The sequence below is a fragment of the Dromaius novaehollandiae genome, chromosome 4, assembly GCF_036370855.1.
Source record: "Dromaius novaehollandiae isolate bDroNov1 chromosome 4, bDroNov1.hap1, whole genome shotgun sequence".
NCBI classification, from domain to species: Eukaryota; Metazoa; Chordata; class Aves; order Casuariiformes; family Dromaiidae; genus Dromaius; species Dromaius novaehollandiae.
This window is the reverse complement of record NC_088101.1, coordinates 79311027-79383115: the sequence shown is the minus strand read 5'-3', so window position 1 is coordinate 79383115 and position 72089 is coordinate 79311027. Positions and strand designations below refer to the sequence as shown.

Below are 72089 nucleotides of genomic sequence, written 5' to 3'. Positions count from 1 at the left end.
ATAACAGGAAGTACCTAGTTTCCTTCATAGGAATAACTGTAATTATCAATAAGAGAGTATGATTCCCATCTTGCTTTGACCAGGATCTCCCCGCACTGCACACCAGCAAGGTATGGCTTCTTTGCACGCATAGTCAAACACGATGGTCTTACACCACGCAACTTTCGACACTTGGCACCAGTGCTGAGTGTCCTCAGCCCCGCTGCCTTCATCAGCCGGCCAAACGGAGAGCAAACCCATCCTCACATACGGACACTGTGGCAAAGCCATTTCACCTCCCTGTGCCCCAGCCCTACACCTACAAAAGTGGAGGTGGTGGCCTCCATGTATACTGGACAGACACATTTATCTGTTAAGTGCAATATTACTGAAAATGGTGGGAGTCTTTTTTGGACTCCTGTAGTGCACTAATGCTCCTCATAGGAATTGAGGGAACTCAACACCCACCCAGCTTTCAGCAGGATCCTTCCCCTCTCCCTCATCAGTGCTCATAGTTACACATTTTCATGTAAACAGATGGAGAAATTAGCAGTTTATGAGTCACAATTTCCAAGCCACAGCATTCAAACCGGGACAGAACATCATTGCTTAATTCTCTTTATAATGATTCTTCAGTTATCTAAAGGAGGATATTTGTTACATTACTCTTTAATAAGAGATGTTAAGTCATTCCTTCAAGCCTGACCACATTCTCCTTTTGTAAAAGGAAATGGAAGAAGCATGAAAATTTAAGTGCGAAGAGACCAATGAATTTACATTTCTAGGCTTCTACTTTGGGTTCCTCTTTTGATGTCGATTTCCTTTCTGAAAGCTGAAAGGACTGGTTTGTCTTTAGTCTCTGGTACAGTTTTGCTTAAATTAGAGGTGATTTATTTGGAGGTTTTTGATGTGGCTTGTTTCCTATGACCTGGATTGAGTCCTCACAATTTCATTTTCTTCAGATATTTGACTTGATATTCAAAGCCCTTTCTGTTAAAAAGTGAGAAATGACAGAGATGGAGATGGAAGAGGGGTAAAGTTTTTTCATAGCACTCCTCACGTCGTTATCCTCCCTCCCTACCCTGCACCCCTTTAGAAAATGGTGCTTGCCTGTTGTTTTCTTGCCAAGACTGCTCCTCATTCCTTAGTATTTTATAAATACCAGGAAAAATACTGAGGACCTTGCATGGGCAAGCCTCCCATTGAGACCAATGGAAATGTTACCTGAGTAAGGTTCTAAGAGCTTGGCCCTCCACTAGTAACTCAAAGGAAAGGAAAGGAAAAAATCACTGAGAAACCAAAACGCTCTGTGTTCCTACTTAAAAAAGAGGGGACTGGAGGTGGAGGAAGGTTGAGGTAGGGATTTTGGGGAGGGGTTATATTTAGAAAAAAAACCCTAACTTTGGAGTTCCTGCCAATGCGAGCACATGGAGTTTCAATTTGTGGTTTCTCTTTATGAAGTGCATTTTGAAATTGGAATTTAAAACAAAATATACATCTCCGTGTCTGAGTGTGTATATAACAATTTGTCATCTCTTGGCGGGAATTTGAAACTATTTTTAGTGTTCAGAAATAGTCTTCTCTCCCTTTCCTTTACCTCCCTCCCCCAAACCCGCTTCCAAATTACTCCTTAATCAACCCTATACGATTGTTAAGACTTTCCAAATTCTTGAAGTAAGGAAAACAGTGACAGGAAATTAATAATTATTAAGGAATGGGGTATATTTTCATTTCCTGGACCCTTTGGAGTTAAATGTTGAATTAGAGCCATTTGTCAAAAAATTGAACAGAACAGTTACCTGCAGATTAATTTTAACAAATTCCATTCAAGGACAATACTCTTTAAAAAAATACCATTAAGGAAAATCAGGAAATCCTCCTAAAGCCAGAGCACTTGTATTCTATACCAATATTTTGATGAGAATAAAATCCCTCCCATAGAAGTCTGGCAGTGGATTTGGTGTGTTGTCCTTCAAAATCACAGGTTTTGATAGCGGTGACACCAATGTGAGGTTCTTTGACCATCCGTAGCTGCATGGCAGGGCTGAACCCCAGGCATGGGAGAGTCATCAGGTGTCCGAACCAGATTGCCTAGCAATAGCGTTGGGACCTCTTCAAGATAACCAGCATCCTTTCCTGACCCACCTTCAAGCCTCAGCTTGCAGCAAAGGTTGTCTCTGAGCTCGGTGAAGGTAGCCACAGTCTGCAGGCCATCACCTCTCCTCTCTGTTCCCCCTCCATGCCATAATCAGCCAAGGGCCTGAGCTAAGCTGTCTTTCTGCTTCAGCTAGCAAACCTGGGCATTTCCTGAGCTTGACTGTGGTATGATCGGCCAAGCCCAGGGGTCTGGGAACATACGAAAGGCAATACTGAGTCAGCCAGTGTTCTCCCTTACCCCGTGTCCTTTCATCCTGGTAGTGGTTAACACTGGACGCCTAGGGAAGAGTGTAAAGACAAAAAAATGTTTATCATTATGTTCCCCTGCACATCCCTCAAATTCTAGGAATTTGTGGCCCATGGATTTCCTGAACCAGAGGCTGATGGCTTTGTAGTTAATATCTGGTGGATTTTTCCTCTGTGATGTGGGCTAACTATTATTTGAAGCTTTGTAGACTTTTACAAGACTGCCATAACTTCCTGCAGCAGAGAGTTCCACAGCTTAACTCAATGTTGTGTTTTTTCTTTGTTTTAAACCTACCACCTACTAGTTTCAGTGCTGTCACCTTTAGTTCTTGTATTGGAAAAGACAGTGAGCTGTCATTTCCTAATTGCCTTCGCCACATCAATTTTATAAATCACGTATATTGTCCCCTGAGCGTTTATTTTCGAAGCTGAAGTGTCCCATTCTATTTACTCATTCTTTGTGTGGTCGCCATTCTATTCCAGTAGTCATTCTTGGAAGCCTTCTCTATAGCTTCTCTAGTTCTATTTCAGGCTAGACAAGGTTTTTGGGTAGCTATAACTAGTATTTGATATTATTTGTGTAACTAGAAATGGTAGACTGGTTTTTGGATCCTAAGACCTTCTTCACTTCTTTGCTGCCTTTGTTTCAGACCTGAAGAGGGCCTGGGTGCTCAACATCATGTTTAATTTTTCTGACTGTTCTAGCTCATCTAACTGAAGACATTACATCCCTCTACAAGTCTTATTTGTATGACATCCTTTGACTTGCATCTACAGAAGAAGTAAGTTTTGCAATATAATTTTTAAGACAGAGAAATTGGAATTATACACAGGATTCAAGATGTGTTTGCACCAAAGTTTTATGCAGTAGGATAAGGATGTCTTCTTTCTGTTCTCCATTACTCTCCAAATAGTTCATAAATCCAAAAACCTGCTTTTCTTGACTGCTGCTTAGCACTCAGCTGCTTTTTATAGAACTACCTACTATCATTCCAAGATCTCTTTCCTAAAGGGTAATAGCTAAGAGAATGTCTGAAGAGCATATCATTATGTTCGTTAATTGAATACCATTTTTTTCTTAGGTGGATTATCTCTGATTTATCAATGTTGAATTCCATCTGGCATTTTTTTTCATCAGTATTGTGGAGCTGATTTATTGCCTCTGCAAATCTTCATAGCGAGCTTTCATTTTTATCCTGAGTGGTCCTGTGTAGCTTGATGAGCAAACTTTATCATTTCACTAGGCATCCAGGTCATCTCTGTATGTGTTGCACAGCACAAGCCCTACAAGAGATCCTTTTGAAAGTCCACTGGTGAACTCCCTCCATTCAGGAACTGGCCATTATTTCCTACTCTTTGTTTCCTATCTTTTAGCCTGGCATGTATCCATATTAGGGTCTCGCTTCTTATCTCACGGCAGTTGCTTTAACAGGTTTCGATGAAGGACTTTATTGATTGTATTTAGGAAATCCAAGTAGGCTCTGTCAATCAGCTCTCCCTTGTCTACACGCTCAGTGGCTCCTTCAAAGAACACTAGAGGATTTGTCTTCCTGTTACAAAAGCTGGATTGATTATTCCACCCAAAATGTTATTTATTCATGTGCCCTATAATCCTATTCTTTACTATAATTTCTACCAATTTGCTTGGCACAACTTTCATAGTTACTCTATATCTGTTTGGAGGATTTTATTGAAAATTGGCATCACCCTTACAACTTTCCATTTCTTTAATGCAAAGGCAGGTTTAAATGAGAGATCACACACGACAGTGAGGAGGTCCATTACTTCAAACTTGCATTTCTTTGGAATCCCTTGAGAAATACCAGTGTCGTGCTGTCAAATTGTTACAGTTCATTTTTCTTATTTTTTTCTATTTTTTTATAATTGAAGATGAGGTAGGTACTCCAAATTATGTGTTAAGGCCTCCATGGTGAAGAAAAATGTTAAGAAAGAAGTTATTTCTCTTTTATGCTGTTACTTTTTTCAGTGCTCCTTTCACACCTTCACTGTCTGAATACTCTCTGGGAGACATTCATAATGTGGAGGAAAGGAGTTATTATTGGTTTTTATGTCTTTTTCAAGTTTATCCTGAAGACTTTTTTAGATTTGTTTTCATATGTAATCTACCAGATTTTGTTCTTTTCTGTTTTTCTCATTCAAACATAGCTTCACCTTTTTTTGGAGGATGTCTTCTTTCTTATAACATCCTCCCTTATTTGGAGGGAGGCTGTTGTTTAACTTTGCCATTTTCTATTTGATTTGTTTCTTTGGTCTCTATACAGTCTTTTTTGATAGGTAATACGCATTTGATCAGAGCCTCCAGTAAGAAAGAATCCTCACAATTCTTTCATCTTTAAATAATCTTTCTGCTAGTTGGTGCTTCATGCCTCAAATAAACTGGAATAAGCATGTCCCTCACTTGTTGTCTCTCAGCCAGATCAGCTTTTGTAACTCTTTTTTTAACATGTCAATCTATCTTCACATTTTTGTTGCTTTTATTTGAGTTCCCTCAACTACTCAGCTACCTGTGAGGACTTGTATTCCTGATTAATCTTATGTTGACATTTAGCTCTGCTTCTGACAAATCCTCTGAAATCCATGTACGGTCTCAGCAGGTTTGAATAGATATCTGTTCAGAGACGTCAGTCACCAGGATGGCTCAGGTCCATGCACTCCTCTTTGTGCCTCCGGACAGCACCCCCCTGCCACACAACCATACAAATAAAGCTGAAAGAACATCTGAAGCCATTCTGTCTCCAAATACTAGAGCCATATAAAGAGACATTTAGGCTAGGGCAATGTGGTCCAAGGTTGGCACTGAAATGAGAGTCCGCAAGGCTGTGCCTGGTACAGAAACAGTTCATTTCATCACTCTGTATCTCTGTTTTTCTTGAGTCCCTTTGTCCATACCTCTCTGCTCAAGGAATATTACATTATATCTTAGAAAGTGGAACAATTTCAACAGGAGGGACTGAGAGAGAGAGGCTGGGGGGAGGGTCTCACCTGATAAATATGTGAACTGAACTTAAGACCCAGATCTGCATGAGGCAGATTAAAGGCCTGGATCTCTACCATTGCAAGTGAGGTCTCTGACCACTCTTGTGCTATTGGCAGTGCTGGGATGTGATGGGTAGACCGGGGCTGGTCTCTTCATTCTGTCAGAAATTCCATCCCCAACCCCAGGAAAGTTTTGCTGGAGCTTACACTGGAAATTTCATATCAGATAAACTGGCATTTTCGAATGGAAAAAAATATATTTCTATCAAAAGCATCCTGGACAGCAACCTTATTAGCAAGTGATTTAGGAAGATGGACACATTTCTCGAGAGCTTTGAACAAATGATCAAAAAGGTTTTTCAGTATGGTTTACTCCTTAATGTCAGTGAACCTTGTAGTTGTAAGTAGGACAAGTAAGAGACTACTACTGGCAACTCGGGAGAGTAAATCCCTGCTATGTGATAAAATTCACCCTGAAATGTTCACAAACATAGGTCAACAGGAGGCTAGATGGATTCATAGGGTTTGGCAAATGAGATGGAAACTCTGAAGATTACTGATGGACTAACATCATAATATCAAGAAATGACTCTTTTGAGTATCCATGGAAAGTGTACAGCAAACTCCTGGAAAACAGACTTTAATGTGAAGCAGCCATCTATCCAAAAACTGAATTTATGTTTCTGCTGAGCATTATTAAGTGTTTTCAGAGCACAAACTCTGATGTGAAAGTTTAGGTTCCTTCAACAGGTGTTAGTTGTGTTGGGTGAAGATACTCAGATCTGTTGTGTTGGATGAAGCATAGAAACTATAATATGTAAAATGATGGAGGTTAGGAGATACCAAGTTTATTTCTACGCTATGAAAATAGAATTTTGTGGCTAAAAGTTTATTCTATTTCTTACTGCATCAGAGAGTCATTTTTGAAAATATTTCTCCTCCATGATAGTTCTTCACCATCAGAACTGCTTTTGAAAATCTTTACTTTACTTTATACCAAGCCTCCTTGGCAGAAAGTATAAAATTTCACTGCATTTCTGCCTGAGAAAGGGCCACATCAACAGTGGTTTTCTGGAAAAAAACATTCATTACCCACTAGAAATGCACACACGCAATGGCAAACATCACCAGGAGTGAGGTCAGCACGTGCATGTCAGGGTCCAGACCTGAGGTGGAAGAATTCTCCTCCGCGAAGAAGAGCTGGCGTTATGAGACAGACTCAAGACCCTCTAAGTTCATATATGAAGTCTTCCTCTCTGAAGAACAATGCACATATTTCCTTAAGGTTAGGAAAAAAAAAAAAAAGCATTAACATATATTTGATGCTTTGACACAAAAATGTACCCAGGATCCAGGCTCCAAACCCTTAGTCTAGCAAGCTGAATTGCTCAGAAGCAACGTGGCAGCAATGGTTTATGGCTGATGGAGTGGGAGAGGATCTTCATGCCCACTACAATGTAGATATAGCTGTTTTGCTGTGTTGGTCTTGATTTCACAACATTGCTTCCGTCATAAATATGTCTCAAAATCCTTGTTGGATCACTTCACTTTAGTGCTTATTTAAAATGAATATTACTTCACAGTGTTTGAGAAATCACAGTGACAAAGCAAAAACCATAAAATTAAGCATAACTGAAGTGTTTGTTAAAACAAAACTGAAGCCAACCTGGCACACTAGCATTTTGTTCAGCACTGGTGCTGAAATAATTCTTTCCAGGAGAAAACCAAAAAAGTCTGAACCTCAAGAGGGAAAACAATTCAGTACAGACTGAGGGTGTTTCAGACAGTACCAGAAGAAAAAACTCCATATGAAGGGAGTTGTTTTAAGCATCAAGGGCTTTAAAGTTATTTCCATAGGGTTTCAGGACTGTCACTTTCTATGATGAAATGTTATTCCTGTTCAATATGCCAACTTTTTCAATCTCTAGTCTCCTAAAATCTAGCTTTTTCACAGAAAAAGTTCTGATTTCTAAAGGCACTGAATGTCTCCTATTTAACTAAGAACCAGAACTGCTTTTATGTAGGAACCAAAATCTAGGTGTCAGAATAGCTGTTTGTAAATGAAGGCATATGTTCATAATGCTGTTGTTTTCCTTGTTAGGGAGGAAAGTTATTTTTAATACCAGAGGGCCAAACTGCACAAAGTGAATTTGTCCAAGAATTCAGCAAGACCACATCAGCTCTCTAACAGGAAGGACCTAAAGAAAGGAATTAGCAGAATCGGATGTGGTACTTTCTGACAGACAGCCAAACCCAAGAGGTCAAAATAAGAAGCCAATGCAAAAATAGACCCATGAGATTTATGCCTATATTGAAATGCATACGATTCCCATTTCTGCTGCTGCACCCTGGATTAAGCAATTATTGTGTGATAGTTTTTAAATCCCAAAGCCCTGGGCTCAAAGAGCCACTCATTTTCCCATAAATTAGGCTAGGTTCAACATATGAACAAACAAAAGAGCAGCATTTCCAGTGGAATCATCCCCCCCATTTCCCCCAGAAGAGACAGGGACCACCTGCATGAGCTTGCCTAGTGATGTCTGATCCAGGCCTTGCTTTGGAGCACTGTGTAGGTGAGGCCCTGTCCTCTCACAGGCAACACCCCAGCTAAGTCTCAGTGCAGATTTCCCTCTCCCTTGACCTGATTCTCCACCTTGCCCAATTTAAGAATGAGATGATATTCTTAAGTCTGGAAGGGATTTGTTCCGACTGCATAAGATGGACTGTAAGAAATGCATAGGATTACATTTCTTGCACACACGAGGCTTTGCTCATGCAGACCACACAACCACAGTGATAAGTACCTGCTTCCTGAAGTGGGCAAGCATATGTCTTGCAAGAACAGTGTAAGAACCCACACTTGAAAATTCAGCCTGAAAGTGCTGACCTGTGCTGAAAAGAAACGCTACAGATTGCAGTGGGAGATTCGCTGTTTTGTCATAGCATCTCATGGTCTTAAATATTCAGCTGGCAAATATTCAGCTGGCAAGTAAGCTTCTCTTTCCCATCTGTCCCTTACTGCCTGTGTTGGGATGGTGCCTTGGAGTGAAGGCCCTTGTTTGGATGCCTCATGTTTAACCTGATCCCTTCTTTCCAGCTCAGGCATCTCCAGAAGTACATATTCTGCAAATGGAAGATATTTAACAATGCTTTTGGTGAGAGATGATCCAGAAGACTTTCCAGCTCTGTGGGTAAGGACCGCTTTATCAAGGCCAACAACCTTCTGCACTTGTTTTCCTTAATGTCTTTTAGACATCTTTAGTGAGTTGTTAGCATCAAATTCAGGTTCCAGTTCTGGACCTCACTGTTGCTGAAAAACACCTCAGAGGGGGACCACTCTCTTCCTTTGAAGACAAGGGGGCAATTCACAGAACCAACCGTTAATCCATGAGGGCAGGGAGCAGAATAAGGCTCCAGAATTGTACCTGTGTTTTCTAAAGGGACATCAGTCCTCTCCCTGGTGGGAGGTCCATTCCCAGTGGCTTCACCATTCGCCATTCCATCGCAAGGTGCCAGAGCAGGAGGAAAGGGAGAGGGCACAATTGCTGCTGAAATGGGGCACATGGAGGCATGGGTACAGGGCTTATGAGGCAATTGCTGAGGTGGTGCGTCTTTGGCAACACGTCAAAATGCACAGCTGGCTAATATAGACCCCCCTTTTCTCCCTAGCCACCTCAGAAGCATCTATTGATTCTTAAAGCAGTAATATTCATCTGGCATCTCATTCATTCCAAGTTAATTGCTTAAATGGGTGGAAAAGGAAATTTGTGAAACGAAATGTGCTGCTGCATCAGGCATAAAGGAAATGTCGTCCCTATTAAGCTGGAAATGCTTCCCAAAGACAACACATAGGCTTTACTGTGCCGAGGCACTTAAGTTCAATTCTTCAGTGGGGCCACTGTTTAAAGAGAGCATTACTAACTCAGTCACAGCAAGCTTCTGTACTTCAACTTCCCAGTCACTCAGTTTACTCTTCAGGAAGGTTTTCCCCTACAGCTTAAAAATATGACCTTGGAAAGAATCACTAAATAAGTAAATTCTTAAGTCTAGCAGGGTTTTCTTCCTAAATCCAAACCCTGGCATGGGTTGAAGTCTTGCAACTGTGTCCTATCTGCTAAAGAGATATCTGTTCATATTAATTGGCATATTGTTTAGAGAAATAGCGCATTTTCTTAAGGGAAGGAAAAAACATTCTAAATAAGCTGCTGGTCAAACACACTTTTTTGTCCATGTCAGAAACTTTGGAAGAAGAAGGAGAAGGGATAGAGCAGATTCATTTTAAGCGTTTCTCTAAAAAATAGCCCTAATTTACATTACCATGAATTTCCTTGTTCAGACTGCTTCTCATTTTCAAGACACAATTTTGTTCTTCCTTCTTACTGCAGGCTTTGTCCATAATCTATATAGCAGTGGTCCTTTAAGAATTGGCTGCTTAACTTCTCTACATAAAGCTACTTTAGTACTTGCACTAATTCCTTGCATTTTTGCTTGCTACCACACAAAATGCCTTGACTGATGAGATAATAGCACTGCAACTATTTGTTTAATTGCTGAAAGCAATTGTCATCTCTTTAAAGAAGCTCTTTAATAGTTTTATTCCTTATTGGTTTTTAACGACATTTGCCTTCGTGACTCCCTCTGTACTGGCTCACTGTTAGTCACGTAAATCTAGAGATTTTTCCTTTTGCTGGCAGTGAGTATAACGCCCGAGGAAGGTCTCTGTGGTGGTTAATGAAGTGGCACAGGATCACCTCAGAATCTGCTACCATCAGCTCCCTTTGCCTGTGAGCAAATCTCTCCAAAAATGGTTTTCAAAGGGGATTTCAATCCTCTTTTGGGTGTTTTTTCTTCCTCAGCTCTGGTACTGCCAGGTGATGAGCCATTCTCTCATTATACCTCCAACAGCCTCAAGGAGCCAACAATGCAAATAGTGACTGCCAAATTACATACCTACCCATCCATGCACCCTGGTCCTTGAGGCGCTCCAGCTTGGTGGCAGCGGTGTAAACCACACATAACCATCCCCAGCAGGTCCCCAATCCACAGGTCCTGTTCTGAGGTCTTGGTTCAGGGACCAGGTGAGCTCTGAGAGTGCACCGTATTGCTTGTGACCATAGCCTCTGGTTGTGAATGCCCATTCAGCTGAAGTTTTCAAGTTTTCTCCAAGGAGCCTGAAAAAGATGCTCAAATTTTGCTTTCTGAGGAGAATTCCTAGTTTTTGGGTTTGGGGTTTTGTTTAAGGGGTGAGGCACAAACTGCTGTGCAATCAAAGTCTGCAGGTAACTTGCTTGCAATCACAGCAGGGCTGATCCAACAAGGATCCACACAGGGGTGTGGCTGCTCCAAGAGTTAAATTTTCAGCCAGTTAGCAATGATAGGTGGGCAAGAAAAGGAGGAGAAAGACTTGCAAAGAGCATAAGGGAATCATCAAAGGAGTGAAAAGTTTCTAGCTCATGACTTACTAGGTGTATGTGGAAGAACTGGGCTGAGAAAAATGTCAGGAAGTTCTGGAAAGTAGTCAACTGAACTTGGCTCAGTTTGGTGTATATCTGTAGCTGTGAATTCACCGGCCTTTCCTCGGGCATCTTCAGAACAAGCAATAACTCCTTAATCTCAGTATTATCAGACATCTAGAGATAAAGGAACATTTCAGCTGCTTTCTCAGTACAGAAACACTTCGCTACTGTTGAAGGAGATTATTTCGATGAGGTGGATAATGACAGCAATGTTCTTCCTGCTCCAAGGAAGTTGTTCATCCAATGAATGGCAGGAAGAAATTCACCTTTCCTCCACAGTCAGGGCATTATTAAAACAGGAGTTTCTGCTCAAAAATATTTGACAGTATTGAATGCTGTCACTTCTGATTGATAATGGAAAGTGGCAGGCATTAATGGACTTGAAGAAGATACTGATGACAAATCTGCTCCTTTGGACTGATGGGTGGAGGACAGCTTTTGTGGATGTTTGTTTCCCATTGTTTCAGGCGAAGTGTCTGCAGTAACAACTGGCCATCTACAAGCCAGGTTCTGACATCTTGTGACGGATGAAACTCCAGGGGAGTATGCCGATCACCCTGAAGTCCTTTCTGACAGACGTTTGTCCGGTCTGCTCCTAAACCCCTCCAACAATGCGAACACCACAGCCTCTCTGGGTGACTAGCTTCACCAAGACTGAGGAAAAGGAAATTTAACCTGAATCTTTGCACTTTAAGCCCACTAATTCTTCTCCTGTCAGCATGGAAACAGAGAACAAATCATGCCATTCCTCTCTACATCAGCAACTTCCTTTTCCTCTGGAGAAACTGTCCCATCCAGGTCAGTGGGCTTCCAATTTAAATACAGCTACTGGGATTTGGCCCCCTGAAGAGTGTTGCTTTGCCTTCTACATAGCAAAATGAAACTAAAAGTGTCCATCGGGCCCTCTCATCAGTCGAAATAAGGAGGCTGAAAACAGTAAAAGAGTTAATGCTCTTTTTTGCCCCAGCAAAACCCATTTAAGAGCTCCTCAGCTTCAGCTGCTCGCTCCCACTCCCCAAGCCACCTCTCCTCATCCTTTTGGCTCTTGTTTCGCACTTGTTGGTGTGCTCAACTCAAATGCCAAACTTGCAAAATTGTATAGGTTAAAAGTAATTCCTATTTCACCACTATTCTAAGGGCTATTTTTTAATGTAGGACATTTCAGCAAACAAGTTTACAAAACAGCCCTCATGAACACAGACAAGATGCAACTGAAGAACAATGAATTTCATCTGGAGGAGGTGAAAACGAGTGGCCAGAGAGAGGAACCTTTAAGAAAAAAGCCCCTAAGAAAAAAAGCCCCTAAGAAAAAAGCCTTTGGAGCCACACCCTTGAACATAAAAAACACTTTCTCTTTCAACCAGAGACACCGCTGCCTGGAGGAAATGTCATACAATGTGCATAGCATCAACATTACCTACTGATGTAGAAATTCAAGATATCTGTAATGAGTCCAAGTCTGTCATTTTTGCTCTAAGGTAGATCGTCTGAGTGAAAAATGAGCCTTACCTATAACACAGTTAAATATCTTAATAGAAGGAAGTTTTACCAGAATGGTGAGCTTTAAGTTACCCATTCACGATTTCAGATAGTTTTTAAGTGAAGCCCTATTAGAGAGAAGGGCAGACAGATATATACTTGGGAAATGTTTGTGATTTGGCTGAGGACACCCCTCCAGAAATCTGTGATCGGTGCTCTGCAAACTCTTGTACATCAATGCATTGAGTGTTGCAAATGATTATCGAGTAACCTCCGTTTTGGAGGAAGGGCATGCAAGTTCAGCAAAACATTTGTGTCCAGAGGAGCCTGTGGTGCAGGAGCCCTCCAAAGAGCTATTAATCTAGCTGGAAAGAAAACCTTGTGAGAACACTTTAGCTTTCATAAGTTTTCTTCCCCTGGGGAGAGCTGTAAGGAGGGAGCTGAAAGGCACAGCAACATGCTCATATTTGTGTGTTTGCCATGGTATAAGTTATCTGGTACTTGATAAATGCTGGAATTGTACTTACTGAACTGCTGGGACGATGAAATTTTACTTTGTTCATCTGGTGTGATACTGGCAAGGGAAAAAGGATAACCAAAATGAACTTATTAGGAGAATTAATGGTTGAACCCTCGAATTTCTGAGCTGTGCTCAATATTTACTGAACTTTCTCAAGGAGGAGAGCACTCACTGCTGTCAGAGCTTAGCTTTGGGTGAAATTAAGTACTAAATTCCTGAATAAACATGTAAACCCTACCAAAGTCTTGAGTTTGTTGTACTGAGGCTTTCTTGCTCATTTTCCACTACATCTGAGTTTCAGACAGATTAGAGATGGTGCTAGAACAATTCATCTCTGGAATCCAGGACAAACTGGGAGCCTCACAAACCAGATTAGTGCAGGTTCAGTGCCAGAGACAAAGAGAGAATACTGCAGGGCTCTTAGTTATTCTGTTGCTGTTTCCTCTTTGAGAAATATAGTCATTAATATATCTGGACAAACTCGCTTTGCTTCATTTCAATCCTAAATGAACATCTTGCTCTCAGAAGTTCAACTCTGAGGTACAACAGTAAAAACAAGAAAAGAACCCAACAATACATTAATACACTCCAGAAATGCTGTATAATGCCAGGAAAGAAGTCACTGAGCCATTTCCAAAAATGTGAAATATTTGCAAGATATGATGAAGTGAAATGGATTATTCCTCTAATTATCATTCATAAAAGAAGCCCTGTCAAATGTAGACTGGATTTTTATGATTACTTACTGGGAAAAAAATAAGAATTGAATGATATTCTGATTAAATTGTAGCAATTTATTAGAATGATTGTTTCACCAGTAAACGCTGTAACTTGATTTGTAGCCTGCGATTTGCACTGAGAGCAAATTTCAGCCTAACCGAAAACTTTCTTTCCTATAGCTGGTTTCATGGTCTTTCATGGAAATAGTCTGTCTGAAAAGGTTCATGGTTCTGCAAACCTAGTGTGAAACCTAGCACATTCTCTCAGGAAATGCCAAGGATGGGTCTAATAAGGCTAGTAGGAGACTAATAGCATAATAATAGGTATAACAAGAGGAGTCTAGTTAATTCTAATTCCCAAGTCATCTCGGGATTAGATGCCTATGAAAGCTGGCATGCTAAATGAGGAATTGACACGGTCATCAGCTCTTTCAGGCCCTGTGTTCATTCAGAGTGTTGGGCTCTTTATTCTGCTTAGGAGAGAACTCAAGCAAGGGAGCAGAAGGGTGGACAACTCTCCTGGAAGATTTACAGGAAACTTTAGACACCTCCAGGATAGGCAGCAGACAAGGGGGGTGGGGGGGGAGCGGGGGCAGGGTTCAAGGATCTGAATTTTGGACAGAGGTCCCTCCGGGGAGAGGTGAAGAGCATTTAGACTCTAGTTTCCTCTTCTGGAGCTGATCCGCTGGTGTCTTAGTTCTTCGGCTGTACAATGGAGGTACCTAACTGATTTTCTTTCCTCACCAGAACATTGTGAGACTGGCTCAAATTAAAACTTTTAACACCTGGCTCTCAGCAACGGGGCCCATGGAGGTGTCTGAGATGCTACTTTTCCATGTAACATCAAGAATTATATCTGCTACATCATCTAACAGCTAAAGGGACTAACTTTTATGCGACTACTAAGAAAATCCAAGCACATCATATTTCTATTTCTCATTATCTTGTTTCCGTTCTCACAGGGCACAACAGTTTTGAGATATAGGCTGTGGTTTTGGACTTACAGAATAAGATTAACTATTGCTAACTCTAGATATCACTATTTATTCAGCTTGTCAAAAATGGATTTTTTATTGCCTAGAAGGGAGTGTCTGCTCTTTTCATTTTCCTGAGAAAAATGGGAGTAAGACATATATTTGAAAGCAACATACAGTCATTACACATGAGGTCACAGACCTCTGACCAGACCAGAGATTTCAAAGAGAAATTAAACACCTTAAACACTCTGCTGGACTTGGCCACACTGTCTTACCACGGACTTATTTGCAGGCTGATTCAGGCAACCAAATCCAGTTCTCCATATCTGATTACAACCGCATTGATGGTACCTTCCTTGTTGGCTACGTTTTATCTTCACTGAATGTCAGTGAACATTGAACATCTGTTAAAGGCCAGTGTGACCAGGCTTAGCAATTAGTGTCAAAGGGGACATTAGTAACAGGTAGTCCTAAATCTAGAATCTGTTTTCGCATTGATTTATACATATATCCGATTCGGTTTTCATTTCCACCCCCCAAATATGAGACCACATGCTGGGTAACTGATAGAAAGGCACAGACACCTTAAGTTCATGGTGTGATTTGGGGGGAGTAAGCTCCTAAATTAATAGTTTGGTCTCCAAAGGAGGATTTGGTAAAAGGAAAACATCATTCTGAAAAAGTACTATTGTTTTAAGATGTCTCTGGAGATAATTATCACTCCAGAATGGCCGCAGACCTCATGGTGCCTGGAGAATACAGGAAGTTTTGTGTTTTATCATGAAACTTTTTTAGTACACTTAAAAAAAAAAAAAAAAAACCTTTGCTGAAATTCCTGTATATTCAAAGGCAAAATGTAAACGTCCCCCTGGAGAACAGTCTACTGGATGGTTACGGAAATGGAGAAAATTAAATTCAGGTGCATATATAATAAAAACAACTACTTCTATGTAGCTACACCGTTATAATTCATGTGGGCATCGCTAACCTCTTGCTGCATTCTTAGAGATGACAAAACCAATTTGTGGAAATGGCATTAATGTTGACATGTCACACAGAGCACAAGTTTTTTTCATTCTCCCAACTTTTATTATCTTGCTCAGTTTTCTGAAAGGACTTTCCATCTCTGCTCTCTCTGCTTATCACCAGCCACACTGCAGGATTTTATAAGGCTTTTCCAGCTCTTTCTTGATACTTCCTTTTTCTAAGGGAAACAAACTCTCCCATTAGACAGCTCTTGTGAATCATCTTCAGTCTCTGTGACTGTTTCACCGCTGAAAACGCTGGGGTCAGGGCTGACTCCACAAGTGGACACAGGCACCTTGATGCATTGATTGCCGCAGCCAAGGGCTTGAACTCTGGATATGAGAGAGAGGAAGAAACAGACACTCGGAACAGGACCCACGAAAGCCAGCATGTAGAACGAGGAGCTTCTTGATACTGACATTATGCAGCTGCTGGGAGAAAAATGTGCCCCTCTCCAGGCCTTGCAGAAAGAAAACTTTTTCACAAGGATCCACAGTCAGGCACCTTCTCCAGGAGTCAGAGCCACCAGCAAAATGGCTGCTGCCATGAAGGAGAGTGACTGTTGCTGTCTGACAGCTCTGTGAGGAGAGGGTGTAGCAGACTTGGGTCCAGTTCCCAGCTTGACAAGATTTGAACCTATTCTGCAGTCTTTGCTTTAAGCAACAGGCTTTATCTCTTCTTCAATACCTCTTCATGAAGTCATTTGGTTTTATGTATAGTAACTTAACACTAGGACAGAGAAGAGGAGGTGTGAGCACAGTCGTCAAAGTATGCCTGTAGGAAAGGAGACACCTAGGTCTCGATCCCTACTCCATTACGTGTGTGTTGTGAAACACTGCACCTTTCCTTTCACCAGAGAAGTCTCCACGAGAGACCCCAGCCAAAGGTAAAGGCTCCTCCGTATACCTCTGGGTTGAGTAGCCATAATGCGGAGGATGATGCTAGTTTTTAGAGCTATGCGGCTTAGCTAATTAAGAATCACTCCATTACAGCCTTCTGCTGTAAACAGCTCCTCTGACTTCAGTCAGAGCACAGCCTTCTCCCATCCACCCCTCAAGCCTCCTGGCCTGTTAGAAAAGGAGAAATGTATGTTTCTGCCAAGCACTAAACACTGCCATGAGACCACCTCCCCTCTCCCATCTTCTCTTCTTGGCATTTCCTGATCCCTCAGCACTGCATACCTTCCTTTGATGGCCCTTGAGAGGCCATCAAAGGGGGCTTAGCTTGTCTTGAAGTCAATACTGGGACCAGAGCACGTCTCCTACAAGCCAAAACAGCCTCCTGAAGATGGTACCTCCTCCTCAGAATAGCCAAGTTGCTTAAGTCACTCTTCTTGGACAAGGCCTAAGTTGCATGTCTGTGGTATGTGACAGGCCTAAATCTTTGTTTCCCACACTACAGGGCAATGTTGTGATTTCTGAGTTTCGTTATATCCTGCAGTACAGGGCTGCCAAGTTCTCTCTTTTGGGATCAACCAGAAATCCCATTTCTGAGCTGAGAACTTTCTTCTAAGGAGAATTTCACCAAAAAATGAAACATTCCCATAAACAAAAAATCTGATTTAACAAAACTGACCTCCTCCCTTGGTGGGAGGCCTTGAAATTGAGACTTGCCCTTGAGAGCAGGGTAAGGACCAGCGGAGGGAGGGCCAGAGGGGGAAGTACAGCCTTGTGGTGAGAGACCACCGGCCAAGGGCATGGCCTATCCAGCACACTGCCCTTCAAGGGGACCCTCCACACAACTTACTGGATGCGCACAGCCTCCTGCATGTGGCAGGCCAAGGAAGGCACACCTACACATGTCCTGAGTTAGCTGAGGCAGTCCTGTGCTCAGAGGGAAACGCAGCAATACCCCCAGGAGATTGGCCATCTTGTCATTAAAGGAGTAGTGCTAGAAATAGGGTGGCCAAGCTGCCTCTGTCTCAGGCAGATGTTCAGTCACACTTCATCGTTGTAATGCACAGGCTCTAACACCCTGTTATTATTTTCACAATAATTTTTTTCATATCATTCTGGCTGTTCCCCCAGCCCTCCCTTTTTGTGTTCACTGGGGAAATTATTTCTCTGCCAAGAGAATTCTGCGCTGCCTGTTAAAAGAGATCCTCGCCGGTTCTCCCAACACATTGTGCTAGAAACAGAGACAATCTGGCAACCGTGTGAAGGACAATTGGTAGGGAATTATTCAACAACCTCTCTTTTTTTGTCAAAAAAATCCAAGCTAAATCTTTATTTCAGAAACATGTCGGATCAGATGAAACCTTGTTAGCCTTCTCACATTGGGGGGGGGGAAGTGAGAGAGAGGCGGAGGCTGAGACACTTTCCCATTGCATAGGAAAGAAGTCACTTGGGATATGAAGATTTGGGTTGAAGATCCTACTGCACTTCCTGCAAAGCCAGAACTTGCATCTGGACGCCTCCTGTCCCCAGGTAGTGCCTGAACCACTGCTGGACAGGTGAGATGGTAAATTCTCTTTCTTCTCATGTTTCCAAAGGGTTGCATTTGTTCTGGTGCAGAAGAAAACTGCCCAGAACTAGAAGAGGTTTCGTGAAATGGGGCTAGCATTCCTCCCACATGGGACTTCCCTCCTGCTGAACACCTTCTGCTGACCCTGCGCACAGAAAGTGCTGCTGTCACGGCAGACGCAGGCAGTGAGGGGAAGGGTCCACAGGTCTCACGTCAGCTCTGAACCAGGCAGCAGTGGGACTCGAAGCTGTGTTTCCCACTCTGTAGGTGATGTTCCTAATCACTGCCGTTTCTTGTTGACTTTGTTAACCCACCCTCTGATTTCATTAGAAATGCCCAAAAAGTGAATATGCTAATTTGCTATATAGTCTAAAAAAACAGGTATGTGTTGTCCTGAAACAATTATTTTTCCATTTTTATGGTATAAGCCTGAAAAAAATCAGTTCTTCATCCTCTTAGATATAAGTACCTCAGAATCTACAATATGCTTATCGCCTAACATGCAGAGAGGTTTTAAGTATATTTTTTATTCTACTTGATAGATGAGTAACTGCGGCACAGAGTAGATAAGGGATTTGCCCAGGGCCATATAGACACTTTGTGGAGAAGCAGGGACTTGAACCAGCTTTCCCACATTCTTTCTCTGGTTCAGTAAGAGACCAAGATGAATTCAGTAATTAGATTTTGCACGGTTCTTCCTCTGACTCTCGTTTCACATTTCACAATGTAGCAGTCAGGTACAACATTTTCTGTGAGTCTGTTTAACTTCTTTGCTATTGTTCTTGTATATCTGCTTTCCTATGCACATATTCTCTCTTCTTCTCGTATTCTCATATTCTTCTCAATGGCCCTTCTGGAAATTTGCCATGTTCCTTCTTCATCAAGTAAGCTGCTGACATAAGTCTCTATTTTCTTCTTGGATTTTCTAGTTAGAAAGGTTCTAGCTAGAATGATCTGCTTTCTCCAAAATATCTCCATTGGTAAATCCAGAAGCTCCCCACATCTTGCAAAACTTTGGTGTGAGAAATACTTTAAACTGCATCATGCTTACTTAAAAATGCTACTGACCTCTGCAGTAAAGCTTGGCATTCCTCTAATGTAATAGGAAAAATAAAGGAAAAAATTTAGACTGTTCATTATTTCTATATCTTTAATGCACCTACTCAAAAATATTGCACATGAGAGAGGAACAAGTATTTGAGAAATTCAAAGGACCATTCACCTTTTTATATGTGAAAAACAAATCCCTGTAAAGTTAACTTCGATTTATCTTCATGTTACTGTTTGTGGTAATTTCAGTCTGAGGTTAACACCTGAATAGCAATAGAGATTGTGGGCACGTATATTAGGTAGAGGACAGAAAGACAGTAACACTGTCTACTTCTTTAATAATTATCTGATAAAAGATCACTCATGAAAAAATACATGCTACACTGTCCTAAATTTCAATGTTAGGATGTTTCAATGTTTTTTTGTGCACCAGAAGTTTCACTAAGGCTTCTTGGTTTTAAATATTTTTAGAACTGTTTCTGGTATTTTCCTAGTAAGATCACATGTATATCATACCTATCATACCTCACAAGCTTCCCACTGTTCTCACCTCTCCTAGATAGTAGAATTTTTAAGGACACTGGCTTATGAAACACAATTGGCATCTATATGCTATATAAGAAATAATACTCATGAGTGAGATTTCTTTGGCGGTCATAAGGAATAGCAGAATTTAGACTCATTCACTTCTGCAGGAAAACTACATCATTCTCTCCATAAAATGTAACGGTATATAGTGCTTATCATATGAGCACAAACTCATGCATCTATATATGAAATACATAATTATTAGTGAGTTCAATCCTCATGCAAATTACCAAATATACCTCCAGAAGGGGGACTGTGTGGACAGTGCCAGCGTGCGGTCTGCTGCTCCTCCATCCCAATTAGCCCCCTAGACCTCGATCCAGCAGCTCCCGCGGGGTGGACCATATCACCGCACCGATGCATCAAACACAAGGGGCCTCACTTGTGCCTCTCTTTCCCCGCAGGCAACTGCACATCTCTGTGCCTCTGTGAAATAAAGTACTGGAGTACCACGCTCCTTCGGAAAGTGCACAGAGATTTCCCTGGGAAAAGCACCCTCTGAGGGTTAAGGAAGATTTCTGGGCTGCAGATGAGCTCATTCCTGCTCTCAGTGCCACCAGAGCAAACCCGAAGCGCAGCGGCAGGGCAGCGTGTTTAACCTAGCGTAACCGAGATCCTTCCCCCGGCTGTGCCTGCATACCGTAGCACCTCGCCTGTGGACGCGGGCATGCACAGCCAGGGATGGATTTGGCCCAGGGTCTGTAGGATTTGTCCTTATTCCCCCTCTAGAACAGCTCTCCTTGTAATTCCAAAAACGTAGTTCGGTAGCTCAGCACAGCTTGGCTGATGACGAGAGGACGCGGAGCAACTTTGGAAACACAAACTGGCACAGGGAGAGAGTCTTTTTGGCTTCGGAAGGACAGCACACACGTTCAGAGCCAGAATGTGTAAAGACTTTTGTTCACAAACAGAAATCCCTTGTGCTGACAGACACTGAACAAGGCTGACGCTCTCATGAATGCAATATGAAAGTTGCCTTGTATTGGGATTAGCTGAGCGAACAGTTTGCAGCAAACAATTGACTCAGAAAATTTAGTAGTAGGAGGATGGTCCCCCAATATTACAAAAAAAAAAAAATCAACTGTGAGAACTCTGTTGTTTTAATGACTTTGTTCCCTCTTTGAGATCATCCATCAAATGCTTCATGAGAACATATACCAGCCCAATGGTCTGCTTCTTGCAAATATTTGTTGTTCAAGGTGTGATACTCTGATTCTCACAGTGGCTCTGTACGGTGGGAAAATTGTTACCCGCACCTAACAGAGGGCAAACGGAGCTGTAACACGATCAGATCCTCAGTCCCAAGTCACAGAGGGAGTCCACAGCCAAACTGTTCCTGCCATGTCTTAGTTCAGCATCGCAATATCAGAGCCATCCGTTTTTCTGCCAAAATTATTATATTCCCAATACAGAGCCTTGCAAAAGGGTTCTTCACTATCAGACAAGAAAGTGAAGTGGCCACATGGACACTCTCTGAATCCACCACGCCTACCTGAAAAGGGATGAATTATCCTCTAGACATGCTGCTGTTTCCATAAGCTATATAGGGAGAACGACTGGGCCAAGCATCTTGTTTAGATGCCTCTAAGTTCCTGTGCGGGGAGAGGTTGAATCCAGGCTGTGCTGAAGTTTCTGTTTCTGATCAAAAGTCCTATATTTTATAAACAACTTTTCTTCTGATTTCTTCCCAAAGTACTTTCAGACCATTTTCGAAAAAACAAATGACTCAAATGTCACTTTTCTCTGTGAACTTTCATGTGTTCCAACTTCTCCAGAGCAAGGATTCTCAGAAAAGGTCACAAACAGGCAAAATAAAATCCCCAGATTATTTCCAACTCTTTCCCCACACTTCAGGCAGACCCAGTGGGGCTCACTGCTTCATCAGTACTGTTTATTTCACTGCAAAAGTATCATTCCTATGCCCTGCCTTTATTAATTACATTGAATGGAGCCAATTATTACCAGATAAGTTCGTTTATGCAGTATGACTAGCCCTCAGAACTGAAGAAGTGTGAGCCAGATGCGTGAGAAGTCCTAGCATGAGCGAACAGAGCAGTTTTGTGGAAATTTCATGACCAGTTACAACCCTGCATGATCGAAGCCTAAGCCCAGAGGTAGGAAACTGTCAGGCCCTTAAAAAGATACTTTTATCTGCCCTTTCCTCTGCCACAGTGATGCAAAAGCAGTATGGTGTCCTTCCACTTTCAGGCGATGCCCCCCAAACGTGTCTTTTTCTCCTTTTCTACACCTTTCAGACTCCTCTTTTTCTCTCCTTCTTCATTATTTTGCTCACTCACTAATTCAACTTGCATAAGAGACTTTACATAAAATCATTTAAGTGTGAATAGGAAGGACCCTTCCACTGAATATACAGTTAAGACTCACAGGTGCAAGTATTTTCCAGCAGCACTGAAAGGATTAATTGAAACATTGAGCCAGAGCAGTAATTATTTTACCAAACAGTGAAATGCTATTCAGCCCTTCCTTCTTACCTGCTACTGATGCAATCAAGGCCAAATGGAGCCAGGATATAAAATTACTGCTGCAGTTCACCAGTACTATGCATTTTAAAGGCAATTAGAGGAGAAAGATGCCCATGACTGCTGTGTAAGAAAGAGGGTTTTCATTAAACAAATGGGTGTAATGCTTACTGTAAAGTCCTGCCACTGCTTCCCAGCAAAACAAAATGTACAGGACTGGACTCATTTCTGAATTTCCAGAATGACTCCACTGAGTCATTCTTGGGTAGAGTTACTCCAGATTTACTCTCTGATAGATCAGAATCAGACCTATGCAGTGAAACAGGCTGATGCTAGAGGTGTTTTTTCTTTGCTTTGTTTTGCTTTAGGTGTATTTTTGTCTCTTCCTATTTGTAATTCAAAGACAAGGAAAACAGTAAGATCCACTGGGGAGGAGAGGAGGAGGAGGAGAAAATATTCCAGTCTTCATATCTGTACTTATCATAGGAGTAGACAGGGCTTGGTTCAGTTCAGCACTCCTGCAGCATGTTGTGTTTGATTCTCATTACGGCAGCGAAGCCCCCCGACTGCTGTGAAATCACCACTAAAGTGAGTGAACAGAAACTGGCCAACGCTCAAGCGTGGGGTGGACAACAACTATCTTCTTCCAACCTTTAGAAACTGGAACAGGTGAATGATCTGCCTTCTCAGTCCTGTGCAAAGCATCCATCACCCTTATGCTAATAGCGATTGCCATAGTTAAGGACCCCAGACTTCGGTCACTATGAATCTGCCTCGTCAAATCCATGGGAGCAAGGTACATCTCCCCACAAAGCTGAGTGTGCACCCTCTGCTTTACAAACCACCTCCAAGTATTTTATTAATTCACTAGAAACTTTCCAAAAAATGTGACCACCTTTGCTGAAATTTTCCATGTTTGATTTCTGACCAAAAGTGAGGGTTTTTTTTAAAAAAAAAAAAAAAAGCAGAGGAAAATTCCATTGGCTGGTTGTGAGCTGAAGCGAAGTGCCAAAACAAAGAAACATTTCCCCCCCCCCCCCCCGTTTGAGAGGGTTTTTGACCACATCTAATTATAGAAGGCAATACCAACCATCTGACATAGGAAGTTACACATAGACCTTACAAAGGCCTCACCTCTCTTTTCAATAGGCTATAGAGAGCCACACCTGGATTTAAGAGATGGAGGTTTGAAAACCATAGAACACAGCAGGTTATTTCTTCATTTATTCAGTTCGAACCCCACTGAAATCTATAGGAATCTCTGTTGATTTAGCAGCAGTTCAGCTGGACCTGAACATCAGCAGTCATGGTAAGGTGTAGACCTGTTGTCTGTGCTTGGTCCTTGTGGCTAGCTGGATACCTTTTAGCTCAAAGAGGCTGTGAGCTCCATCTGTATCCCTCTGCCTTACACCACCTCCTTTCCCTACAGCAAGCTCTTTTCCCCAAAGCCCCCACGGTTCCAGTCTGACTTGCCAGAAATGACCCTCTGTCTCTGAATGGAAGAAATGTCCAGCATTTTCTAGTTTTTCCAGCCAGCACAGAACTAATTAGTACCTTTCCAGAAGGACCAAGCCATATGGTAAGAAGGTCTTTATAGAAGGTGCAAAGGGGAAAATATTCCATCGCTGAAGGGATCTTGAAAACTGTGTCTCTTTTTGCAATGAATAAAAATGAAGCCAGAGATCTCCTAGATCTAATATGGAAAACGCTCCCAAACGCGGCTATCTTAATAACTACTTCGGAAGGTGTAAGGAAGACTATCCTTTCCCATTATTTCTTTTTTTTTCTTTCCCTTTTCTCTTTCTTTTCGTCCATTGCAAACTCGTCCCTGAACGGCACCACTTTTTTAATGCTTCCCACCCATACAATCACCACAGTGGTACAAGACTTACTGGGTACAGAGTAACGTTGTTCAGCCCTCAGGAGGAGCGCTCTGGGTTAGCACTGGAACACATTTGGGAAGTGTGTTATGGCTCGGCCTTGGCTGACACACTGGGATTGAACTAGGTGTCTCCAGAGCTAAAAGCCCAGGTTGTTGCAAGCTGAGGTTCAGAGCCAGGCTGTGTAGCTGGGAGCTGTAACAACTCATATCCTCTGTGGATTAGCACAGAGGGGGACTTGTGAGTGGTCCATGTGATATCTGTTCTGGAGGTAAACAGAGGATTTTAGTCTCCTGGGCTGTCAAACCAGTTCCTTTGACAAGCTCTAAATTCATTTAAAGTCATGTAATTTGAACATGCTGTGGGGTCCAAGTCTACTTCACTCTTGATACTACATCAATAGGTCCATTAAGATTTAGCCAAGTTTTGTGCGGTTTGTTCATAAACAGTCACTACAACGTCTCCTCCAGAGAGATAAGCACTCTTCTGCCAGAACACAATAGGGGCTGCTTACATGGTACGAATCCATGACTTTATAATCATTGGGGGGGGGGGGGGGGAGTGAAAAAGCAAACCATGCTCAAAAGATGCTTTTGAAACTTTAGCAACTTCGCCATCTTGTGTATATTTTCCCAGATAGAGACCCTGTACACGGAGCCTGGGAGTAGTACACTAGTTAAAGACTCTGTCAGCACTTGGATCATAAACACAGCCTTGTAGGGCTTTTATAAGTCAGACATAAAATTTCACCATAGGATGGAATGTCGCACATAACTGCTTAGCTAGGAGAGAAACATCTTCTTCTTTTTAAGCTTAGGAAATTTAAAAATCCCATGGATACCTTTAAGTGCCAGGATGTTGCAGATGAATTTTGATTTTTCATCCTGTTGAATAGAAAATTCCACACAGAGGCACATCACATTACACTGTCATTTGATTAATTTTTTTTTTTTTTTTTTTTTGGTAAAGCCATGACTTTACTAAAGCCATGTAGCAAAACTGTAGCAGTTCAAAAATGCCAGTCACTCGGCATAAGGCATGATTGTTCTCACGGTTCTTCTCTGAATCTGCCCCAGATATGCCTTTCTGAGCATATGAACCAGAGCAAGTATTCCACAACACTGAGTGTGAGGCCGAAAGAGGGTCATTTTGCAAAATTGTTTTGAACTTCAACAGAAAGTGCAGGTCAGACACCCTCACCCAATAATTCCTGCAACAAATCCTTATTTTTGGTTTCAACCATAGCAACTGCTTCAAACATAACATTGACACTTAAAGACTGCAGGATTCCAACGTGGCGCCTCTGGGTAGGAACCCAAATTGTTGCCACATGAAGGAAAACTCAGCTAAGGAGAGAGAAATTAGGAAGCCAAGTAGACTACTGATGGTGACCAAAGCGTGGAAACAGGCAAACGCATGGTTGCAGATGAACAGTATTCAGCTGAGTTGTTATTTTCAAAGATCTTAAAGGAAAGGATGGTTAAGAAATGCTTTTGCTGAGAAATTGCTCAGACAAGAAATCACTGTAGCTCTTCCTGTTGCCCCAATGGGACAGAACAAGACCCTCAGACCAAGAGAAGGTGTAAGTAGTCGGGCCCTGTACGGTGAGAGCATTCATTTGAGTACTGAAGGCAGCCAGGCCGCAGAGCCCCATGTCTCTGAAAGGCAACACAGACCCACGCTCTGCGTGTGCCTATGGCCGCCTGGTTAGAGCAAAGACCTGGCAGTTTTGTCATGACGGTCTACAGAGCACAGAGAGCCAAAGCAAAGTTTTCTTGCAGCAGACCGTTTCTTGTCCAGAGAGGATTGGCCAGGTTGTGCTAGGGCTATCTGCTATCACTGGTAATATTTGCCTTATCGGTTTTGTACCTTACATCATCTGTATGGCATGTAACAAGTTTGCAGTAATGGGTTAACCCTCTCTCTTTTTTGCTCTTATTATCCTTTTAAGGTCTGTGCTTGCAATAGGCTGAGTACAGGGTTGTTAGGAGATTGATACATCCCCACCCTGAAGGCCAGAGAAAGGTTCCCACTGACCCTTGTGGGGCTGAATCGCTCACTGTTTTGCAAGGAGAAAGCCTATAAAAACAACAGGGGGGCAGCCCTTAGTCCCTCCCAGAGCTGGCTTCAGCTCGTTTTCTGTGTCTCCCCCAAGACCCTCTTCAGGCCACATCACACTTTCTCTGTCTGTCCTTATTCTCCTCAGTATTTTCAGGTTTCCAAGTCTCTTGTCACTTAGTTCTTAGGCTTTTCTCTGTGCTATTGCACACAAACTTCTCAGACCAGTCCTCGGTTTCTCTCTCATCATTGCCATTTCTGCTGCCTGGAGCCAGAGTGGGATATTTTGGCAGATGGGATGTAGCACCATCTTCACTTGTCATGGCCTGCTTTCACATATGAGGCCCCAGCAGCAGGGGATCTCTCCTATCTTAGGCACCAGCCTAAGACACCAGTGGGGTGAGCCACCCTCACACAGTGCCTTAGTCCCTCTAGGAAAAGACTAAAAAAGGAGCCCTAAATCTAGATGACTAGCTTAGAGTAGGTTCCCCTCATGTCTAGACACCATTTGCCAGGTGCTGTACACATCAAAAGCAGAACAGCCCCTACCCAAAAAACTTCCCATGGACGCATCAGGCAAGGGGCGACAGATAAATAGGGACAGGATTCACCTAATCAGATGCAAAAATCTTCAGTTTAGTTGGCAACAGCCAAACTGGATGCATCCACTTAGCTCAGCTGTAGCCCTTTGCGCTGTGAGCTGGATGAGATGAGCACTGCCATTAAGGGAGACAACATCAATCAGCAAAACAAGCAGCCATCTCAGCACCCTAGTTGTCGGTTGCAAGTCTTAAGGAAGGGGTGTTGATGTGTGCCTCAGCTCCACTTCAGTGCTGCTGCAGGCCTTCCTCGGCCCCTTGGTGTTGCTTTAATGTTTTTTTGTATGCCTGGTGCTTTGCCCATTGCCTAAGCTTCCTCCTCTTCAATTCAGGGCTCTCAGGTTTTCAACCTTCCACAGGGAAAGGACTATTCCTCTTACATGGAGTAAGACTTTGGGGAAAGTGAATGAACAGAAGAGAGCACTTAGAGCTGAGACGTTGAAAGGCTCCTTACACAAAACACAAAAGAGCTTTTCTTCTCATCAGTGTTTTCAGGAGACAAAAGAAAACACATTTTCTGAAGTGTTCCTTGGAGATATTTTGTTTTGAAGTGGTTAAAGAATTTAGAATGAGATAAGGGGGAGACACTGGCATAAAGCGAGGATAACAGCTTGTTCCTCTGAGGGCTGGGATTAAATTGCAGGGAATGCTGGCACTCAGCCCAAGCTCAGCTTCTCCGGCCCCAACACTTGCTTAAAAAGGTAGAACTTGAAACATGTGCTTTGCACTCTCTTCTTATCATCGCCCTCCTGGCTTTAACCATTGTTCATGTGCTCTGGCATTCTCCAAGCCTGCATCTAGGTTTTGCTCAAGACAGCGTTGATAAGCCCGATGATGAATGTGGAAAACTCCTCCCTGAGAGGGTTTGACTGGGGCTGCGTCTGAAATCACTGGCAAAGGACTCCCCTGTTGCTTTTTTGCTCTTCTTTCCCTGGCACTAGAGGCAGTCGCATTTTGCAGAAAGCCGCTGAGAAGCCGAGATGCTCTGTTTGCAGGTGACTCATTATCAGATTGATGGTGCTTATTGAGGGATTATATTAGCTTTTGTTTGGCTTGATACAATGCAAGACTGTCTTTCTCTCCTTACCTAGTGTTGCCCTTTTTTTAGCAGTGAGAACTTGCTTGCTGATGTTTGCAGCTTAGTATTCTTTGAGCCAGAAGCTCTGTGCAAATCACTCTCAAAATCCTCCCCTCTCAGTCTGCAGGCATTGCTGACAGATACTGGATGTTTCACCTGTCTAACCTTAAACACACATGTTTTCACAACAGATGGGCAAGTGGGTTTTTTCATGCTGTTTGAGTCAGCGTAGAGTAGCAGATTAGCCAGGTCTGTGAATCAGATTTTCTAAGGCCCTTTTTGTGTGCTGACAGTGAGTGTCAAGACCTGTGTTTTCTTACATCCATTTATCATGGCTTGGTATGTTCAAAAATGTTGTTTTTCTTCATTAACTCTTTCATCGGTAAAAGGCCAAGATGTTCATGCTGTCTTTACTGCTGCATTTTTGGGTCTCCTGGGTTAATTGATTAATGAAGTAGAGCTGTTGGTATCTGTAGAAGAGAGGACATCTTGTTTTAATGTACAGACACCACAATGATAGTAACCAGAGGCCTGGCATGAACACAGGGGCCTGGCATGCAAAAAAGGAAGAGATGATGCCCTGAAAACCTCATATGCTAGGTAGCAACACAGAGTAGCATTTTCCCCTTTTAAAGTAAGGAAGGAGGTGGGAGGTGACGGAAATGAGAGTAGGAAACAGGCAGCGACTTGTCTAAGGTCATACAAGAAGGCCGTGGCACACCTGTGAATGAACGCAGGTCTCAGCAATGTGTCTTACTTACAAAGCTGAAGTCTGCTTCCCATTTTAGGTGGACATCTTGTTAGGTACGTGATCTATCTGTATGCTGCTGCTGGCTTACTCATTCTCTCCTCATAAGAAATGATGAAGTCTTGTCTCTAATCAGGGAGAATACAGGAATGTACACTGAACCGTAAACCCCTCTGGCTGGGTGCTAAACCCAGCAGCTGTGAGCAGGTAAGCTTTGGGTTGTTCCATATCTCATTCTTAAAGAATCATTTTGGCAAGCCCTTCCCCTCATCTGTCTCAATTACAAGTGATTTTATATTCATAACTCTGCTTTGCGGGTTCCAGATCCAGAATACGTAGGCGCAATCAGGATTACTGTGTGGGTTAGATTTCACCTGGGGATAAAAAGGAGCTGTAAAGTCCACTTCCCGGTCACAGTGCCAGAATGTAGTGAGGCCAGACTGGAGAAACAAATACCCCATAAAAAACAGAAAGGTCGGCTGCAGTGCTTGAACCTTGATCTTCCTATGGTTTGAAAGGAGGAGTCTTTGTGTGTGTTTTGGGTTGGATCAGTTTGATTTGTTTTAGCTTTTTCTTAAGACAAAATATGGATTTTCCTCTCTGCATTTTAAATAGTTGTATCATAAAGTTTGGCCTGTGTTGTCTCTGACATGTTGTACACATGCAGCTCTATTTAAGTAACAGCTGGGATATATGCACATATGTCATCTATCAAAGTTTGGAGAGGGAAACGCATGAGCTGATGCATTTTTGTATACTTGCTGTCATCACATTCAAGTAGAAAGAATTAAGGCTTGAAAAAGAAAAAATCTTGTTGCTTCATCTTACCATGAAAATCTTCTTCCTTTAACCTTATGCCCTGCATAGTTGAGCAACTGTATGGAAAAGTTTAAGTGGGTAGTACAGAGATCAAAAGAACGCCATCCATTATAAATTATTTATAATTGCACTTCACTTGCACTTCAAAAAACTGGAGTCAGGTTCTGTTTGTATTCTTGTGGGTTGTTGTTGTCTTAACCTGTTAGTATTTGTTTCTTTAACTTCTTATTTTGATGCTGATCACGCCCCCGCATCCAAAGGATTTTGAAACCATTAAGACAGCAACCGTAAGGTCTGCAGAGCTGGGACCCTTTGTTTGCCTCCGTTGGAGTGGTGGGTTTCTGCTCTGAGCTAGTGAGTTGGGGCACTTTTATGAAAGGACAAGTCCTAGAGGACTGAAGACCCAAGGGATGTGTGTCTATTAGGGTTTTGCAGAACGTGTCCGAATCCCGCTTCTCCAGATGATATGTGACACAGTGGTGCGAGGGAGTGGGGAGGCCAGAGCACGTCTCTGCTGGCTGGCTGAAATCCTACTTGACATGGGAAGGTGGTTGGCTTTGAAATATGTCCTTTCAGTAATATCGCCTCTCAACAGAAGTACAGGATCCGGGTATTAGTTACAGCTTGCTTTAGCCCCTCTGAGACAGCAGCAGCAGCTGGATTTTGAACCACTGAATTTAGGTTTCAATATCCTTTATTCTCCATGCCACATTAGCGAAGTCAGTGAGGCATGAGGGAAGATATGAGAACTGTATTTATCTTCTGTATATCTCATCTACAGATTTATGGATTGTCTTCCCTCATCCTCAGAATACAGAAACTGACATACCAGAAAAGACCCAGAGCTGATCTAATCCAGTACCCTGACTCTGACAGTAGCCAGTGGCAAATATTTCAGATAACTGTATTAAATCATGACTGCAGGCAAATTCAAGATAATCTTCACTCTCGTAATACTCTTCCTGCACTGAAATAGTTAAAGAATGGCTTCAACCCTGAGCCGGGAGGTGCACTAGTCTTTCAACTGTTCATGCTGTTACAATATGTAACTTACACCTGGGTATCCTCATTCTTCCTAGGAATATATAATCCATTTTGGAATACTACTAAGCAACTTCCTGCAGCAGTGAGTCCCTCATCCCTTCACGTATGGCACCAGGAGGTGTCATTTCCTTTTATATATTTACCAGTCCTCCTGAATGCCTCAGTGCTTTTGTGTTGTGAGTCTGGAACGACACCTTAGGAGGTCTCCCAAGTGACTTACTTCGATCTCCTTTTATCACATTCTCTCTTATTCATCTCCTTTCTTACCTGACACAACAATGGCCTACATGGACAGTGAAACACCTGATTATTGACCCTTACATCCATCAAGACTAATCTTATCTATCTGCCTCGCTGAGGCCACATATGGGACTACCGGTAGATTCAGGCACCTTCAGCTGGAGGAGCTTCACACTTAACAACATTCCTCCCAGCAGTGAAGGCTCGTACACATCTCAGTTAACTCTAAGCATCTCAGCAGCTGACCTAAGGAGATACTCCAGATATCACAGTCATTGACCCTGGAAATGCCAAGCTTCCTCCATGGCTGGATGGGGAGCTGAGGATCCTAGTGCCATGTGCCTAGAGTCAGAGGGGATCAAGGTATGTTCTTTATGATTTTGCCTACAACCTGCCCTACCTGCAGTCCTTTCCCACGTCCTCCTCTGGTCCTTGTCTGGACTTAGTGTCAACACCGTGTCTAGCCACACTCTGAGAGCAGGGACCTTTTAAAAAGTGGCTATGGCAGCTTTTAAGGAGTCTTTACAAATATGCAGCAAACCAGTTAGAGATTGCATTCAGTTCTAGTTTTAAAATGCTACAAAGCTCAGCAAGTAATACCAGCTGAGTTTTGGGTTCATGGCTTTCTCACATCCCGAAGTACAGCAAGTGCCAGATCATGTCTTTCCCTTTCCAAACTGCTGAGTGGAAGGAGATATGTCATGTGCTGTCCTTCATTAACGCCACAGCCACTCTGCTCCTCACGCCTAGATTTTCCCACAGAAGGACAATGTCCTTCACGAGCTATAGGTGGATTTCTAAGATCATTTTCCTGGAAATATTTTCATTACTCAGAAATAACATTTTCCACAGGCCTACCTGCAAGTCACTCTCTGAAAAGGCTTGACATGGATGCCACGTATCTCCACAGACTTGCTCCTGTCCCAAGCTTGTTTCCAATAATCTGCTGCAAATAACGTCATTTCATTTGTGTGCAATTCTTCAGCCAAAACTTCAACCTAAATTCTACACACTGTTTCTGAAGAGATTCCTCCCTCTTCAGCATGTTGTTTTTAATCTCTTGTGTAGAAAATGCTGTTAAAGCCATATGGCTTGATTTCGCCATCACCAATGCTATTCTATCCTTTATCCCATTGTGAAATGCTGCCAAAACAAGAGGGTGGTGTTTTATCGTCACCCTGCGTACAGTGCCTGACCAAACACTGGATAGGCAACAGTCCTATGGTTCATGTTAAATGTTATCTCTGGCCATCAAAATTAATGTATAGTAAAGACAGGAAGAAAAGAAAAGAAAGTTTTACTTCACAGGGCTGTAGTCAACTGAATGTCACAACTGGAATACATGAAATGAGAAAGTGTGTTGTGATGAGGCACCATATAACTTGGCATTAAGAAAAGATAGGATGACCTGTGAGGATAACCCAGGTCTGTCCTGTGTCCCGTGGTCCAAGCTGCAAGGCATGCTCCTTGCAGCATTATGGGAGTGTCAGGTTAGCCCAAGATGGGGGCTCAGGGCACAAGGGCACACAGGCAGGCTGAGCTCGGTGCTCTGCTCTCTGCACTGAAATGATACCATGGGCAGGGATTTGTGTTTGTGTTTTGTATTTCTGCTTCTCTCTGTAGCTAATGTGAGACTAATGATACAAGAAAGCACTTGGAGGAAGAAGCCACTCTGGTTTCTAGCTCTGGTTTGCCAGGCCTCCTCTTGTGTGCCTTAACTTCTCTGGAGACACCAAGACCTGCATGGTGAAACACTTTGAGACAAGTGCCATGTAAAGCCGTATATTTATGGCTATATGTCATCTGCTCCATGCGCAGACCTCAGCATGCTGTGAGCAGTTCCATACCTGTACCCAGCCTCCGAAGCGTGCTTCCTCATGGCTTTTTATGTTTTAGCAAAACGTCTGGGCAAATAGTGAGTGATGATTTCCTTCAATTGTTGCCGCCATCCTCCACCACCCTCAAAATTATTCATTCTAAAGGAAATTTAAAAAAGCTTTTGTTTGAGAATTCCCTCCCTCTAATTGAGTGCATTGTACAGAGATCAAAGCACTGTTTTCAGTAGGTCTTGGTAAGCAAGAGTTTTCTGAACAGACTCCAAGCTTTTGGTGTAGAGTGGGTCAAAATGACCTTTGCTGTTCACCCCCTCCCACATTCATACATTAGTAACTGTTAATTCACATTAGCTCACATAGGCTGGATTTAGTTTTAGATCAATTATGCTTATATATTTTTGGTAAATGTAGTTTTCAGGCAGGGTAGAAGAGTAAAGAGTGCTTCTAAATTGCACACATTTGAATCTTTGAGTATTGGTCTAGAAGTTAGGTTGTACCTCTCCAAGGCTTTTTGAACAAATTTCGATGCTACCAGCTTTCAGTCTGGGAAGCTTTCAGCTTCAGGGGGAAGACTGAACCCATGGCAAATTGCCATCAGAGAGGTCCAAATTTCACGTGGGGATATTTTGGTTTCCTAAGGCAGTACTCTCAGAGGTGGGAGAAAGCAAATAAAGCTCATTTCAGACCCCTGAACACAGAATTCATATATCAACAGGAGCATCCATCATAAGAGGAAAATGGACTTGAAGGACCTAAAAAACATATAACCAAGTACATTTTATATATCACTCCTAGGGAAATCTCATCCCAAACATAAGTGTCAAATACTAGTCTTAGTTTGACTGTCCTTTGAAATGCTAAATCATTAAAAAAGGAAAGGAGACTACCACCTTACTATGACTAGTTTCAAAGTAGCTAATGGCCTTTGGAAGGAGTCTTTCATCACCTATAGGAAGTTCTGGATTTAGAAGGGCCAAAATGTTATCAGAGGAAAAGAGAGGTGGAATGGTTCCAGGAAGAAGTATCAAATGGAAAAGGGCAAAAAAAGAAGGAATGAGGAAGATAATGTGAGGGTTTACTCATAAACAGACACATTTCTTCACTGCCAAAGTAGCAACTCTGCTAACGAGGGTTTAGAGAGTTTCTTGCCAAATAACTAATATTACAGTGTGTGAAAAAAGCTTAGGCTTTTTAAATGCATACCTCTAAATCTTCAGCCAAAACCAGCTGAATGCTTCCTCATTTAAAACTTGGTAAAATGTTTTATTTAAATGTACTATAATGTGTCCAGTGTTTCTATTACATTGAAATGCAATTTGTATGGCTTAAATCTAGAAAATAGCATCACTTTGCAGGTTTGTTCAAACTACCAAATACATCATATTTACCTCCACTTCTATATGGTGTGTGTGGCGGGGGGGGGGGGGGGGGGCGGATTTTGTGGAGAAACAGTAGCCTGAGACAGTACTTATGTTATAATAGTTACCCAGTGTCAGACAAATTTTGTCCCTAATTTTCAAAGCCTGTAACAATCCATCTGGAACTTTACACCCATGATCTTCTGGAAGAACAGGCCTTTCTTTCTGGAAAGTTTGAAGTAAAAATGGACAAAGCGCCTTTGAGACCTGGAGGCTCAACAAATGAGGTGTTTTCATTCTTGGAAAAGTTGCCCAGTTTGTGTTTATTTTGGCTTATCCAGTCGTATATGGCTAGAGCTACGGACAACCAGGGACGATCAATGCTTTTCACCAGCTCTTAGTAATGTTGTTTAGAGACAAGGACAGGAGGCCTGGGCTAACACACTTCTCGCAATTAAAAAAATGGGCCAACATATTTCAGTTTAAAGCTGAAAATCTTAACACTGAAGATCACCTAGTCCAAGAAGCAACTGAGTTATACTCACCTGCATGGACTAGGTTCCTCATATGGTACTCTATGGTGATTCAAATAAGAGGAAGACTGTCAAACTCAAATTAAGCACAATACAGTTTTTCTGCTGATTCACTTTGGCCTCCCTTCTTGCTGAGCTGTCTCACAAGGCTGTGGGAGCTGTAATCCTGCCGTACTTGCTGTTCTGCTGGTGCTCTCCTCTGTTCCCAGGCAGTGCAGTTAATGTCCTGCCTCCTCTGCAGATCCCTGGGTAAGTCTACAACTTACCTTGGGTTTTCTTAACATTATGCCTATTTTCTTAACTTCATGACTCAGGGGGGTCAAATTACTTTTGACTTTTTTAGCAGTTGGAAGGCAATCTTCCCCACAACCATCTGTTTGCAGCTGTTTTAGCATTACATATTTGCAAAGATGCAACCTGTGGTGGAGGAAGTCCCTGAACTACAAACTGTTGAACGTTGTTGTACACTCACCATCTCTTTATGCTCTTTCTAAGGCATCTACTCCTGGCCATGGCTCAGAAACAGGATAGTGGGCTAACAGGATCTCTGTACAATCAATCATGCTTATGTTCTTGCACTCTCATAAAACATCACTTGTGATATGCTATAATAACTGTAACTCTTTGTGAGTGATGAGGCTGCATTACTTTCAGGAAAAAGGATGTTTCTTCTTTTAGGTGGAGCACTGATCTATGTGTGTTTATAAACTGTCCTTTGTGTCTGATCTATGAAGGAAGTGAATTTGGGACTGTCCACTCAGCAAAAGGTGTGACTGCAATCACGATGGCTCGATCTAGTCAGGGTGCTAACAATAGCACGGACAATGTGGTGACACCAGCGTTTGCAATTGCACTGTGAGTAAATAGCACGGTCCAGGAGATTTCACATGCTGTCACCAAAGCTCTTGCCGTGATGTCTTTGCTGCAATTGCAGTTTACTCCAAACATATACTTTCTGATCTGACTTTCTGCTAGAAAGCTTAAGTCCGTCTGCAGAGACTGCTGTTTCCCCAGGTGTGATACCCCGTGTGAGCCAGAGCAGCATGGGGACAGAACTAAGAGCATCCCTGTGACCAAAGCTATTCTATACTTAAACACACAAGTTAGGTTTGACCTTAACTCAATCTACAGATGTCAGAAAGACAAAAGCTCTGATGAAACCACTTGGCTTCACTTGCACAGGACTACAACACTCAGCCCTGAATTTTCAAAAACCTTCTGCCCAGATGTCCAGATGTTTTTGAATCACAGGAGGCTAAAACTCCCCCTCACTCGTCCTTTCCCCGCTGTCAGTGGAGAGTTAGACAAAAGTTAGCTTTATCACATTGCCCAAACTATTTAACACTGGCACAAAAGGACACATGGCAAACGTCCCCTCCAGCCGTGAGATTACCAACAGGTAATCACATGACATTTACATAATAATAGGAAAAGAAAGCAGATATTTTTCTTTTCTAATGAAAAAATGTGCATATGTTGCTACACTAATAATGTTTGCCTGATCTTGTCCAATCTGCTTCAATAAACATGCAAAGTGCCTCCTAGGAAGAGTTCAAAACATTGAAGAGTTTGGAAATTGCCTCAGATGATTCACAAATAAAACAGCCTGCCCTCCGAATTAAGAGCCAAGCCGGCCGAGGAGTCGTTCCCAAATGTGACACTCCACCATCACAAGGTCGCCTGTGTCTTGTCATACGCGCACAAGCCCCGGTGAATTAGCAAACTGTTCACAAGGTGGAAAAGTATCATTTCAGGTCCTGGATGGGAGGATATATGGGAGAGGAGCTGAAGAGTCAAGGCCTATGTCACTTGATCTGCCGCCTTCTAGGCAATGTCACTCTTCTTTTCGGTCTGCTGTGAAAGCTGCCTGGATAAAGAAGCTGTTTCTCTGCAGCGCAAGGGTACTCGTAGTCTCTGGAAAGTCTCAGTCACTTGGAAACAGAAGTGGCAAACCCTGGCAGTATTAGCGTAGTCATTTTTCCATCACCCGTGCTGAAAGTTGTTTTCTGTCTCCAATCTCTTCGACACGAATGGTCTGATTTTGAAAAAATGTGCATGTGCCGAGGATGGCAGTGAATGCAATAGCAAAAAAATATGCCTAATATGTTCTTTGGGATGCTTTTTTAACCTGGCTATTTTCAGGGTTTGCTACTTGCCAGCTCCAAGGTTGAAAATTTGTATATAAAACCCTTCAAAATCCCGAGATCACCTTAAAAATCATAAGATGGTTAAAAATTAGCAGCATATTTTTACTAATTTGTATTCTAATGGTTAAAGCATCAGGGTTCATATTCTCAGCCTCTTTTTTTGTAACTGCAGCTTGTATTTTTGTTTTCATGAAAGGTGAATTCTTGTGCAGGTGCCTATAGAAAAACACTCATGATAAACTCAGAGAGGCTAGCAATATTGCTTTAGTCAGAAGCTTACACAGATTTGTGTGGAAAAAAACTTATTGTCTTTCTACAAGCAATGTTCTGTGTTTTGCTAAAGACCCACTGGCTAGAATAAAGAGAAATGTATGAAAATCTCAGCTTTCAGTTAAAAAAAATGGAAAGAAGCTTCTGGGCAACAACATTATGGAGAAATACTTCTAGTGTGAAGCTGAGATTGAGATGGTGATCCGGATCTTAAATGCATGACTTTTTACGGTTAGATCTCACAGTTTCCAAGGGAGTCACTTCGATCTGAAGGCCTGGGGTAGAGCATTGGTTTGGGGTGTTAGCAACACTCCAAAATGCTTAACTGATGTGGGAAAAATCTGGTCTGAAGTTAGGTGCAAAGACGGGACACCCATTTATACAGGTGCTCCTGTTACAAGGGAGAGCGTGCATAAACACACACCTACCTGCACGTATTAAAAATTTGTGTTTAGGTCTCTGCAATTTCGGTGCGAGCTTTTCCACTGTACAGCTGTGCCACTAACCCTGCCCAAGCCTGAAGACAGGTCGAGCGAACGATGTTAACTGCTCAGTGCTCACACTGCTATGGGCAATGAGGTCCCAAAATTGCAAACCTGGGACATAGTGGGTGCAGTCAAGATCTACACAGCCTGGATCCTTCTCAGGCAGGTGCTATGTCTGAATCCTAAAGCTGCCATTTAAACCGCAGCCCATGGAGTCGGTTCCCAGCAGTAGTGGGGCTGCGGCACCTTCCTATGAAGGCTCCCAAACCCCAGCAGATGGGGTCTAATCCTCAGCAAAGCAATCTGGATTCAAACTGGTCCTCGCAAGTAAGAAGTCTGGCTGCTTGTTGCGTCACCCCCCAGAACCATGCAGCAATCAGGGATGCAGCAGCGCTAAATAGCCTTGCTTTTTGGAAGGTGACTGCAGGGAGCAAATCCTGGTGCCCGCAGAGTCCCTGGAGCAGGGTCTCCTTGGGGCACCCAGGCAAAATCACTCACATCTCACACATCTGCTGCAGCCCAGTCCTAAGCTCAGGTCTTAAAGGAAAAGCTCACATTAAAGCAGCAATGACAAACCAAATGATAGCACAACATCTGTGTTCCACATTAAAATTGAAGTTTTGTAATACATAATAAATGCCCTCAATGATTACTTAAAGATCTCTGAAATTATCTGTTTCTTTTTGCCACTCCTGTGAGTCACTATCCAGGTTTAAACTTGCAGCCTCTAACTCCCTCCGTTGTATTTCTTACTTGATTTATGGTGCAAGTAACATCAGTCTGCAGTGTTCCCGCCAGTGCAGGACGACACAGGCACATACGCCACACAAGCACTTGCAAGATGCAACATGGTGCCAAGCCCCGGGATTTGGAGTATGTTTCCCTGTATCAGTGAGTAAGCTGTGGTCTGTAGGTCCAAGGCAGCTAGAGCAATGCCTTTACTTGACTTCTCTGCTCGGAGGAAACCAGGGCCATCCCATCTAGAAGCACCAGCTGAAGGATTAGCTCTCTGGTGGCAATGGCAAGGAGAGACTCACCAACTCATATGTAGCCTGGCTGCACGTACGCGGCCTGATGCCTGAGGAACGGCCCCGCATGGGCTGGTCATGGTGGCTCCTGAGGCAGCACCTTCAGCCCAGGCTTCTTGAAAGCTGTGGGACAACGTGCATGAGATGGCTGTGGCGGGTCGAACCTTTGCTCGGCTCCTACCTCTGCCTGCAAGGACTTCAGGTGAGCTATCTGTTAACTTAGGGTCAAACGCAGGAATGCCTGCCAGCCCCTCCACGACGTAGCAGTGTGAGGTCATGGCTCTTCATAAGGTTATGAAGGGCACACAAATAGTTCCTGCAGGCTGCAAAGTCCTGGGACTTGCATTGTCTTTGAGCTGGTACATTAGCACATTCCTCCAAGCTACAACGTGGCTGAGAAGTCTCTTCAAATGCACGCTGCGGCTCTCGGCATGGCCACAGGCCTGCTAGCAGTGAGGCCAAAAGCCTGTTGCTGAGAAGAAATACAGTCAGCAGTCTCAGGACGGAGCAGCCTGAATCCATTCTCCCAGATTTTTATTTGGGGGATAGTTTTGTTTACCCAGCTCACCCATTTGTATTTGCTTCTTTGCTATTTCGTCTCAGAAGAGCTTGCTAAGCACTTCTGAGCCACTCCGAGCTTTGGCAGTGGACATCCTTCCACCAGACAGCTGCTAGCGCTGCTCCTGCACTCTGCCGAGTGACTCACGCCAGCACTCTCTCCTCCCTCCTCGCTTTTTTCCCTGAAGACTTTTATGAGACACAAAAGGATAAAAGTCCTCATGCGAATTGCTGGGCGAGTGCTGACACTTCTTGCTGTGCAACTGATAGGGCTGAGTTTATAAAAATAAAACTCTCTAATAAAGAGCTTAGGAGGTTTTTAAACTAGAAAAAGAGTCATTTGCTCATCTAGGGGAGTCCTCTGGAAATCGCACCCCAAGGGATTTCACCCTGGTAGCCTTCTGTTGAGCCAAATAACTTTTATTACGGTCAAAGCATGAGTTCCAGAATGGCATTTAGTGTTGATTTGAAATTTTTTTTTGCTTCCCCACCATAGTTTGTGTTAACAGTTAATCAGCCTTGCTGTTTTAATTATTTTTTTCCATGCTTTATTTCCCCTGTGAATTGGACTGCCCTTAACTTCCAGGAAGAGCTTCTTCTTACTGGTTCTTGTCGTGCATCTCTCTGGCTGAATTTAAAAAGCCCTTGTAGTGCCCAGTATCTCTGGAATGTACTTGGACACTTAATCAAATCAACTCATTGTTCAATCTTCCTTGTATTGTTCTATTTATGGGGGGGGGAGGGGGCTACAGGGAATAGGGCATATGACGACTGCCCCATGGAAATCAGAGGTATCGCTGTGGCTGCACCCAGCTTCAGAGGGGTTACTGCAGCACATCGCATGCATTTGTTGCTTGTTTTCTCTTTGCAAGCCAGGAGACCCTTGGGACCAACCCGCTCAGGGCCCCCTTCTTCAGCAACTCCCCCAGGGCACCCATCCCTGCCCTGGAGAGCTTGTGGGCAGTGTTACAGAAACAAAGTGACATAGTGGCACGGCTGCTCAGGGACAGTGAGGACCAGCAGCCCAAACCAGGCTCCAGAGCACTCTGCCAGAAACTTATCCTATTTACTTGTCTTCCTGGCTGTATTCCCCTTTACATCACCTATCACCGTTCTTCTGTGTTGGCACCTCTTCCTTCAAGGTCTGCTGTCTTCAGTTTCTTGTCCTTTCTCTCTATATCTTAGACTATAAACTCCTTGCAGAAGGATGATAGCCTCATTATGTTTGCAAGGCACCAGAGGCATCCCCTGTGCTCTGTGCAGAAGTTGCATTCACAGTGTGAGGTGTGCTATCCATTAGTTGACACGAGTGCATGGCCGAGGAAAAGCCTTGCCCTGGAGTGTCAGACCTTGTGCCTTGAGCCCATCTCCCATGCATACTTCTCAGCACAACCCTGCTTCCTGGCTTGTCCAACAACTGTCTGCGCAAGCTAAAACAAGGCTCAGTGCCTCAGTTTCACCAAGCAGTGAGAGTGCTCTGAGATGAAGCTGGTCCTTCAGTAGGATTATTGGTGTTATTCACATGAGCATGCACTCTCCTGATGGGAGTGGGACCAGAGGTCTGGTGAAGAACTGCTCCTGGATCTAAGTGGTGATGCTCAGATATGAGATTGTTTTGGTTGCCAGTAATCACTTCTCTTTAATCTCTTCTCCATGAACTGACTGGTTCCCCAAATTTCATAGGAAAAGGAATAACCCTTCCCTTTGGCAAAAAGGCACTTTCAGCAGGAAATGTAGAAAGCTCCCATTTTGCAGAACCTCACACCCTTTCACTCTGAAATGGACCTAGGATTCCTTCCCTCAGTTTTTCCTGCCTCAAAATCCAGGTTGGTTTGTTGAAATAAGAAGTAAACATAATGACTTTAATGGGATGAGCTTGCGGGGCTGTCGGCTGACTGAGGCCACCCAGCTAGAGTTCAGCGTGAGACAGTCTGCACCTTATAAGGTCAAGAGATGAAGGCATTTACAACAAAAAAATAAAGGATCTGAACATGTTATTTAAATCATGGTGCAGGCAATTTTTTTTTTATTCCTTTTTACCCCTTCTGGTTCATGACAAAACCTGAAATATGCAAGTGAATATAATGTCTAACATTTGTTAAACCCAGACTGAAGACCAGCCAGATAGCACTGAAAACAAACTGTGAATATTTTAAATGGAGTGAGATATACATGATAGAGTAAATAAAGGGCACATACCACATAAGAAAAATTGGACAAAGTTCAAATACTATTCATCTTGGAGAAAGGCTTTTGAGCAGAGCAGTGCAGCTTGGAAACACTTGCATGTTCATTATCGTCCATTATGGTCAGCCAGCTTTGGGGGCAAGAGGACAGGAATCATACAAAAAAATGAGGGCCCAGGTACTGCCTGCTAGTAGGTACTCATGGCTCTGAACACCGAGGAAAGGAGAATGGGGGTTGTATTATGCAATACATGGAAGTGGTCCAACATGTCAAGAGTTCAATGCTACTCCTAGGTCTTAAGTGCTAATAAAATAAGCTCCTAAACTGCTGAAGGCACATGTCCAGCCCAGAATGCTTTCCAAATCCTTAGCAGTTCTTTTTTTTTTTTTTTTTTTTTTTTTTTTGGTCTGATATGGCGTTTTTAGCCCTACTTCCCCAAGCCCAAAGATATTCCCAAATTTTGCGTATTTTGTTTTTTCTGAGGGCTTTTCAAGTTGACTTCACTTTGGAAGATGAAATTATTGAGCTGAAATTCCTGCTGTGCATAATGGCACTTCCCTAATGTTTAAAAATGTCACTTACTCCATCGTGAATTCAATAGTTAGCCCAACAGTGAAAAAAGGCGATATACACAGCACATACAAGATAAAAAAAAAATTGGTTTCACATACCCATAAAAAGGAGTTAGTTCTGTGCGACCAATAGGTCAGACCTTATGACTGGAGATAAGTTGCTCACAAGCAGAAATGATTCTTCACACAAATGGAGAAGGATCTGAGAGCAAGCTCAGTCTTTTTGGAAACAGTAGGACCAGATTTTGGAGCTGTCAAATAAAAGTGGTACCTCTATACCCCACTGTCATGAGTGGAAATTTTGAAGGTCCCAGAGGAGCTGAAAAAACTGTCTCAGAAAGGTTGCAAAAAAGTTTATTCTTGTAAGAGCTGAAGATTTACTTGCAGCTGAACAGTAAACAAAACCTCTTCCTGGAAACTCCTATTTCTGATCCAACTTTGCAGCCCCTTTCCCCAAAATGTGGTTTGTCAGTCTTCGCCCTCAGCCAAGAACTGACAGCTCTTGGCAGCCCAGCTCAGCGTGGCTGTTCAGTTTTAATCATGTTGTTTAATTTCTGTTTTCACTTCATGTCCATGTGTCTGTTGCCTGCGAACTCTGCATTTTAATACTGCCACGTCAAAAGAACTGCGCAGATGCATTTTGGTGCAGGAGCAGGGAAAACCCATTTGTCATCTTCCGCAATATCGGGCATCTCTCGCCTCTTTGGCTATCTCTACGGGACCTGTTTGCAAGGGTGGAAGGCGACAATATTTTTCCAAAGAATTTTCTCTCAATCAAATGACAGGGGTCTTTGTGCTACCTCATGGGAGTCCCTCTCACCCCACACTGCCCTTGGAATAAAAAAGCAGAGAAGCACACTGTTTAAATATGCATATAGAGCTCTGCTGCACAATAGATTAACTGCCATCAGCTTTCTATTTAGTGTGAGGAAAAACAGTAGAGATTTTTAATTGATAATTCAGAAAGACACCCCATTGAATGGTGGTAATAATTACATCTGCCTATTCTGAGCTCTTCATCTACACAGGGGTAATAGAGCCTTGTCCCTCAGGGACCGGAGCCCAGCTGAGAAGGCGGGACACCAAGCAAAGGAGTTGTAATTTGTATTTTGTCAACAAAAGCTGCTTAATCCTCCAGAAAGGCATCCTTCAGAGAGGCAAGCCTTTGTCCCAGGGTTTTCAGAGTGGAAGGGGGGGATGGGGAGGGAGGGAGAGAGGGAGAAAAGGGAATTACTGGCCACATGTAATTTATGGTTGAAAAGGTTCATTTATAGCTATCCCACCGTTGTATGCTTAGCCTGAGACCCTACTAGCTTCTCATTCTCTCATCAAGTTTGCCTTTTGTGGCTATACGAATGGTAATGATTTGAGGAGAGGTTGGTCATGGTTGTTAAGAGTCATCTAGTGTGATCAGAACTGAAGTCTCAAATTGATATTCATGTTTAAATACATTTCACTAGCATGAAATTTGGGACCTCTGTAATAATCATCTAGGAGCAGTCATTCATGATTCAATAATATGCATATATGTATTTATTAGCTGTGTTTCAGTTTGTTTTCAGCAAGTTTCAGGTGACACAAAGGGCTTTTAACATCTGTTGGAAATAATTAAGGGTATATGAGCAATAAATAAATAATAAAAAGATCAAAACTGGAGTCTCAGAGCCAAAGCCCTCCAAACTCTGGTGATCCAAACATACTGTCTGGTTTTGATTTCAGGTCACATCCAAACCAGAGGAAACCTATTTCTTGTGCTTTAGTTTGGATATAGCAAGAACCCCCTGACGTGTGAACCAGAAAGCCCTCTGCTCCCAGCAGCTATGTGAGATTTATGTCACGTAAGGTTGGAATCTCATGGGAACAGATCACAGCACCGCAGCGCTGTCCCGTCAGGCCATATTCTCTGATCCGGCTTTGAACATGAACAGCCAACATGTATTCCTGACCCAGAGATAAGACATGATGCTCGTGTACCTACATGGCAGGTGTATCAGCTGGTAGGGTATAGGCTAGCAACACAGCTGAAGGCAGCTCTGTCTGGCGAACGGACCCTGAATCCTTTCAAGGTGTGCGTCCCTGTGCTCAGTGTGCCCAGACCCCTGTAGCGAGGACCCTCTGCCTCAGGAGACTTGCTCTGGAAGGTGGAAAACAGCACACAGCTGGTATAGGGCCGTGATCTGCAAAAAGGCTGGGCTGAAGCCAACACAACTTCTCCCATGCTCAACTTAAAAGCAAGTGCCCAAGTCCTCTGTTGCAGCGCCATGTCAGAAGAGCTGTTTAGATGCGCTTTAGTATATGAGTGTATTATCATCTGCCCACAGGTGGATGCCCAGCCAGATTGACCTTAGGAGCATGTCCTTCTTTGCCATGGGACCCCACTGGGCTTCTAGCACAAGTCAGGGAAATGGCTGCTGTCACGGGGTAAAGTGTGAAAGAGGACAAATCTACTTTTTCTTCAGTGTGGGAAATAAAACATTCTGTTGGGAGAAAGAGAAGCTTACGTAGGCCTGGGACAGTAGCAAAGGCAACATATCACACAATATGAATGAGTTGGGCAGCTTGCAAAGCCCAGCCTGTCCAGGAAACTGTTCACACTCTTCCATTTCTCAGAAGGAAAGCGTCCTACTCTCCAGGAGTTTAGAAATGGGAGTTACAGAGCTGAGAGAGAAGAGCTGTGGTTGAATGTTGCTCAGACATGTCTTTACAGGAAATGTGGTGTCAAACTGCACATCTAAACACATCCAGATCTGAGGACACCTGAAATTCAAGTTTGCAGCTGGATCTGCATTTTGCCACTGAGCTCTGGGTCTGTGACTGACCCAAAGTCCTGCCTGTTCTGAATACACATCCACTTTAAACCATGAAAATTAGTTATTCCAAAACCGGACTGGCACATTGGTCATCCAGGCATCAGAACTGGATCTGAATTTGGCCCTTTTAATCTATCTTTATATATTGTTTTCCTTCCTTTCAGCTTTCTGCTATCTTTCTTCTCATTTTTCTCCCATCCTGCCCTTCTTCTCTCCATCTTTCTAAATTAATTGCAAACCTCATCACATTTCAAGATGATGCCTTTTTCTACTTCAAAAGCAAATTGACATAGAAACTCCAAGTAATATGAAGTCACCAGCCTAAGTTCAAGACTAGCTGATGATTTAGTTTGAGGCTTTCCAATCTCTAAAGAACTTCATTTTAAAGGAGAAACAAAAGCAGTAAGGGCATTTCTGGGACAAAAAAAGGGCACTTTACAAACCGAATCAATAAATGTTTCTGCAACAACCTAATCATTGATTGATTTATATGACATTTTATCGGTGCGTGCATTCAACAGGAAATTCACTAGTCAGGCAGTTATTCTCCTCTGTACAGTATGTACCATGGATGATTTTTTTCAATTGAATGTGTTGTTTGGGAGATTGATGGGAGGAAGAAAGTGGCAAGCCACTCTCATTGCACCACCTTCCTTGCACCATCTAATCCGCAAAACCTCAGCTAGGTTTTACCCAGCCTGTGAATCTCTAACATCAGTGCTCTTTTATGTCCCAATAGCTACCCAGTCTGTTACAGTGCTTTTTTCATCTCATTTTTTAACAAATACAGTGTTCAAAGTCATTCATACATCTCTACATTCTATCTATCGTTATCTCAAGTTTCACTCCAGACCTGAGCTTCATAAATTCAGCCAGGGCAAATAATAGCAGTACCTGTGTACAGAGAGGGCAAGAATCATTTCTGGAGTGAGTCCACTGAAGGCAGATACTAATGTAAAATCCTTACCCAAGTAATGAATTTATCCTTTCTGCATTATCCCTGCTAATATGTGTGATAAATGTCTCTTTGGAGTAATTGATTGTCTTGCATCTGTGACTGCTTTTTAACACAGTGACTTCCTTGCACATGCCTTTCTAACCACCTTTGGTCTTGTATTTGAACCATGAGGGCTAGGCTGTTACCTGGTTACCAGCCTTGGGACTGAGTCATTTCTCTATGGCATTGCCTGAGTTAACAGTTGAATTGTGGGGGAAAAAGAGCATGATGCATCATGTTTTGGTAACCAGGGTGGACAGCTGGGGTGTTTTGGGGATGGATGAGGCACATACAGTATTGGCTTACTGTACAGTATTGACTGATATTGATGTATACTTATGTTGATATGCTACAGGTGCAGTACCCAAGGCTGCTTGTCTACTGAATGCTATTTAGAGGCGTCACTCTCTGTTTACTCATTTTGGTTGTTTGGTAACTATTTGCATTACTTTGCTTTGCTTTTATTATTGCTGAAGGGGGACCATTATTTTCTTAATCATAAAAAATAGTTGGACTTGTACCTGAGAAACCAGAAAAACAGGATAGGAACAATATCTTGAGGGAAACGTTCTGTTATCACAGAGGCACCAATGACTCAGGAGAAGTGGTGCAGAGAACAAGGCCTAGACCTCCTCCCGTTCACCCAAATCCGCATTGCCGTGACTCCGTAGATTGTGCATGCGTTCATCCGAGAAAGAGTACTTGGTCAGGGGGACTCCAAATGACACATCGGTTTCACATGCGGTAGACCAGCTCCTGCTGGAGAGAGTGTGCCATGCCAGTGAACTCACGTGAACATTTCCGTTTGTCTAAATCAAAAGAAAAAAAGGCACTTTCAGCAAGAGAGCTAAAGGGATGTGCTAATTGGCACGTATCCACACGTGCAAGGCAGCATGCAGAAAGAAAACCTTCACCCGTGTTCACAATTTTAGTGATGGGGAAGAAAAAGGTAAATCCATTTCTTCCTTTCACGGCTTACCAAATGCTGTCTGCTCATTGCTCACAGTGGAACTGATCTCTTTCCAGAGTTAAAGGATCTTGTCCTGTACAGCTTTTCTGCTTTTTTTGCTACATTTCAGGGAAGAAAACCTATATTGTCATTAAGAAATGAGGTTTCGGGCCGTTCCAGTTCTGCTATCTGCTTCTTGTACTAACCAGGCAAGTCATTTAACTGCTGCTCTGCATTTCTCTATCTGTTCTTGTCTTGCTGGTTGAAGTTTTCTCACTGTTTATTTTTGTTCACTGAGAAATGACTTTACCTAGAAGTAGAATTTTCCCCACAAACTGCCAGCATTGTTGCAGTTCTCCATTTTTTTCCTTCCTCTCTCATTTTTCACAAAATAGTTGAGTTGATAGATGAGGGCGGGACTAGAAGGGATCTCCTGGGGCTTTGTGCTTGGTCCTCTGCTCTCATGACTTGCCACCCCTGTGAGGAACTGCCCAAGCGCTGTATGAAGCAGGTCCAGCCCTCGCTCCCTCTCTCCTGCTGGAAGCCTTTCCAGACCCATGCTGCTCAGGTGGCTGGAAAACATCTAATTTCCTGACTATGTTTATTAGTGACCAGTTTATATCCATTTGTTCTTGTGCCAACCCTGCCTTTTGCTTTAATAGCTCTTTTCCCTCCTTCGTATTTACCTCCCTGATGTATTTATAGACAGCAATCATGTTCCCTTCATTTCGCTAGGCTTAACAAGCCGATCTCTTTTAACCTCCTCTCATAAAATAGGCTTTCCAGGCCCTGATTATGCCACATCCTAGTTGCTTTTCCCTGCACCTGTTCCTGTTTGAATTCATCTTATTTGATAAAGTCCAAACAGCTTAAAATCACTGAACTATTCTACTGACTGAAGTACTAGGCTTGATTATTTTTCCAGCCAGAAGCATTATAATAGGTCTTGATATTATTTTGTAAGAGTTATGAACAAAGGCTACCCATTTTTTTAGAATCAGGTATAATCTAATTAGTATTTGAAGGACCAAGATACTTAATAAAGTGGCTATTCTAGCTACCCAGGAGACATGTGGCTGTGATTGGCATGAAGCAGATGCTTGCTCTCCCTGCGACATTGTTCCATTCAGTGTTGGGGGGGGGGGGGATCTATTTATTTAACTCTGCGAGTTAACCTTTATTTTTTAAGGTTTGCCATATCATCCATCAAATTGGGAGGATTGCCTTTCACAGGTGCAAATGAGTCATCACATCTTTTCCAGCTTGGAAAACATTTAGAAAATTAGGGACTAGGAAAAAGAAAAAGAAAAAGAAACAGAAAAAGAAAAAGAAAAAGAGAAAAAGAAAAGGGAGGAGAGAGAAGAAATTACAGTCAGTCTCATGGCTCTTACCTGGGACTCAGCTGTCCTGCAAGAAGCTGAGATGTTTTTTCTACAACCACAAGGTTTGTGCTGGTTTGCAAGAACCTTGTCAGCAAACGTCAACGGTTCTGAGGCTGAGCCCATCCTGGAATGAAACAGTTATCCCGGCCTTAAAGGCAGGATTAGCTCCCCGAAGTGGGGCAGAGAGCCCCTCTGCACTTTTTAACACCTCATGAAGGGATCTGGCTGCCAACAAAAGGAAAATCCTAATGTGTAAAAAATGCATAATAATAAGGACTTTGGCTGAGTGGAATTCCATCACGGATCAGATGAAATTGCCTTGTGCAACTTGCTGAGGGCTTCATGCTATGCTAAATGACCTTTGTACCATGTAAAATGGGCACTGCTGCAGGATGCGGGGAGAACCAGGGGCTGGGCTGCTCTTTTATTTTCCCCCCCATGGAGTTCAAGCTTGTCAAGAATACAACAAAACCAAGAGGGGGAAGAAACGTCCCATTGAATTTTTCATGAATGATTTTTGTCAGAGGAAAAGGAACATCTGTGTTTATGAAGGGTCTGCAGGGTGACACAGTGAAAGCAGGATGCGACCATCTGGTCCTGGATGCCTGAGAGCATGTGCAATGCCCCACGCAAGTGGTAGCATTCAACCTGTGCTGCGATTTTTAAGGCTACAGCCTTCATCCCTAAAAAGCACGCAGACTTGGCCCACTGGGTTGCCCGCTGGCAGCTGTCCTGCTTTGCACTTGTGAAGGGGCATTCAATTCCCAGAGGATTTGGGGCTGAGGTTTCCGAGATCTGGGAGAGGTGACGATGCACTCTAAAAATTGAGCCCTCGCTGCCTCCAAATGATAATTCCATGAACGTCCTGCTTGTTGGTGTGCCCAAAAGGGGCTGCTGGGTTTTTATGGCCAGACAGGCTTGTGTACCCGGGAACACTTGGGTCTCTTGATCCTGAGCCACCACTCAGAGCTGTTGTGGAGTGCCTGCAGCCTCTGGGAGGAGTTTTTCTTCCTCCTTCTTGCTAGGGTTTCCTCACCTTCCTCAGAGGCACCCGAGGCTGTCAAGAGCTGGAAAGGGGAGGCAGGGTGCATGCGCTGGTCCTCCTGCAGGTGTTGACCTCACTCAAGGAGGTGGATAGTCTTGGGTCACATGCTCGGTGCTAGACATACCACCAGATTTGGGACTGGCAACAGTTCCCCCCCAGTCCAGACTGGCAGGAGCTGTGGGGCTCTTCCCTTTCGTCTGCAATGAGGGGTGTGACCCTTTTCGTAGGGTCTCTGGGGAATTTTTCTTAACAAATTCACTCCCAGTGCATGGCTTAGGATGCCCTCCGTCTCTCCCGCACCTTGTAATGTGGGTTTTGGTCTTTTACTGTAAGCCTGAAGTTTGTTATAGGGAGCACGGGAGCATTTTGTGTTCCGTTGAGGTGAAGACATGTGGAATAGCTATTTGGTGGTGGCTTCTGGACTGAGCATGTGTTGCAGAGCTGTGACTGAGGAGGACTAGAAAGCAGGACAAGTCCTTATTGCCGCTCCTGCCTTCGTCCTGTTTATCCCACAAGGATTGGGACTAATGTGCTGCAAGCGCAATGCAAGAACCTACACCTGCCTGGGCAGAAAAATTGCACAGGGTGAGTAGCGCTAACAAGCAAACAGCACAGGATGCTAAAATCCCCCTTACTAAAATAAAAAACAAACCAACAGCCAAAAGAGGTGAGGAGAATCCAAAGATATCTGTGCAATCATAAAATACATATCTATACATCTGTTATACACACAGCTGTGGTCATATGCCCAGTAGCTTTCTACTTGGTCTGGCTGTGCATCACATTTCAAACCTCCCAAGAGTTCAGCACTCAAACCATGGCCAGATTTCAAAATTAATCCTTTTCAGCAGAGCTCAGCAGGTCAGCAGGCATTGAAAGTCTGTCCAGGAGGGTTACTACCAGCTCTGGAAGAAACGGGCCCATTGCAGGCACAGAGCACCTGAAAAATCAGCCCTGGAGTTGCTGTCTAGACTTGTATTTCTGATGTTGCCTTCTGCTCCTAAATAATCCCCTACTGCCCCCCCGCCACACACACACACATATCCCGAAGGGGGAACAAGCCTGAACAGGCAGGGATGAGTATCTGCTCGATAGCATCAGATACCCAAATTGCTTCAGTCTCCTGACTGCTCTCCATGCCTCTCTGCAGCTTTTTAAAGGAAGGTCCCCCCAAGCAGAGATAAAAAAACTCACAGCGCAACCAGTATTCCTAAAGGTCAAATAGCACAAGGAAGATATGGCCTGGGAGGAGACACAGAACTGGACACTTCGTTCTTTCTCTACCCCATCCACTGCCATTTTGTATGTCTTGAAGCTGTTTATGCATTTTAACTCCAAATCTCTTTTCACCTATCTGTGGAATTCATACCGACCTGCCAGGAATTTTTCATGAGTTAATTTGGTCTGGGATCCTTAGAAGAGCTGCTACTGAAATGCAAAGGGGATTTTAAAAACTATTATTATTTATATGAAACCTTGTTCCTCCCCCTACCTATCTCTCCACCCGCTGCCTGTGGCCAAAAGGTAACCGCTCCTTCTGAGACCATTATAGAGCAAGCTATCCCACAGACCGCCCTCGAACTTTCCTCCTGCAAGGCTGGGATCAGATACTGTTAGAGGCCTCATCCATCCATAGATAACAGGGGTCCTTTATCCTTTGCAGCAGTTCAAGCTCATGCCCAGACGTCTTCGGTGCTGAAGCAGAGAGGAGTCTCTCTCGGAAGACAAGCAGGAGAAGACGCCACTGGTGTCTCTTTTTCTGGTGGTAGTGGCAGCATTTTATTCCAGTGATGTCCTTTGTCCCTGCCCTGGTCGAGATGGCAACTGAAAGCATGACTTTTTCCCCTGCTGATTACCTACAACCTCCAGAGGGAAAGGGATCACCCGCTGGGGTGGCAGGTATCTGAAAATGATTCTGGAAACACAGTGTGCCGAGGGTGCAAGAGGACCTCAAGGGAGGCTCTGGGGGGAAAAGTCCAGCTTGTTCTTGACACAGCACTGGATCTATGGGCAAAGGCTAAGGGGGACGCAGCTCCCCTCTGCCCACCACTGTGGATTGGGGTTGCACACATGCGTTCAACGCAGCTGAGCAAGGCCTCTCCAGTCCTGCAAAGTTTGCGTGGTACCTTCTGGGAAGCACCATTCCCAGTGTGCGTTGCTGGACATGCAGCCCCGTTTTGCTGCCTCTTGCCAGCATGGTGCAAGTGTCTCACCGTTCTCTCATGGTGGGCTCGTTGCCCCACGGTGAGGAGTCAAGGTGCCCCTCTGGTCCCCACGATGCCACGGGCACAGCGTATTCACCCTAATGCGCTGCGCACAGCCATGCTGCATGCAGTCTCCCCCACATACCAACCAGTCCCCGCACAGCAAACCCTTTCTTCTTCAGTTCAAAGTGCTTTGGCACTTCATCTGGAAAATCCTTTAAATCTACATTACCTCTGCCTTATTTAATCTTTTCGGGAACGCTGACATCCAGTGCATGAAAAAGAGATTTTAGGCTGAAAGGAAAGCTGTCCCTGATCACTTCTTAAGGCTAAGTTACAAACTGAATTGGAAACTGGAAGGTGAAAAGAATATGTTACCTTTCAAGTGTCACATTTTCCTCTGCAAAAATGCCTTTTAACTGAGCTGTTGCAGAAGGAGCAGAAGCAGCAGCAGTAGGAGTAGCAGGAGCAGAAGCAGCATTAAGTCACAACCTTGATGTTGTGCTTTGAATGCTCCAAAACAGGAGTCTTGGGTCTAGTTTTGTTTTTGCAGTAATGGGGGCCACCAGGCACATACTTTGGTTCAGGAATCAGAAATCCCTCAAACTGAGGGAAAATTTATATCTCTGTGCTGCAGCACTAAACTGTGAGTACCTGTTGCATGCGGTGCTTGATAGCACAAGCCAAATTCATCCTCAGCATCAGCACCACGGGAACTGTCGTGGGAACACTGGTGCTTCTGTGGATTGCACACAGCAAATATCAGCGAGAAAAGCAGAGGAGTGTGTAGGCAATACCGATGAAGCTGAATGTCATAAATCTCTTTATGATACCTGAGGAGTGCAAACCACAATGCTGCTTGGAGCTCACGTGGTTTTAATTTGTGGTGCTGCAGACTTTGCATGTCTGAGTCGCAAGATGTGCAACAGTTTGTACAAACAGCTCTTCCATGCTGTAGGACTCAGGGCAGGCAAATAGCTCACACCGATCCTGGCTGGATCCTCATAGGCAGAAATATCTTAGGACACAGGCGGGCGAGGACGTGGCCTGGAACACATTATCTCTCTGGTAGCCACAGCTGCCTCCAGCTAATTATTGAGCAGAGCCTATTTGGGGTCACTATACCCACACAGTGCCACTGAAACATTTATTTCTCTAGGCTGGAAAAAGCATGAGCATCAGCCCTCTATAGCTCCCAGCAGGCTGAGTTAGCAGAGGGCCTGGCTGGAGGACAAACTGCTTCTCTGCTTTCCAGGAGGCAGGGAGGGATACTGCTCTGAAATGTCCCTTTTCCCTCTTGATTCCCTTCTTTGGTGCAGAGTAAAAGGAACCCACAGAGACTGGCTTTTTCCTAGTTTTCATGCAAACAATATAGCTTTTCCTTTGACATTGGGAACCACATCCCCAGGGACCTTTGCAATTTTTGTCTCATGGGGATAAGGCATTTTCTAAAATCTGTCTTAATGGAGTCAGAGTTTCAAGGCCAGTGCCAGGAAGGAGGAAGAGCACAGGGGCACCAAAATCAGGAGTGGACAGCCCACTCGGTGTGAACGCTGCTGCCTTCAGCCAGGTTGATGTAGTCCCCTTCCAACCTGAGCTGCCCCAGGGTGGCCTCATTGGGGTCACACTGTGCTGGGGCACCAGCCCTGGGGAAGCTACTACCTGCCTTCTATGTCCTAGAGGTCATACGCCAGCTATCCTGCCCTTCTGTTTCTGAAATTAAGTTCTGGCAAACTTTTGTGCCTGCTTCCTTTTCTTTTTTTCCCCCTGGACATTTACCTGGGCTGGGACCCACTGATTTTGACAGAACTTAACTTTAGTAGGAGTTTTGCCCCATTAAGAATGCCGAGATTTCCCTACAGAAAAGATAATTGCTGTTAGTAATTGAACAGACTGCAGGACGATGATAAGGGCAGTGTAACAGAATATAAAACTATTTATATATCAGACAGGCTGACAAATGCTGATTAAAATGTCTCCTTTTGCAATCAAATGGCAAATATAAGACATATTTGCTTATCTGTGAAGGCGCTTTCATAGCAGGCTGGTCCAGAAACCCTTTGATATTGTGCAGTATCCAGTAGTGTGAGTGCTCTTTACAGTCCAAGGCACAAGCCTTTGCTGCAGGAGATCTTGACTCAGCCCTTGCCTCTGACAGTGCTTTCCAGTGGCTTGATTTAAGAGATCTATTATGGCTCAATTCCGCTGCTTACGCATGGTCATCTAGTGCCTTTGGACATGGTCTTCAGTGTCACTTCTGGCCTCCAGGAGAACACAGCTGGCCAGAACACCTCCGCTGGATCTGCTGGTGTCTCTGATACCCCAGGCTATACCTAGAGGCAATAGACAACCAGATCAAGGCAGTCAGCTCAAGCCTTTAATCTCACTGTGCATCAGGTTGCAATCTGCAAAATTCAAAATACATCTTCTTCCGTGTTTTTTAAAAAGCCTGTGAGATCTGGGGACAGGAACTGCAGAAGGGTTCCTTTCTGAGCTGTCACTATTATGTCCTTCTGCAATACACATACTGAAAGCAAGTTACAGGAGAGCTCTTTCCCTGTGCACTGATTAAAGGTCTATTGGTCTTCCTTGGGATGCTGGCAAACTCTTCTTGTGTGTACTTCTTTCATGTACTGTGAGCCCACTGAGTATCAAAACAAAACACAAGCAATCAGGAGCAAATTGCTTTTTATTTATGCAACAAAGTTAATAAATGCACGGGGCAAAGGCAAAGGAAGCCCAATCGCAGGCTGCTGAAGGCTTCCCCATGGCTATCAGGTAGAGCTTCCTCTTCCTGGAGCTCCAGGAGGCCTCATCCTCTTCCAGCAGTCCCAGGTAAAGCATTGGGTCTAATTATTGGAAGGAAAGAGCAGGAGGCATGTTTTGTGTTCACTCTATGGTGCTGTAGCTTGTGCTCTCCTCACTTGCATGTTATGGCACGGGGCGGATGCATGATCAAAAACTGTAGACCAAATATCTCTCTTGAATAGATGCAAGCAACCAGGAGCTGGAAATCTGTGTGTGCTACCAAAGCAGTGAGGCTGGAGGCAGAGCGGTCATGTGAGCAGCTTCTCCTGCAGAACAGCCCCGGAGAAGCCACGGTGTCAGCAGCTGTGACTCCCCGGGCTGCCCTGGCTCCCTCCTGGAGCAGAAGCTGAATGCAAGTCCATACCAGCCACAAAACGACTGCGTGCATTTCCCTGCATTGGCTGTGCAGGGACGTGAGGAAGGGGAACCAGGTCACTGCTCGCTGCCCACCATCCCCTCTGCAACAGCCAGGACTAAGGGGACAATGGCACAAAAATACAGTGGCAAAGCAGGGAGCAAGATATGGGTCCTCTGGCTGCCGGGCAGATCATCTTCCTTCTCTCTGATGCAAAGCACTCCAGCTGAACACCTGTTTTTCTCGGGTTTGTGCTGAGTTGGTCATTGACTCTCACCACCATCAGTGCCACTTCTCCCAGGGCACCCCAATGCGCAACTCATACCTGGAGGTGCCCACGGGGGACAGGTTGGCTCCGATGCTGGGCAGGCAGGTGAGCACTGCTGGTACCGCAGCTCCTTTGGTCTACGCTGACTACCTGATTAATCTCCAGCCAAATCCTCCCTGATGTAAATCGGAGAAGCTCTCTTGGCAGGGAGCCCCAGCTCCTTATATCAGCTGAAATACTGCCCTTTGAGATTTATCCATCACTGCCAGACTGCTGAGCCTTCTGTCTTCTGCAAGGGCCCCAGAAGAGGAAGGAACAGTTGTGTTCATACTCTCTTTATCTGGGCAAGGTAAATATTATTGCGTATCCTTTTTGGCGGCAGAGAGCCCAGTGCCACTTGGATGGGGATTCCTCAGCTCTCGTGTGCTGAGACACTTGTTCAAACGCTAGGAATTTAATCTGACCCTTTACGTGACTTTTAGAGTTAAATATTTGATCTTGGTGGGGTTTCTTTCGGGAGGGGACTGATGTTTCTATGTGTGCACACACACACACACACAAAGAAAGATTTCTGAAGAAAAATTGAAAATATCGGGTCACAGTGCATATGGGAAATGCGTTTTCAATCAACTGTAACTCCACGCCTCGCCTGTCCTCCCTCCCCTCCTCCCCACACATGGAGATACACACAGGCACACCTCCGGTCCTCGCCAAAGCCGCCGCGAAGATATGCTCCCCCGCGACAACGGCCTCCTCAGGCATTTGTGCCCCTTGTTTGCCCAGGGGATCGGTTCCCCGGCCCGGGGTCCCACAGCGATTAGATTGCACTGTTGAACCAGTTGTGTTTGGACAGCTACATGTTGAAACCTCAGCGAGCCGGCCAGCTCGGGGCAGGAAGATAGCCGTGCTCTCTGCAGAGCTCTGATAAGGCCAAGGGCCTGGTTAAGAGACCTGGAGAGGCTGACGGGGTCCGCCGAGGTTTGAAGTGTTAACTACATATAGCTGCGGATTTCGGAAGGGAACGAGACTGATACTGCTGGAAGCTTCTCCTTCAGTTTTCATCTGAGCTCAAGCAGTGTAAACCCAGGGATGGCAATGGGCTAGCCTGGAGCTACACCAGCTGAGACAGCATCTCCTTCATTTAAGTTTGCTTAAACCTCCACTTGAATTTAGAGCCATTTCCTTGCAATAAAGTTTAATAAGAGCACTGTTATCACTTCCGAGTCTGCTATGGAGCACTGGCACGAGGGTAAGAGCGCAGAGCGGCTCGTGTCCTGTGGGCATCTCCCCGGGCGTGGGTACCATGCTTATCCGAGGTGGACACTGCTCCTCTGGCAGCAAGGGCAGGGGGATCAAACTGCTGGTTGTTACGGCACAAGTCGCTTTGTCCCTTCCTGGTGCTTTGCAACCTTCCTAAGTGGCTCCCACCATTTCGGAGCCCTTTTTCGCCAGCAGGGAAATGGAGCCAGGCTGCAGGGCAGTGAATCACCTGAGACAGCAAAGCGAAACGGGGATCTGAAGCGTGAGATCGAGGACTAGGTAAAACCGCAGCATGGCTTCTCAGCAAAGCAGCCCCCGGGACACTTCCCCGTACAGTAATGTTTCTCAAGTGTGGGGGCACCATTGTTAGAGAACAATGCAGCATTTCTATAAAAGAGAGAGCGCGGTTAATAAGTTTACTAACTGAGAAAAACGCAGCCTTTTAATATCTCTCTTTGTGACCCATAGTGTGAGAGCCAGCTGTTACTACTAGAGTGAAATTCTTTGCTGATTAGTCTTTTAAAGGGCTTCCCAGATAATTAAATAATGATTTCTCTCACCATTCATTCTAAGTGACAGGAGAGCCTGGCAAATTCACTAAGCAGGGAAGGCCAGCATGTTTTCCCAAGTCTTATAGGAGCTTAGCTATTCTGTGGCTAATCCGGTGCTTAAAACCCAGCCGCAGATCCCCTGCACCAAGGAAAACGCTGTCTCGCCTTCCTGGTGCTCCAGGGGTGACTGGGGTTTTGCTCTCTGAAAACTCTACAACTCTGCAACTCTAAAACAGAGCTTCAGGACAGGACCATGTTTTCAAATATGAAAATATTACAGGAAGGATGGTGCAACCTGGGATGGCAAATAAAGATTTTTGCCTGAGCTTCCGAAGAAGCCAAAACTTTCCTGAGGTTGTAGGAGCTCAGCAGCATGGAAGATGAATTCACCTCTCTCTGTCCTTCCTGGGTTGTGTTCCGGGCTGGTACTAGAAAGAGCTCGCTACCAAAATGGAGGCTATTTGGGGTATTTCTGGGATGATCTTGAACTTCAGCACATCAAATGTTCCCACTAGATTCCCAAGTCATGGCACGAGTCAAAATGATTTACTCAGGCCGGCATGAACTAAATCATCCTATGGACTCTCTGGGTACATCTCTATTGGTCTGATGAAATTATTCCAGATTTCCATCAAAATGTAAAATCCAACCTGCAGGAGTCAGCAGGAAAAACCTGGAAACCAGGAGTAGCACCATGATGTAACCAGCCACAGCAGAATTCAGAAGCAGGCATGCTTACCATCAGATAACTGCATCCTCATTTAGTTTCACTTGCTTGGTTTTTAGACAGACTTCTTATCTCATACATCACTAAATCAGCACAAAATTTCCAAGTCTCAATACCTCTGGAAAAATTAAGGTCAGAAAACTATTATTTTCACCACTAACAAAAAAGACTCCGCCTTAAAAATATTTTGCTGAAAAACAAGACTAGCTTCTAGTTTCAGTTAAACCGAAACAGCTTCCCAGTGAGCAGATGCTTTCATTTAATTGAAAACCAATCATAAATATCAGCTGAGACAGAAGAACATTGACCAGCCATATAAATATGTGAAAATGAACTTGTGAGGTTTGCCCATTCGTAATTGAGAATCTGTTCCCATGGTAAATTGAGAATCTGTTTAGGCGCAAGATAGGGGTGGCATAGATAGAAGGGAGAAAATATTTAGGGAGCCAGTGCTCCATCAGCAACATACTTTAATGAGAGTCTAGGAAAAGCTGTATGAATCTTATTTTTTTAACTAAGAGCCATCTGGCCGTCTTGGCAAAAAGAAAAGGTGCACCATTAGCAAAAGAATCTTTCTGAGGAAGTTGTTCCAACCTAAATGCAACCCGCAAGGCATGTTTAGGCACTTGAAAACATTATAGATTTGCAACATCCCCACAACAGCAGCCCTGTTATAGCCATTTAATTCACAGGTAAACTGAGGCAGAAGGTGGTTAGGCAATGTTACTGCAGGGCAAATTCAACGGGCGGTAGACGCCAAAGTCTCTTTGCTCTGCTCCTTTCTTTGCTCTGATGGTGAAGGAAGCAACATCCAAGCGTACAGCAGGGTGGAGATGGAGGCATCTCCCTGATTGCAGGAGTTTTTGGATGAACTTTCCCCTAACCTGCAGCTGAGGAAGGGATGTGCATTGCAAACCTTTCCATGAAAGCCAGGCGGGGGGAGGATTCTCCTGTCAAAAACTTGCATTTAAATAGCACTGAGCCCTCGGCCTGACAAAAGGCAGGAAATTCAAAGCAAAGGGTGACACACTGTCTTTAAGTTACATTTTTATGCCTTTTATTCCTTTCTTCCCCACCATGCAAATTAAGGACACGGGGTCAAACTGATACCTTTGCAGACTCCGTGCACTCAGTCAGAAATGTTTGGTGGCCCAAATAATCAGACTGAGCATCAACTTTTCTTGGGAATTTGAAGCTTAAATGAGATTTTCAGATTTTAAGCGGAGATGACCTTGGTAGCCACCGTTCTCCGGGAGGGATGCAGTGCTGACTTTGGGCGACACGCTTCCCCGTTCCTTACCCCTGGAGAAAAGGTTAGTGCGAGACAGAGGTGCTGGGAGACAGGAAGCAATGGGGGATGCTTTGTAAACTGATAATGGTGCCTTTGATCTGAGGAGAGTGAAGGAAGGCAGAACCTTTTTCAGATAACCCGTGGAAAGAGAGCAATCCAGAGCATGAAGGCTGAGTTTCAGCAGAGGCTGAAAGAAAGAGGGACCTCTTGCTGAAAGATAAATGCTTCAAAACCCCGGAGCTGAGCTCCCTGGACAGGAGGATATCTTTTCTACCGGTGTTTTTAATTTAACAAGATATATTTTTTGCATCTGTTGAAACCACAGAAAAATGCTAAAAAAAAGCAATAATGCAAGCTTGAATTCAGAGAATTCAGTCTCAGCCACTGGACCAAAACCGTGGGCATGGGACCACCTCGCTGAGCTCCTCGGAGCTGGGTGCCAGGATTTGTGCAACCCCAAGGCAAGGGTCAGCCCAAGAAGACCCTGCTCTTCCATGGGAACTTGGTGGGATTTGAGGTGCGTTGGTGTCACATGGAAATGGAGCTATCCCTGACCCGGCCCTGGGCCTGCAAGAGCAGACGTAGTGCCCTTAGGAGATGCAGCAGGTGCTCTCCATTGTGTTTTTCTCATGCACATGAAAAGTGGATTTTAGCAGCAAAGTTAAGGAAGGAATTAGCAATAGCAGTTTTTGCTACAGCTAAATAGCTATTTTGCTCTAAGCTGAATTCACATGAGGCGCACACCGATCGTGTGCTGCAGCACAGCTCTCCCTGCGCAGACTTGGCTTCTGCACTAAAAGAACACCCGTCAGTTAAAATAACGCTCTTCCATGCCAGCAGGCGAAACCCTCTCGAAAGGAATTGTGTTGCTTTTCTGAAGAGCGCCTCAGGGCGAATAATTATTCTAGGTTGAATCTTGGGCTTCCCAATCTTGACGATCTCTCTTTTAACGACACAGGGAACGGAGCAGCGTCACCACAGTGAAGCTGCTCATGGTGTCAGGGCTAGCTGCGTGTCCAGATAGCTCCCCTCCTCGTTCCCTTGGCGCGTACAGCTCTTGCACTGTGGCTGATGCTACAAGAACGCTTTTTGGTGCCTTCAGCTGCTTTCAGTGAGTCCCCAGCAATCTCAGCTGGTAGCGTATTGACAAAGTAAGGACACCCCCGATGCCAGGGGAGCAGTATTGTCCTCAGCTTGGGCACGTGGGGTGGGGTGGGCCCTGGTTTTGCTTTTTTAACTACTAGAAAAGCTGATAATCGAATCTCTCTGCCACTCTTAATTAGCAAAGGGAAAAAGCAATGCAAGAAATAATTAGCAGAGGCAACTTTCTGTTAATATAAGACCGCAATCGGCTACCGCAGGCGATCTGAGGTCATCCACTCTTGCAGGGGCATTTGAAAGTCAGCTACAAGAGCAAAGGCACTCCTGCACATCCCAAAGGTTACTGCCCGCCTTATATTGTACTATAAAAGCCGGGTGTCAGAGAGGCTAGAGATTTTACACTTAGTGTCAGTGTTTTATAGTCATTAGACTAATTATGTTGGTGTTTTTACCACCTTTATTCTACTAATTGGCCTAAAAGCCAAACAGGGGCATCATTACTTTACACAAACAAGCAATTATTGGGCTATAAACACACCCTGATTTGTGCTCTCTTGGGGAGGAGGGAGCACTCCCAAAGCGCTCTCTGTGGTGTCTGCCACAATAACACGCCTTACAGATGCACTTGACTTCAGCTCTGTTTACAAAGAGGTCTCAAAGCTCCTAATATGCTAGAGAAACTGGATATTTGTTACCTCCCTACAAATAGATTTTCAGGAAAATGGCATAACTCCAGCTTCAGTCCGCGCATCGCTCTTTCAGTGCCAGGGTAGCTTGGCTTCATTTTTGGTTGCGATTCCTCGTGTATTTGCTTTCCTAGAAAGGAACGGCTTGGTGAATGTGGCCAGTATAATTTGTTTGTGAGACGTCCATGAGAAAAGTTTTGTTTCCAAGCAGTTTGGTCTCCTTGCAGGCTTCTGGGTGAAACGTTAGCTACGACTTTCCAAGACTTGTCATTGCCCAGAGTCCTGAGAAGATATCTGATTTGTCCAAAAATGCGGTGTCTTCCCAGGTTATACTCCCTGGCAATTCCACACCAGCTAGTTCTCTCCCAGCTGGGCTGTTTCAGTCAATGCTTACAAAAAAACACGACTCGTGCGTTCCAAGGAAGGCCATATCTGTTGGCTACAATATTTTGTTCTAAGGCTTGATGCAGTTTATATATTTAAGCACCGCTTGTGTTTGAAATTAGAATTATTGGGGACCAAAAACTTGCAGGGGGGAGAAAATGAGCCAGCATTCGACAGAAGAGCTTGGGGATATGTCATCTGGCAGCGGAGGGACTGCCAGATGTGTTAAAGACCTGGGGTCTCCTTCATTCACAGCAGAGGTTTTCAGTCTAGGTCCTTCAAAAGATCTGGCAGCCTCCCCATCCTGGCCTGCCAGGCAGAAACCAGCTGATCAAATAGAAGATGTTGCCTTTCCCAACAACCGTTGCCTCCATGAGAGGTGTCTGCTTCAACAAAACCACATACCTGATTCCTGTGAAAATGCCCAATTCAATCTATTTAAAATCAGAATGCAACAGAGGCAAACATAGACTCCAGAAAGGATAATTCTGTCTTCGCTTGCTGCTGCTCATGGAATTTGCCTTTGCTTTTTACCCTGAAAAAAAAGGGGAAAATGAAAAGGCAGCAGAACTGGATTTGTCTATAAATTGGAGAGCATACAGCTAAAACTATAGGTGTAATTCCATCTCTGAAGTCCCAGAAATATGAGAAATATGTCTTTCTGCTTCAGCTTTCTCTGTGCTAGAACTGGACAACTCCAGAAGTGCTGGACTGCAGCACCACATGGAAACCATATCACAGCTGGTGGCAGCAATCAGGTACGGAAGGGGATGGTCAGAGATGTATGAAAAAACAAATGTAAAATCCCCCCCCGATGCTACCACACTGGCAATATCAGTAGCACCATGGTCTAATACTTTTATTTTATTTTACCTCTAAGCACAGCTCCTCCTCAGGTGAGTTTCTTAGACTTATTTTAGATGAGACATGAAGCCCAAATAGTCATCAATCACTGCCTTAAAAGAGACCATAGCAATTTTCTGTAAGCACTGGGATATCAGAGAAAGATTAGGGCATTTCAGAAGGGGTAGGCTTATCTTGGGCAAAGTGGGGAATTACATTGCACCTCCTAAAATTCCTTTCCCAGTTTCCACTAGTGCGATAGGTCTCATTCCTGGCATTAAATTGATACGCAGTGTCACTGCCAACCATTAAATAATGGGTGTATTTCCTACAACAGACAGCTGCATTTTAATACTGGTTGAAATGATCTGTATAATTAGTCTGCTTTCGATGCCGAAAATGCCTGTAAGAGTTTTGTCCTACTGCTCAGGACTGAGGCCTTTTAGGTAGCTAAGGGTCTCTGAAATCCTTGTGTCCTGACTGTCACTGTTTTTTTAAGCCCTTTCCCTGAAGACTTCATCAGGGACGCTCACTTCAATGACACAGTATGGTCCATTAGAGTTAAATTACATATGAAGTGAAAGTCAGATGCTCAGTGTTTAGCAGACGTTTTCCGCAGTGCAACTCTGGCTGCTGTGTTTACTGAACACATCAGATCTTTGACTCTAAAGTTTCTTAAGCTAGCCAAGTTTTTGTTTTGTTTTGTTTATATTCCATAAATCCATTTAAACTGAGCTATAATGGTTATTTTTAAGCTCTCTCTGAAATGTTTCTAAGTGACTTCTGTAATATCCAACAGAGCTGGCTCATCTCCTTTGGAAACAAGAAACTGCAGCTTCAGTGAGAAATCTGAACAATGTCTTCTTTAAACCGCCTGGAGAAAGCAGCAAATGTCCAGCTCCAACAGGAATTTACATGTGTTTGAGCATCAAAGGTTGATATGCCTGCATCATCTAGGGACTGCCATGTTATCTAAGGGCCCGCATATCAGGAGCGCGATAACATTGTGTAGTTCACAGCTGTTGCAGGAACTGCATATTTTCTGAGTTAACTGAGGCTCGGTTTTATATAAACTGTACCTGATAACATCTGCCCAGCACCCCTCTTTGAAAATGTGCAGAGATCCTGCCCAGCTCACTCCTGCAGCAAGTAGCCTGCAGAACGAAAATCAAATCAAAACCAAAAGAAGAGGCAAAATGCACATCCTGCGGGGCGCTGGAAATTCATCTTTTGGTTTCATGATGCCTGTTCCAAGAAATGGTGCAAAAATGTTTCGCAGCGAAGGTAGAACAATGAAGACGTCAAGCGGCTTCTTGGGGGAGAGCTGCTGTGTCTTGTCATGCTTGGACATGAACGGGGAAAAAAATGTCTTTATTACCCAGAATGGTAACCTTGAAGTGCACTGGCTGCTTGATCCTATAACTTTCCCATTAGAAGAGGGCGCCCGCAATCCTAATGAGGCACAATAAGCAGATTATGAGACTCCCTTTGTTTTGCTAAACAGCAGCTTTTCTGCCCGGAGTATCACAAAGGTGTGCGGGGGCCTTGTGAATGGGGCCGCTGTGACTGATACGCCGATTTGTTCTGTAGGGCTGAGCAGAAGGATTGAAGAAGACAGCACTAATGTTCAGCAGAGCCGTAGGGGGCGGGTGCCGGAGCTGCCTAAATTAGACTCATCAGTATAGAGGCTCTGCCCATTGTGTCTGGGCTATAAAGCTGTCAGAGAGGAGCCCATTTGAATGTTCCCTCATTCCTACCCTGGCGCTTCCTCCGCTCTCAGCAGAGAGCTAAGCCCCAGGATCTTTTGTTTGCATGAGAAGCCACTGGCATCTTACATTTATAAGGACTTTTAAGGCTCTAGTATGAAAAATAACTTTGGCTTGAAAAATACGGGGGATTTTGTTGTTGTTGTTGGGTTTCTTTTAATTGTATGCACACCAACCAGCGAATTTGTGTGCTGCTCTGCGAAGTTATTTTTACAGAGAGATCAGCAATCATTTAAGATGCAAACAAGAGCACATCGTTTTACCAGACTGCAATCTTTCCACCTTGCATATTCATTTAGATGCCTAGAGGAAGCAATTGCTGCAGGGGAAAATTCAGGGACAGATTCCAGCCTCTGTAAAGGAGCTGGATCTGGTGGAAAGATAAGAGGGAATCAGTGGGAATAGCAAGAGGGCCCACCACAGGTGAATTAGGTTTCATAGCAGTGTTCCTGTAACCATTCCTGTGCTGGACAAGTGCTGAGAAAATATTAGCAGTGGTCTAGCCAACTTGCAGGTTAAAGTACAGCATTCAAAATTGCACTCATATTTTCTACTGTTTTTGATTAGGTTTTCCAGCCTTTGAAGATTGAGGTTGTGGAGCTCCAGGTCAAATGAGGACCCTATGAAAGTAAAAAGCCCGCACACCCAGGCAGGAAGTTTCACCACCACAGCCTGCTCAGATGTTAGATGGCTGCTTGTCATTGCTCCGGTTGAACTGGAGATGTATGGAGAACCGTTTCTCCTATTTTACTTTGGCCTCTCCATGCAAATCTGGCAACACACAGGGAGAAAAATACAAATGTTGGGAAAACAATTAAAAATAGTCATTTTGGGGGAATCTCTGGAAAGCTCTGCTTTGTGTTGGGACTGTGCTCCTGGTGCATCTTCAAGAGCAGGCTGCTCAGCCCCATGAGACTTGTCTGCCTCTTTTCTCTCGTGCATGGTGGCACATGCTGGCAATTTCTCCATGGTATAAGCCTTATGGTACCAGTGCTCATGGCCTCTGGCAAGTCCATCTTTGACTTCTCCAGAGCCTTAGGCCCTGCTCAAAAGGTCTGTCAATGAACAAGGTAAAGTCCTGCCTGTTCAATGGGGATGGAGCATATTATGCTAGTACTCAGTAAACTGCACCAATTCCCTAGTCTCTGGACTTACCCACCCAGAAAGACAGACTGCGCGCATCTGTGCAAATCCTAATTTCACCTCCAATTCAGCCAAGAACCTGAGTGTCTGGATACAAGGCATATATATGGATTTTCTCCAACTAGAATGAAACTTTCATGCATTTAAAGGGATTATTTGCTAGGGAGTTTCACTGCTAATCCTTGGCCTGGAATTGCATCTGAAATTTTATTTTGCTATTGATTTAATAGATAATGAGTTTCGTAATGCTCAAGAATCAGTGCAAGTGTTTCAATTGAACTGGGTTAGCAATATGGAGAGAAGAATATTCAGCCTGCAGTTTGTCTCTGAGCACTCCTTGTTGACTGTTATTATTACTTACTATTTTAATGGTGGAATTGACCCATCATGGACTGCTATCCCACTATGTGAGCTGCTATATCAGAGCAGATCTGAATCAAAAACCTCTCCCAAAGAGACTAAACTGAGACACTGATAGCCTACACCTGAAGCCAAGTATCCAACTGTGCCATCCCCAACGAGTAGAGGTTTTCATATCTAGCCATTTCTCCCAAAAAAGAAAACTCACTTACTTTGTCACATCAGTCAACACTTCAATCAGTGGCTGGGGTCATCTCAGTCAGCTGAAATAAAATACAGCATAAATTTAATGGAATTTATGAAATTTATACCAAATATGACGCACACAGGTAAGTATATTAGGTGTCAAGTATCTTGAATCTTCTCTGTATTATCAAAAAATAAAACAATCCTTTCATACCTAATCCAAGCCACCAGCAATGCTTTTTATAACACTGAGAGTGTTATAAATGGGAGTGTTGTAAATGGGAGTGTATAAAGTGTTAACATGGGAGCGTCGTTGGGCTCTGCAGTTCTACATTAATTTGCAACAGTCTTGGTCTGGACCAGAGTTATAACAAGTGACTGAGCTCTTTTGGATGTGTCTTCTAAAAATGTACTCCATAGTTATTTCTCAGACTGCAACAATGAAGTTTGGAGGATTTTTCCAAACAATTTTCTCTTTGATCACCAAAATCCCCAATCAGTTTTACTTTTTTCCTCCCCAGTTCCCTTACAGCGCTTCCCCAGGGAGGAAGGCTCTGCTCACCATCACTTTGCCAGCTGCCCCAAGAACTCAGGACAGCTCGAGGAGAGCAAGAGTTGCTGGGGATGAGAGCTACCACCAGCAGCATCTCCTGACACACAAAACCGTGGGCAAACCCAAGCTATGGGTTCAGCCAGAGCGAGTCCGCTACAAAGAGCCACAAACCCTTGGGGGGGATGCAAAGCTCTTCAAGGCAAACAGGGCTGGAGAAAAGTTCTGCCAAAAACTCAACCGGGCAAAACCCCCGTGGTTCAATTCGGGTAAATGCAACCGGCCAGGGGCTCCGTGGGTGCTAGTGCCAGCTGGAGGGGCGATCAACCAGGGTGGGAGCATGGTGAGGCGACCCTCTAGTACTGGGCTTATTCTGACTCCAAATCTTTGTCCAACCACAGCCTCTGGCTGCCCAGTCACACCCTGCATTTCTCTGTGGAGCATCTAGGGATGTGACTCGATAAAAGATATTTTAATAAATCTTGCTTTACAACCGTTTTTATTCTTGGCAACGAGTAGGCCATTGGAAAAGGGACTGTTAGAAAACAAATCTCAAGCTGTATTGTTGGCCAAGGCATAAAACAATTGTCCAAAATAAAGCATAAAACTTGTTAACAAGCAAAGCACACTATCAAATGCAATGGGAACAGGAGCAGGCAAAAAGTTATGAAGACCTGCTCCAAGCGCTCTGAATGCAGCCCTTATAAACTAGACCCTTTCAAGAGATGTTGTTTTATTTCTTTCCTTTTTTAGGGCTTTGTTTTATTTTTAGCAGTAGTCATGGGTTCTTTTTCCCTCTCTGATATTTTTCTGTAAATAATAATCGGTTCCTTTGTGGCAGCACTTCCATATTGGCAGTGGTGTGTAGTGCTTTCTTGGAGGTGGCAAGAAAAAAGGGAGCGATTTGTTTCAATGGGTCATTGTTGAGTGAATGCAAATATCTGCAGCCACCGGAGCAAATAGGAGCAGGGGATTAGGCGCAGGAAGCTGGCTGAGTGGCATAGGCCATCTGTCCCGGGCCTGAGAAAAGAGGAGTCTCGTTTGCAGTGTATGTTAATTAGTTAGCTGATTGGCTCAGCTGTCACCTTTGCAGAGTGAAAGCGCACGGGCACAATTAAATGGATGTCCATATATGTTTATCAAAGCACATGCTTTTAGTCTCACTAGTTCGAGGTGTAATTTTGTCTTCTCAGGCACTGGGATGATTCTTTGCTATTGTGCCCACAAATGAAGGGGAGGAAAAAAAAAAAGAGGAAAGAAAGACGGAATGAAGAAGAAAGAAAATACCTTAATTAAGACATGATCTGAATTGTTTGCTGAAGCGTCTCTGGCAATTGCAGGCCACATTCTTTAATGCACTTGAAATTACCCATTTGCATCAATAGGCGTTAGCTGAATTTATTTCCATTCAGACGTATTCCCTTGATGTTTCTACATGAGGTAGTAGGTTTGGAAATACATGTATGGCAAGTTTGGGCTCCTACGGTGCTCCCATTCAAACACAACGTCAATATCCTATACTTAAAAGGGATCCGTTAGTTAAAGTAAAACACTCCCTGGTTTGGGGTGGGTTTTGTTTTTGTTTTCATTACATCGACATCTCCAAGGCAGCATCCCCAGTAACTTTCCTTGGGAAGAAGTTGTCTGCTTGCAAGCCCCAGGGAGTTATTTCCCATGGTGTCATTTCAATTATTTTTGATTTATTTGTTTACTGTCTTCCAGTCCTTGTCAACGCACAATGGGCCCATGTCTCCCCCTCCGTGACCGCACGGGGCCCTGCCTGCAGGGTTTCGAGGCTTTGCAGTGCCCGGAGGAGGAGGTAGGAACATCTGCCCAGCCGCTCGCGCCCTTTAGGGCTTTACACAGAGAAGGACAGCGGGGGGAGAGGGCAGGTCGGGGTCGAGGGAGACACCCCGTGCGGGGACACTGGCGTTGACCTTCACACAGAGGCATGAAAGAGCTGTGGTGGCTCTCCAGTCCCGGGGCTGGACAAAGGGCTGGGAAGCCACTCTCCAGACACTGCTTTGCAGCCTGCGGTGGAAGATTTCTCCTGACTTGACCTGTAGGAGAAACCTGTCAGCCAGCCCACCTGGCTCAGCAAGCATTGGGATGAGGAGCTGCCTCCAAACACTCCAACCCAGTGCAGTCCAGCTGCATTCATTGCTGTGGCTCCCTGGAAAAGTCCCTGCAGGGGAGATGAGGTGACGAGGCAGAGCAGCCTGGCCTGCCCGTCACATCCTCTGTCCATATCTGCCAGCAGGTCCCCAGGCTAGAAAACCAGCCAAGGGCCATGTCTGCCTTCTCCAGGGGATATGACCCTCTCGCTGCGCTGTGCCCATTGCCTGGGTGTTTGCAGGGACTCTCCAAAAGCTGACGAGTTGATCCACAAGTAGGGAGGGAACACAAAACGCCAGGAACTCCCTCTATTACAAGCACAAGAGCAAATGCATCCAAAGGTCCAACAACCAGAAGTAGAGCAGAAGATCTTCTCATCCTACAACTGCAGCTCCCAGTTTTTTAGCCATGTAAAAGGAATTTGCAGCCAAGGCCCCTTGTCCTGTGCAAGGCAAATGCACAGTGCTGGGCCCCGGGGGGTGAGGGAGAGGGGGGTGAGAGGTATCTGCATGGTAATAGGGTTGTTTCCAACTGATAGACCATCTTAAAACACAGGTAGCTGCATATGCAGGAAAATGTATGTATCATCTTCTCTTCCCATTTCATAGGAACCACACTCTTGACCAGCTGTGGGTTGCCTTCCTCCCTCCCTCCTTCTTTCCTTCCTTACTTTCCTCCTTTCTTCCTTTCTTTTCTTCTTTATTTTTCTCCAGTTTTAAATCAAGTCAGTAATACTTTCCATCCAGAAGTGGCTTGTGTGACACTGTCTTAGAAGCCGGTGCAGAGCTAATGAGAGAAACAGAGAGTATATTCAGGATTAAATGGAGTCAACACGGGGCATAGACCCTCCAGCCATACGGAGCCCTTCTGTCCCGTTGGAAAGATGAAAGCTGGGATGGATGAAACCACTTTCTCTTAGTTAGAAATGTTGAATCTCCCTGGAGAGAAACCTAGGCAATGTCACTGATGTGGTCTTTGATGGATGAGAAGGGCTGTCTTGTAAGTACATTCAGTGCCTGGCAGAGTAAATTAAACACACACACGTACGTATCTAGCTGTACTCTTCCTTCTCTGCATGATTCATGGATCCTGGCCAACTACGATACTCCCCAATACCTTTCATTGGCATCATACTCTGATCAGTCATGTGTGTATATGGGTCTTCTTCCTTTTTAAGACAAAGCAGTAAATCAGCTATATTTATAAAGGATCAGCAGATGGCTAGCAGGCTGTGAAAAAGATAATAACTGTCAGGCTTATAAATCTGAAAGGGGAGTTTAAGCAAAACTCTACAACACTTGATGTGATTAATTCCTGGAATTATATTTTATCTCTGCAAAATTATCCGTGACCATCAGTGCCCAGAGGGTGCAGTAGGTTACACGCATGCCACAACGGTAGCATCCCAGCACGCCGGGGGTATGCTCGCAGCAGCCAGGCGAGGCACCGTGCTACCGTCCTCCTGAAACACGGGGAGGTGAAGATGGCTGCCCAAGGTGATGCTCAGGATCCCGCAGCAAAAGAGGAGTTGAACACGGGCCAGGATTTGGGCCAGCAAAGGAAGGGAGGCATAAGGGGTTTGCAGTCCTGCCCCTACACCCTGTCTCAGAAAAGGTCCTCTGTGGAGGACCACTCTTGGCAATCAGTGAAGGTCCTACGCCTCTGTAGGGGCTCTAGGGAAGCCCCATGGGACCCCCAAAGTGGGAATAAATGGAGGAGACCCCGACATCCTCACAGAAACCTGCAAGGCTCAGGTGGAGGACAGGACAAGGAGGGATGGTGCCCACCAGAGAGGGCAGGGGTCCTGGAGCAGCGATCAGGCATGCCCCCAGAGTGGTCCCAGAAGTGGCACGACTAATGCGAGACCAGATCCCTCTTTTCTTTTGCAGTTTTGCACAATATGTCCCGGCACAGGGTTTCATGTCACGGGGCTGCAGCGTGTCCTCTCTGGCCTACAGCCAGCTTTACTCTCTGACAAACCAGCAACGCCTTCCATTACTTGAAACGTGGGGTCTGACCAAACAGCGCTCCAGCATGTGTCTAATGTGCTAGCGAAGATCACCAAAAGCCCTGATTAGGACACGTGGAAGCTGTATATTAACATCAGCCAGCCACAGCAGCCCCTGGGGGTTCCCCTCAGTGATGTAGCAGGTGTGAAAATATAACTTGTCCTCTCTTACAGGAGGCTTTAGGACTCATTAGCTGAAATGTTTTAGAAATACACGTTCCCTTCTAATTTAGACCAGCTTGCTGCATCAAAATGCTTTGCTTCAGAGTCACAGTTTTTACAGGCAGAGAGTCCAAGACGCTGTTTTATTAAAGGATTTAGCTCACAGCAGAACGTCGAGTGACGAATCCGCTCAGCCCTCAGCGCTCCGGGAGCACTGCTGTGCCGAGGAGACGAGCTGTGCTGGGAAGAGCTGAATTCCCAGCCTGGCACAGCCAGTTACCAGCCTCTAACCCCGCCTGGGTGAAACCAACTGGCTGGCAATAATTAGCTTTCCACTGAGCAGGAAGAGTAAGTGTACATACAAAAAAGCCAGTCATCCATGGTCATTACTCTTAATTGCACCACTACTTGATTCAGTACTGCCACAAAATTTTCCTGATTTGCCACTGCCTTACGTAGACTTTTATATCAGCACAAATTGAGTGCTAAGTGGGTGTAAATCAATACCAACCCCTGAGCAGAGGTTTCTGGCTTTGTAGTGTTTTATATTCATTTTCTCTCACAGTAAAGGATACCGCAGAAGAGTGGAAAATCAGCCCCTCCCTGGTTTTACCTGTGATGCCTCTAACGTCAGTCCCTGTTTACCAGCACCGTCCACAGAGACTGTTCCAAGCAGTGAATCCCATATGCTCACACACAGTTTTCCTAGGAAATCCTTGCTGCATCATTTTTTAATACTTAGCCCGAGGGTTTCAAACACTAATAGTTCTGCATCTCCCAGGTCTCCCAGGCATCTTTCCGTTGGGATTGGCAAGGGTCTGTGTTTCATTTAAGAGCCCTCTTGCAAGAGCCAGAGTTTTTCTCTGAAAAAATAAATAAAAGATCCTCTCCCCACCCCTCAGAGAAAAACCCTTCCCAAAACCCAGTGAGAATCAAAGAGCTGAACTATCCGGAAAAGCTTACTTCCTAAAAAAGACCAGTGAAGTTATTTTGGAAGACAACTGCCGGAGGTATTGAGAGAACATTGATATCCAAAACTGTCATAATATTTGACCCTCAAAAAATAGGAACATCCATCCCTTGGGTAAGCTCATTGCAATAATATTAAACAGGGAAAGGAAAAGAAAACACTTGTTGTCTTTCGGAAGAGGGAAGCGGCGCACTACAGCAGAGATTCTCAGCAGAGCGTGCAGGCAACAGGGAGATCAAAAGCTGAGCTTCAAGTCCTTCCAGTCAGGAGCCTTTCATCTGCAGCTCCGCAAGCATTTACAGATGAAAGTCCTAGAGTTTCACTGGGAGTGACGAAAAACATTCCTTAGGAGCTCGCTTGAAAGCATGGCTGTCTGGAGAGCGGATTTATATTTTGGTTTTGCTCTCTTTTTTTTCCCCTAGGACCTAAATTCTACTCTTTGGGCCAAACGCAGAGGTAGGCCAGCTCCAGGCAGAGGCTTCATACTCCTCTCTGCGGTGGTGGGATGGTGGGCCCGCTTCCCCAGGTGAAAGCCGCAGTCCCCACTGCCAGCAGGGATAGGCACAGCCTCCGAGCTTCCCTTCCAGCCCCTTCAGTAGCAGGGAGAGGAAGAGCTTCTTTGCATGGTCCCATGAGGTCCTGGTCCACCAAGCAGCTGGGTGCATGTAGAGCTCGAAGAGTTGAGGATTGCTCCTCGGACAAGAGGCAGCTGAAGAGTTGCCACGTGTCATACAGAAGGTATTCCCCCAATGTATTTCAATAAAAAAGGGTCTGGCATTTAATCTTTGCCCTCTGTTGCAGGTCTCCAGAGATACGTGGCTGTGAGCACCCAGGTGATCACCCAGGAAAGGAGGCGACCAGACTCTACAGCGTCAGCTATTCAACTATTCAGCGAATTCTCGCAAATGATGGCTCTGTTCTCAGAAATGAGGATCACTCAGCATATGCTTCACAAACAGGAAAAAAAAGGGGGGGGGGGGATAAATTCATGGAATAATTTATTCACAATGAATAATTCAACCAGAAGAAGTGACTACTCCAAAGATCGGGTCAAAAGTTGAGTGCTTGAATAAATGAATTGCCCTTTCACAAATATAAAAAGCAGAAATCTCAATATTTATCATTTGCAGACACACAAATATTCCAGAACAACATTTTCTAGTGAAGCGGGGAGGGGTGTTAATAATAAATTCTATTGATAACGGGAGTTAGAAAAGCAAATAATAACTGACTGGAACATGTTTATATATGAAAAGTGACTTTTCAAACAAACTGTCAACAGTGGGCTGCATTATAAGGCTATTAGGAAATAGGAACTCTGTAAATAACTTGCCTACCCCGGCAATTATTGAACCTACTGCCAGTAAATAAGCACTACCTTGGAACACAAACCAAGCTGTTGCAAGTTCAGAGACATATGGCGAAAGCACAAGTGAAGAGGTTTGACATCCACAGTTGGGACCAGAAGCGCAGTCAACCGAAACATAAAAATGAAAACCATCAGAGACATCGCTGGGTGTCACACCCCCCGA

General features: G+C 44.2%; 1 long non-coding RNA gene across 1 annotated transcript; it reads left to right on the top strand.

The window, feature by feature from the left end:
- The first annotated feature begins 17956 nt into the window (after window positions 1-17956).
- LOC112990788 (uncharacterized) lies at window positions 17957-64391 on the top strand. Its single transcript, XR_003261157.2, has 3 exons — window positions 17957-18068; window positions 61125-61212; window positions 62097-64391. It is a non-coding gene; the product is annotated as an uncharacterized LOC112990788 (long non-coding RNA).
- The last annotated feature ends 7698 nt before the right edge of the window (window positions 64392-72089 follow it).